Source organism: Ochotona curzoniae, unplaced genomic scaffold (assembly GCF_017591425.1).
Source record: "Ochotona curzoniae isolate NIBS_2020 unplaced genomic scaffold, NIBS_Ocur_1.0 scaffold_1852, whole genome shotgun sequence".
NCBI lineage: Eukaryota > Metazoa > Chordata > Mammalia > Lagomorpha > Ochotonidae > Ochotona > Ochotona curzoniae.
In genome coordinates this window covers 1,529,037-1,600,699 of record NW_024467087.1, presented here as the reverse complement: position 1 = coordinate 1,600,699, position 71,663 = coordinate 1,529,037, and the positions used below count along the sequence as shown (strand labels likewise).

At 46.4% G+C, this 71,663-nt stretch overlaps 1 protein-coding gene across 3 annotated transcripts; it reads left to right on the top strand.

Moving 5' to 3' along the window:
• The first annotated feature begins 16,393 nt into the window (after window positions 1-16,393).
• MAMLD1 (mastermind like domain containing 1) lies at window positions 16,394-68,628 on the top strand. Of its 3 annotated transcripts, none has more exons than XM_041000127.1 (5): window positions 16,394-16,489; window positions 36,765-38,510; window positions 40,520-40,642; window positions 62,517-62,757; window positions 68,588-68,628. In XM_041000127.1, exons 1-5 carry the CDS (start codon window positions 16,394-16,396, stop codon window positions 68,626-68,628), a joined length of 2,247 nt encoding a protein of 748 aa, XP_040856061.1. The 3 variants fall into 3 exon arrangements, with proteins under 3 accessions (XP_040856061.1, XP_040856060.1, XP_040856062.1); XM_041000126.1 differs by having other exon boundaries at window positions 36,759-38,510; XM_041000128.1 differs by lacking the exon at window positions 40,520-40,642.
• Window positions 68,629-71,663: the final 3,035 nt, after the last annotated feature.

Genomic DNA, 71,663 nt, shown 5'->3' with positions numbered 1-71,663 from the left:
GGAAGCTAGTAGTATTTCAGTGTTGGTGTATTTATTTATTTGTATTTATTTAAGGAGAAAAACAGAGAGAGATATGATAGAGATAGATGGGTGTACAGATAGATGGATAGACAAATGGAAACAGAGTTCCCATGTGCTGGTTCATTTTGCAAATGTGTGTGCTAATAGTGTCAAAGCCAGGAGCTGCACACTCAGCTCAGGTCTCTCACATGAATGGCAATGTTTAATTACTTGAGCCATCACCTGCTATCTCCCAGGGTCTCCATTAACAGCAAGCTGGCATAAGAGCCGGGGTGGTTCTCAAAGCCAGGCAGTCTGACGTGGGAGTTAGGCATCTTAAACTGCTAGGCCAAACAACCACCCCTCATGGTAGCTTAAAATGCTGTTTCCCTAATGTCTAATCATGTTGAGAAACTTTGCCATCTGTGTATCTTCTCTGTGGAGTATTCCTTCCTATCTTGCCTGGTTCTGCATTTGAAAGATTGTAAAGTTTAATTTTTTACTAGAAATGTGTAATTGATCCAGAATAATGTGTTGAAAATGCTATTGAGTTAAGTAAAATAAGCCAGATTCAGAAATTCAAATACTGCATGTTCTCCCTCATGTGTATTTAAAAAAAAAAAAAAGAAAACTCAATCAGAACACAAAATGGTGATTATCAGAGGCTGGAAAGGGTACGAGGAGCAGAGGGAGTTTAGGCATCAGATGAAAGGAATAAGCCTCACCGTCGTTCCCGATAAGCTGGTGTACATTTTGCGAACAAATGGAAGACATAGCTCCAGAAAGTCCCACAAGGGGAGTGTCCTGATTTTATCCGTACACATTATGTAGGTATCTGAAATGTCATAGTGTGGCCCCCAAATATGTGTAAGTTATTAATAAACGTTTTTAACATGATACGGATAGATGTCATGTGCAGTATCACAACCATAATAATGACATTGACACAGTTAAGAGCCTTTCCACTGTCACACAAGTTTCTGATGTTGCCCATTTATTGATGCATCTGCTTATAGCCTTCCTTTCCTTAATCCTTGTCAATCACTCATCATTCTTCAGTTCTGTGATTTTGTCATTTCATGAATTTCATATAGGTGGAATTATATAGTGTGTCACCCTTGGGGATTATCTTTCTTCCCTTACCATAATTACTGCAGTTTCACTCAAGTCCGTGTATAGCAACAGAACTTTTCTTTGTACTGCTGAGATACATATAATTCCCTGGCATACACGAACCATGGTTTGTTTAACAAGTCACTAGCCAATGAAGGATTTCTGGATTGCTCCCAGGCTTTGCTTATCAGGAATAAATTTAGTGTAAATGTTTATGAACAAGTTTTTCTATAGCTATAAGTCAGATAGTGGTTGCATGTTTGATTTTGTGACAAGTGGCCAAACTGTTTCTCATAGTAACTGTAATATTTTATGTTCCTACCAACGATGTAAAAGTGGTCCAGTTTCTCCATGTCGTCACCAGTCTGAGTTTCCTCCTACTAGAGATGAAATTCACATGACAAATCAGAAGCATGTTTTGCATTCAGAATGGTGTACACTATATTATAATGTCTATTTTAAATACTATATCTACTTCTTGAACATTTGAATCATTCCAAAATAAAACCCTACACTAACTAAGCAATCAATTCTGATTCTTCCTCAGACCTTGGCAACCACCTCTGCTCTTACCTGTGCTGGACATTCCGTGAAGTTGCAGTCATTCAATAGCTGTCTTTTTATGCCTTGCTCTTTTTTTTTTTTTTTTACTTATGTCACACTCTTAAGATTCATCCATGTTATAGCATATCAGTATATCATTCCTTTCTATGGCTGAAAGACATTGCTGTACAGACCTTTTATCAAATGATTTTTCTGTGTCTAAAGAGATGGTCATATTATTTTATTCATTCTGTTGATGTAATGGATGATACTGATTGATTTTCCAAATGTTGAACCATTCTGAATCCTGGGGTAAGTTACATTTTGTTGTAAAAATGATATTTTTCTCAATCTTTTTTTATGTTGTTATTTAATTCTATTTGAGAGTTGTTGAAAAATTTTTATACCTATGTTCACAAGGGATTTTTTGGAACAGCAACCATTTATTAAAACTAATGCAAGAATGTGAAAAGTAGCAAGAGGAGGGTTAAAAATGAGGAGAGAATGAATTCTGAGTCCTCATCTTTGCAATACAGTCTTAGAAACACATAAATGCCTACTTTTAAGCATTTATGTTTAAAGGGCAAGCATATACATAGACCACTTATTCCTTTTTTTTAAGATTTACTTATTTCTTTTTTTATTTATTGGAAAGTCAGGTATACAGAGAGGAGGAGAGACAGACAGGAACATCTTCCATCTGATGATTCAGTCCCCAAGTGAGTGCAACGGCTGATGCTATGCCAATCCAAAGCCAGGATCCAGGAACTTTTTCCGGGTATCCCACACGTGTGCAGGGTCCCAAAGCTTTGGGCTGTCCTCGACTGCTTTCCCAGGCCACAAGCAGAGAGCTGGATGGGAAGCGGGGCTGCCGGGATTAGAACCGGTGCCCGTATGGGATCCTGGCACGTTCAAGGTGAGGACCTTAGCAGCTAGACCACTCCGCCAGGCCCGGCCACTTATTCTTTAAAAAGAAAACAAAATGTAGACTTGTTGCTGAAATAAAATATTAAAAAATACAACCAAAAACTCCCCCACAAACCCAAAATCTAAGGAGAATCCCCCATTTCCTTTCAGACTCTTCTGCTCAGGGTAGCACAGGGCTTGGAAGGGAGACTCTAGATGGTAGCCTGAGAGAATTGGGGGAAGGCCGGGGCCGCAGTAGGTAGTTCACATCACTTTCTGGCTATTTGACAGACATTAGATGGTGCTCTCTTCAGCTTCTAGGGCTCCACAGAATTGTCTGGAACTACCAGTGCACAGTGCACAATGGGAAGAGTATACAACACAAACCTGGTATATGACTGTCAAGGTCAGAATCCTGTGCTTTGTCATGGTGACAACCATAGGGCCAGAGAGAAACAGAACCCTGTCGGGAGGACATCACTGAACCCCTATACTTGGAAGAAAGATTGAAGCTCTGGAGCCCAAAGTTTTCTCAATCCAGGGGGAGGGTAAGGTCAAAATTGGGCTGTGGACACTTAGAAAGATGACAGACGTTTAATTCAGTATGCTGGAAGAAGCCTTTAAAAATCAATGTGCAATTCTATGTATTACTCAAAGTATTACTAAAAATTTAAATGCAATGGCTTTTTTCTTTGTAGCAGGGGATGACAAGGTGGTTGTATCTACTAGACCAAGCTGGCTTCCATGAGAAGGCCAAGGCTTGTGTGCAAGTACTTCAAAGGGGTGTGGCAACCCAAGCTGTCCTGGAGCCAGTGTAAGGAGAGACAAGCAGCACTGATGACTTAAACCATGTGGGCTGCTGTGCTCCTGAAGACAGTCTGAGCTGCCTCCAGCCCCTGGACAGTGGAACTTGAGTTCCTAACCTGCAGAGAAAGGGGCAGGTGCATTCCTGCCTCCTGATTCCCTAATCCAATGCTCCAGGGCATAGACTAGCATCTTTGTGAATCCAAAACAAAGAAAATATGCCTCCCCCTATAGCATTCTGAGTACATCTGAAATATCAAGACTCTAACATTCATGAAACACTGTTAATATCTGAACTAGCAGCTTTGATGGTTGGGAGGGCTGGGGATTGGGGAGCGAGAGCTTGCCAAGGGCACTGAGCCAAGTTCAGCAACATTTCAGTGAGAGCTAAACCCTGTGGCATCCTCATGAGAGACATTGGTCTATGATTTTCTTTGTTGTTGTTGTTATATCCTTGCCTGCTTTGGGATCAATGCAATTTTAGCCTCACAGAATGAATTTGAGAAGACCTTTTGATATGCAACTTTTTAGAATATTTTGAAATGAGTTGATGTTTTTCTTTATAATTTTTGTAGAATTTGGCAGTTTTTAAATTATTTGTTTCTGTGTTTTTCTTCAATAGAATTTTCTTTAATTTCAAATTTAATGATGTTACTCATTATTGGTTTGCTCAGATTTTCTTGGTTTCAACTTATTCATACAGTTACCCATTTCTTCTAACTTTTTCATTTTGTTGATATACAGTTGTTTGTAATGGTCTCTAATGATCCTTTGTATTCATGTGGGGTAAGCCAGTACCTCACTGTTTTAACTGATGTAGATTGATAGTAAGATTTAAAATCAGTAAGTGTGAATTCTTCAATTCGGTTCTTGCCCAGTATTGAGATGATTATTTTCCTGTTCACATGGTGGGTTACATTAGTTGACTTTTGATTGTAGATTCAGGCTGACATTCCCAAAATAAACCCAATTTTGCCATAGGGTGTAATTCTATTAATAAATCATGAAAATTTTAGGGGCTTTGTGTTTACATGAAATATTAGTCTGTAGTTTTCTTCTTTGCTGCTGTAATAAAAAATAAGCTTAAGAAGTATCCTTTCCCCTTCTCTTTTTGGGAAGAGGTTTTGTAGAATTGGTACTGATTCTTTTTGAATTGATATGATTTTCTAGGCAGACCTCTAGACCTAGAATTTTCATATCAGGAGTTTTTCAAATAATGAATTTAATGGCATTCATCATGTATAAGGCTACTCAGATTACTTTCCATTGAGCAAATTATAGTAGTTTGTGATTTTAGAATAATTGGGCCATTTAACTTAATTTCCCAAATTTACACGGGTAGAGTTCATTATAGTAGTCTTTATTATCATCTCAGATGTGCGGGTCTGCTATGGAAATACTTCATATTTAATTGAAAAGAATGCTCATTTGTGCTTTCTCTTTTCTTTGTCATTCTTGCTAGATTTTTATTAATTTTATAAATTTTGATGATTAAATAATGATTCTCATCCAGTTTCTCATTTTTTTCTATTTTCAGTATTATTGATTCTGGCTTTTTATTGTCATCTTCCTTCTGCTCCCTTTGGGATTACTTTTGCTCTTCTACATTCTTTAAGTGGGAATTTAGGTGATTGACTTTAACATTTCTAATCTAAAATTTCAAATTTCCCTCTCAGCATAGCTTTAGCTGATTCCCACAAATTTTGAAATATTACATTTATGCTTTTATTCAGCTCCATGTGTTTTCTTTTTAAATTTCTCTGAAGAACGTCTTCTTTGATACATAAGTGTTTAGGTTCTAAGTGTTTGCTTATTTTTATGTTATATTTTTCTTAATGTTCCCTGATTTGATTTCATTATGCCAGAAGAAACATTGTTTATTAGTTCAATTATTTTAACTTTAAAGTTTTAATACATATTTTTGAGAAGCAGAGAATGAAAGAAAGGAGGGAAAAACTGAGGGAGAGAAAGGAGAGTAGGCCCCCATCTGTGATTCACTTCCCAAATATCACCAGCAGCCTGGGGCTGGCTGGGGCAGAAGCTCGAAGCTAAGATTATGCAATCCAGAGCTCTCACATAGGGACAGAAACCTAATAAACAGAACCGTCACTTTCGCCTCCCAGGGTTTACATTAGCAGGAAGCCAGGGTCTAAAGCTGGGACCAAGAATCAAACCAAGGTTACCCACACGAGATGACTATTTTATCTGATAGACTAAATGCCCACACCTTTTATTTAGATTTATTTATTTGTATTGGAAAGCCCCATTTACAGAGAGAAGGAGACACAGAGAGAAAGATCTTCCATCTTCTGATTCACTCCCTAAGTGACCATAACAGCCAAAGCTGAGCTGATCCGAAGCCAGGTGCCAGCAGAATCTTCCGGGTCTCCCACATGGATGCAGGATCCCAAGGTTTTGGGCCGTCCTCCACTGCTTTCCCAGGCCACAAGCAGGAAGCTGGATGAGAAATGGAGCAGCTGGGACACGAACCAGCATCCATATGGGACACCAGTACATGCAAGGCGAGGATTAGCCAGTTGAGCCATTGTGCCAGGCCCAAAATGCCAGCTATATACAAGTACATGCAATTTCAAAAAGTTCATGGAAAATGTAACAAACACACATGTTGATTTTAGTGTAAAGCTAAAATCCTTGCAAAGGTTTTCAAAGGTTCATTAAAATGAACCTATTATGGAGAAAACTGCAGGTTTCAAGTTTTTCTTTACTTTTTTTTTTAAATCAAAGGTGGATGTTTTTCCTCTTGATGATGTTTGTTAAGCCACCCATGTTCCAATGGGAGTACCTAAATTAAATGCCTGGTTCCAACTCTGAACTCCAGCTTCCTGCTAATGTAAATCCTGGGAGAGAGTGGGGATGATTTAAATGATCAACTTCATGCCACCTACAGGGGAGGCCTGCATTGAAGTCCCAGCTGCTGCTGCTGCTTGTGTTTTTTAGTAAGAAACACCACTATTCAGGAGGAATACAAATAAGAGCTATAAACAACCATCATCCAAAGATGTCAACTTCACTTGCACAGTTAGTTTTTAATATATATTAGCCACCACAAATCAGAGAAAATGTGATATCTGTCTTTTTGGCTCTGTCCTTTTAAAAATATTTATTTAACTTCACTTGAAATGTAGATTAGAGAGAGAGAAAGAGAGAGAGAGATAAGGTCTTCTCTCTGCTGCTTCACTCCCCAAATGGCCACAACAGCCAGAACTGAGCTAATCCGAAGCCAGAAGGTTCTTCCCAGTCTCCCACATGGGTCTAGGGTCTTAAGAATTGGGCCGTTCTCCCCGGACTTCCCAGCCCATAAGCAGAGAGCTGGATCAGAGGTGGAGGAGATGAGTCAGCAGCTGGCACACATATGGGATGCTGGCATCATAGAGTAGAGGATTAGCTTGCTGCACTATTGCATTGGTCTCTACTCTCTCTTATTAATAACTAAATATATTGATCTCCAGTTGTATCCATTTTGTTGCAAAAATTGGATTTAATTATTTCCTTTGGGTGAGTAGTGTTCCATTGTGTATATATGTCACATTTTACTTATCTAGTCATCAGTTGGTAGACACTGAGATTGAACTGCTAAAACATCTGAGTACAGGTAAATCTTTCATAAGCTGCTTTCATTTCCTTTTGATATGTTTCCAGATTATCAATACGGTACATCTGTAATATCTATAAGATTTCTGAGGAATCTGTATATCATCTTCCATAATGGTTACACCAGTTTACACTCACACTAATAGGGATTTAGGTTACCTGTTCTCTGCATCCTTGCCTGTATTTGTCATTCATTGGTTTTTGGAGGATAGACATTCTAACTGGATTGAGATGATACGTCACTGTGATTTTTATTTGCATTTCCCTGATGGTTAGGGATCCTGAGCATTTTTTCCATGTATCTGTTAGCCATTTGTATTTCACTCCTTTAAAAATGCCTGTTGATAAATGAAGTGAGATCTGCATATGAGAAAGTGATCTGAAACCCTAAATTTTTAACAGCACAATCCATGAGAGCAAAGACATGAAAACAAGCCAGATGCCTGTTGAAAGAGGAATGGATAATGAAACTGTGGTCCATCCACTCCAGGCAATATTACTCAGCCATTACAAAGAATGAAATATTACCAGCTGTGTCAGAATGGTACCAAATGGAGATCATTAAGCACAAAGAAATAAGCCAGTCCAAAAGGACAAATATTATGTTTTCTCTGATATAAAGCAACCTTTATGCAAAATACAAAGCAGATAGGTATATAGGTAAACATATATGTACATATATTCTCATAGATAAAGTATATGATGCCAACAAGAATAACAGTAAAATCTCTACTCCTAAATAAAAAGATAGCTTTCAACAAAACAGTTAAATATATCTTGGCAATAGATTACTGGATTTTCTTCCTTTGCCTATACCTACAATGCCATGATTCAATTAAAGCATGATGGACTTGAGACTATTGCTAAAGGACTATGCTATTCTAATAATATGGGGGAAATCAGTGGGAGGGGAAATGGGGACAGAGAAACAGGAGTAAAGGGGGAATCCCTATAGCTACAAAATTGTATCATGGAAAATAAGAATAAAAAGAATCTTAAAAAATGAAGCAGAACAAAAATAGTAAAAATAAAACACCTGCTCATTCCTTAATGGTGTTGTCTATTTTGTTGTTGAGTTCCTTGAACTGCTAATAGTCTGGGTATAAATCCTACATCAGGTGCATAGTTTGTTAATATTTTCACCCATTTTGTTAGTTGCCACTTCACTTAGTTACATGTTTCCGTGGCTATGCAGACACTTCTTAGTTTAATATAATCCCATTTTGTTTTTATTTTCTGGGCTTTGGGGTCTGTTATCCAATAAGTTTTTGCTTATGCCAATGTCCTGTAGTGTTTTCTATAAGTTTTATTCTACTAATTTGACAGACACAGGTCTTAAGTTTAAGTCCCTGATTCATTGTAAGTTTATTTTTGTATATGGTGTAAGGAAGGGATCTTGTTTCATCTTACTGTATGTAGAAATCCAATTTTCTCAACACTGTTAAAGAGACTATCCTTTATCCAAGAAGTAATTTTAGCTCATTTATCAAAGATTAGTTGGTTGTGGATGTGTGGATTAATTTCTGGAGATTCAATTCTATTCCATTGGCCTACTTGTCTGTTTTTGTGCCTGTGCATGGATGTTTTGATAATAACAACCATGTAGTCTGTCTTGAAATCTGATATTGTTATGTTTCCAGTTTCATTTTTATTATTTAAAACTGCTTTTTCTCTCCAGGTCTTTTGTATTTTCATATAAATATTAGAATCTTTTTCCTAGATTTGTTTTTGAAGGTTGATTTTATGTCCTACAAGTTTGACAAATTATTTTATGAATTCCAATACTATCAAATAGAGACTTTTGTTCTCCTTTTTAAAGGATCATGCCATCTACAAACAAGGAGAGTTTGAATTTTTTTTCCTTTTCTTGCATAATATCTCTGGCTAAAATTTCCAGGACTATATTAAAGGTAATGGTGAGAGGGAACATCCTTGTCTGGTTCCGATCTTAGTGAGGCCATAGCTTCTAGCTGAGGCTCAGCCCAACTCAACGATTTTGAGTATTTGCTGATTTAGCAGGTGTCTGAAAGTACGTGCTAGCTCAATAAAAATATTTGCACCAAAATACACATTTTAAACTGTTTTTCTACAAATGCTTTGAAGTGATTTCATGTTCCTTGCATATTATAAAAGAATGTAAATTTTACTATAATTGTGTGTGTGTGTTTGTGTTTGATGATGCATCCTATGAATATCAATTAGGTTCTGTTGGATTCTGTTGTTAAGTTTTTGCATACATTATAATTTTGCTGTCTTGTTCTAATTGTTCATGGAGGACTTTATGTTAATATTCAGTTTGGCTAACATTTGCATTCTATATATTGTAGCTTTATTGTTTGGATCATATATATTTAAGGTTGCTTTGCCAGATTGATCGACATTTATCATTATGTAATGTTCTCTCTAGTCCTGTAAATTTTTGTTGCTTTGAAATGTATTTTATCTGAAGTTATTATTGTTACCCTGCTACTTTGCAAAATTAATGTACTCATGATACTTTGTCCCATTCTGATACTTTGACCATTCCTAAATTATTATATTTAAAGTAAGCCTCTTGCAAATGATATGTTGTTAGGCGATGTTTCTCTTTCTAAGATTTGTTTGTTTTGATTGGAAAAGTAGGTTTACAGGGAGAAGGGGAGAGAGACAAAGATTTTCCATCAACTGGTTCACTCTCTGAGTAGTCACAATGACCAGAGCTGAGCCAAACCAGGAGCCAGGAGCCAGGAGATTATTCTGGATGCTCCACATGTATGCAGGGTCTCAAGACATTGGACCATCCTTTACTGCTTTCCCAGAACACAAGCAGGGAGCTGGATGGGAAGTGGGGCTGCCAGGATTAGAACCAGCACCCATATTGGATCCTGGCACGTGTAAGCTGAGGAGTTTAGCCACTAGCTCTTGGTGGCAGGCACAAATCAGACTTTGCAAAAGAGATTTTTAATTTTTTATTGGAAAGTCATATATACAGAGAGGAGAAGAGATAGAGAGGAAGATCTTGCATCCCATGATTCATTCCCCAAGTGGACCCAAAAGCCAGAACTGATAGGATCCAAAGGCAGGAGCCAGGAGTCACTTCCAGGTCTCCCCATGCAGCTGCAGGATCCCAAAGCTTTGGACCATCCTATACTGCTTTTGCAGGCCAAAAGCAAGGAGCAGGATGGGAAGTAGAATGGATGGGACACAGACCAGTATGGGATCCCAGAATTTGCAAGAGGAGAATTAGCCAACTGAGGGATCACAATGGGCACTAGGTCATTTTTATATAAATTTTTCTATTGAATCAAGAGAGCAGGATAGAGTAAGAACATGTTTAAACAGATGGAGAAATATTAGCCAATGTGTGAAGCAGAGAGGGCACATTCCAGGAAACAGGAGAGGACAGACAACAGCAGAGGGGCATTTGGAGACTGACAGACGCAGGAAAGCAGCAGACAATGGTGCAGTCTGCAGTGACTACCACCCCAGCAGCATTCAGCAAAAATGAACTCCACCAGCAACCAGGTGGAAAGGGACTTTCACTGGGAGCTCAGGAGTTGAACCAGATAAAGAACTGCTCGTCCTGCTGGTCTGTTTGATTTGACCAGGAGAAAGACAGAGTGACAGATCCCAGACAGGCGGTACAGGAACAGGGTGGATTTCACAGCCCAGTCCACCTCCTAGAGCTGAATTAGGCGGCATTTTGTTTAAGGAGGTAAGGGCTATGGACAGTACTGTGCATGCACTGAGGTGGGAATGAGCTCATTTCTGGCTCAGTGAACTGCAACAACCTGGCATCCTACAGGTTCCACCCAAGACAGGTTCAGGTAGTCCTCAGACCTTATGGCCAGCAGATTAAGAACTCTAGTACTGGCACATCAGGCGCCTTTTCTTACAGTGTGGCAAAGAATTTAAGACTGCAGGGGACAACAATGAGCTGCGCGTGCACTGGTCCCACAGGACAATAATACTGACTATGGCATCGTACGGGTCAAAGTGGGTCTGTGTGGCCCTCAGACATAATGGACAACTGGTTTGGGCAAGATCAGCACCACCAACAACCTAGCTACATGGAACACCTGCTGTCGCCCCAATCCTGGGACCTGACCCAGCTGGAAGTTGGAGAGAGGTGCAGACAACGGTGCAGCTTCAACATGGTATCACAAGAGGTGGAGACTGGTGAGCCAGGAGCTGGGGTTACACAGACCATGGTGGAAATCTAACATAAGAACCCAGACCTGAAACTCACTGGAGGGAGTGGCACAAGTGACTGCAAACAAAGAGCCATGTACCAACTGCAATAAGTAAAATCGAATTGTAGACTTGTGGGTGACAAGCTTAGAAACCTGCCCCAAGGAGAATAATATGATAACCAGAAGTACAATGACCAAGAGCGGAAGAGAAGACAAAGGCACAATGAGTATTACTGAAAACTCCCCTGCAAAGGAGCAAAACCTTTTGCCAAGCTCAGAGTTAACTGAGAAAGACATCAAGAAAATGGAGAATATAGAATTCAAAACACTTGTTATAATGCTTCTTATCAACAATGAGAAGCACATAAAACAGTTATTCAAGGAATTCAAGGAGTATGTCACACAGGAAATGAATCAAAGGAAAGCTGATATATTAGAAATTAAAAGTACAGTGGAGAGTCTCCAAAATAGCACGAATAAAGCAGAAGAAAGAATCTCAGAATTGGAAGATATTTCCTGTCACCAGGGGGAAACTAACAAAAAGCTGGAAGCAGAGCGGGGTCTCAAGAATTGGAAAGACATTACTAAAAGGCCAAATATAAGAGTTATGGGAGTTCTAGAAGGTGTAAAATTAGAAGCTAGGTTTAAAAATGTGTTTAATGAAATAATAAGGGAAAATTTCCCTAATTTAGAGAAAGAATTGGGAAACAAAATCCAGGAAGGACACAGAACTCCCAACAGGCTTGATCAAAAGCAATCTTCACCATGACACATGATCATCAAGCTCTCTTCTTCTGAACATAAGGAAAAGATCCTTAAGTGTGCATGTGAAAAAAATTAACTGACATAAAAAAAAATCAACTGACATATAAAGGAATGCCAATTAAACTCACAGGAGACCTCTCACAGGAAACTCTACAGGCCCGAAGAGAATGGAGTGACACATTCCAGACTGTAAGAGAAGTTTTCCTTTGTCTTTCAAAATGAAATAAAATTCTTCCACAGTCAAGAAAATTTCAAAGAATATGCCTCTTCCAGACCCACCCTACAAATGATACTTCAAGATGTTCTCTTGACAGGGAAGAGGAATAGCACCACAAAAAAACCAAAGACAAATGGGAAGAACATCCCAGTAAAATAGCAACAGAAGATTTAATCAATGAACAACCCATTTCTAAAATGACAGGACCAATTTACCACCCATTCATAATAACCCTGTGTGAAAGGGGATTAACCTCATCAATCAGACATCATAGATTAGTAGACTGGGTTAAAAAACAAAATCCATCTATTTGTTGCCTACAGGAGACTCATTTCACCAACAAAGATCAGCAGAAACTGTATCTCATGGATTTTGATTTTTCTTATTTCGTCTCTTCAAAGCACTTTCTTTCTCATTAAATTCTTCATTGACTCATAGATCACACAGAAGCATCATTGTTTTAAGAAGGTTCTTAATTTTCATTTCTTCAGCGACACATTAGTCATTCAGTAGCATGTTAAACTTCATGGAGTTTTCCCTATTGTTTATTTTATTTTGTGGCTTTTTAATTAAAAGAATCTATAATAACTGTGTAATGGAGAGTTTCATACCCAGATGTGAGGATACAATGCATTGGGCATCTCTACTTCCAGACTAAAGATGGACTCCCAATGAAACTGTTTACTATATCTTGACAATAGGATGCTGGACTCTGCCATTGTCCATGCCCGTAATGATGGACATATGACTGTGCATGAAGAACTATGCTATAGTAATAATATATGGGAACTCAGTGAGGAGGGAGGGGTTTGGAGAGGGAAAAATGGAAATCCCTGGACCTATGCAACCATATCATAAAATAACAATAATAAAAATATGTAAAATGTTTTAAAAATTTTTTTCTATTAACATAGAGAATATATTTCATTCATTCCATACAGTCCCAAGAAGACAACTACATTTCCTTCAACTCCCTCTCTGCTCCCTTGCAATCTCCCTTCCTTGCCTCTATTTAGCACATTTTACCAATACATAATGTAATAATCAGCTTTGCTAATATTTTTCAATTGTTATGGTGATACTGTTTTTATTTAATATATTTACTAGTAAGTTAGTGTTTATTTCTGAAATTTTATTTTGTTTTCTGGTTATTTTAATCTATTTTCCTAACTTTATGTAAATTTTTTTGAACAATTTTTAGAATTCCTTAGATTGCTGTATGTTTTGGAGTGCATCTTTTTGAATTGCATTTCAATGGTTTTTCTAGGCGTGTGTGTTTGTGTGTGAGTGTATACCGGTATGCACATCTCATGAGTCTAACCTCTGTTTCCTGCCTTCATTCCGTTTTGTAATGCAATTGTATTCAATATTTTTCCCACACATTTAGAGACACATCCCACGATGCCGTAATTGGTGCTTCAAGCATCAACCACACCATGGAACACTGGAGAGAAAAGGAAGTCCCATCTTTTTTTTCTCTTTTCATTGATCTTTTTCCTTGCTAATGTCCCAGATGCCTTGTTTTATTGTTTCCTTTGGACAGTCATTAAAGATAGATATGTAGTGTATTTGGAGAAGTATGGGAACCATCCATGTAGGATCATCATGATGATGGCAGCAACACACAGGGCTGTAGGAATCAGGAGCCTAGAAGTGAGCTCAAGTCTCCCACATGGTGGCAGGGACCCAGGTGCTTAAGCTATCACCTGCTGCATCTTAGGCTGCACATTAACCAGAAGCTGGGATCTGGAGAAGGCCTAGGACTGAAATCCAGGCACTCTCATAGGAGATGTGGGTGTCCCAAGCAGTATCTTAACTTTGAAGCCAAATACCACCCAGCTATACTCTTATAGAGGTCTCTTATTGATGCATTCTCCTAGTTTATCTTCGTTTGAGAATGTCTCGAGTCCTCTTCCATATTTTGGGATTATTTCTTTAAGTATTGAGGTCTAGTTTGGCTATTTGCTTGTTTTAGCACTTGAAATTACAATTTCAAGTTATTGTGCTGTATTCTTCTGATTCCTATGGTTTCTAATTTTAAAAGAATTTCCTATCATTAAATTGTTTTTCCTCTGCAGGCAAGGCGTCATTTCTCTGCCACTGCTCTCTAGGCTTTGTATTCACGCTTCACAATTTTGTATTATGATGATTCTTGGAGTAGATATCGTTGCATTTATAGTGTTTGAAATTCATTCAAGTTTTATTTATCTCCAAATCTCCTTTCTGCCAAATTTGGGGAGATTCAAGTCACTATTCTTGATTACCTTTTCAGTCCCATTTTTTCTCTCTATCCTCTCCTATTGAGATTCTAGTGACATGTCATAAATAATTTCTCATTATAATCCCACAACAGAGTTGCTGAGTCTCTGTTCATTTTTTCCCATCTGAATTTACTCAATTGTCAGATTTAATGCATCTGTCCCTTCCATTTTCCTCTTGATATTGTCTATCAAGTTTATGTCAGTTATTTTATTTTTCAATTCTAAAAATTTTATTAGGATCCTGTTTGTATTTCCTGTTTCATTCCTGAGAATACCTGTTTCTTTTCTGAGACTATTTAAAACTTATTTCAATGTGGTTGTAATTATTGGTTGAAGAATTTATTGATTATTGTTCTTTTAAATCCTTGTCAGATAGTTCTAACATCTGTATCATCCCGGTCGTGGAATCTTTTAATCTTTCAACTTGAGATCCTCTTGGTCCTTAGTTTGATGAGTGTTTTTCTATGGAAACCTAGGCATTTGAAATGTTATATTATGTGATTGGATATTTTAATCATCTTTTTTAGCTGGCTTTCTCTGACATTGCAGGAAATGGGGTACAGTTTTATTTCTGCCCAGTGAATATAGAAGCCTGATTCCCATTCAAAGTTCCCTGATACCAAATAGATGAACAGAGGTGAGTTCCAGCTCCCCATTGTGGGAACTGGTAAGAGTGACCCATTACTGCCAGATGGATGTGGAATCTTGGCCCCCTGCTTGGCCTTTAGTGATGGAATGGAGTGGAGCTTTAATTCACGTTGTGTCATTTAGCTGGATTATAGCAGTTGTTGTCAAACTTTTCTGTTTTATTAGGATGCCCCTTTCCTGATTTTTTGGTTCTAGAGAACAAGCTTTCATTGGGAGCTTTCTGTTTGTGCTTGCTGACATTCAGGATTGCTGATTTCTTCAGCTCCACATTTACCATTTATGAGGCAGAAAGAGGATCATGGGGACTCACCTACATAGCAGCCTTCAGGTGTAATGGTATCGAGATGGTCTGCTTCCTTTTTCTTTCATTGTTCAGGTCTTCTTGTATATGTTTTATTTGCAATGTCCAGAGGTTTTAGTTTGTTCAGTAGTAAAGTAGTGAAAATATTTCTCTTTCCAGAGATGGACATTTGGACATCAAGACTTCAGAGCCTGCTGCTGTACCATCAAGGGGCTTAGGAAAAAAAAATCTGCAGTCATATAAGAGCCTTAGCATAGATTTATTTCTGCTACATCATGGGAAGCAGAAAGAAATATAAGCTGAACCCAGATTTGTGTGTGTCTGCTCATCTGCCCTGGAGAACATACACTGAAGTACCATGATGATAGCAAGTCAGTCACTTCCCATGAACCAGTAGACTCAGTGATTCATTAGCTCCTTCCACAATGTATTGCTTGCTTCTGCTGTCTTCAGGCTTTTTACTTTTGGTTAACTCACTTGACTAGGTGCCCACAGGATGAGAATTAGTGGCTGTTCCTTCTCTGGGCCTTAAGGCTTACTCTGGTGTAGCTACAGGGACCCTAAGCCAACAATTGATCCAACCATCAGGAGTGCATAGAAGGAAACTGTCTCAGACAATGGAAGAATCTTTTCCTGGTTTTATAATGTATCACAACAAACACAGAGCCTTGAACTCACACTCCCTGCTTATAAGCCCATACTATGTTAATTTTGTCAGCTGTCTTCTGCCCATTCATTTACTCGCCAGTGAACTTTATTCTGTCTCCCATGGCCAGGGACTCCTATTTCACCCCAGTCACCTTGCCCCTCTGGTGTACCCCTCATTTCCCAGGGGTGATGTTCACTAAGGGTGGTAGGGTGGGAAAAGAGGCAGAAAAAGAAGTTGGCTGACTCCACACAAACCTGTCCACAGCCTAAAAGTCTGTTTCAGGGGGGCAGTGGTCTTATCTTTATATCTGAAAGAGAGTGTGCTTTTTGTCTCCCAAAGCCCTGTGTCTAGGTCGTTTGGGAAGCACCTTGGAAAGTCAAGAATAAAATTGCAGGTCAAACAATGGATGACTGGAAAAGTCGGCTTGTAATCAAGAGCATGCTTCCCCATTTCACCGTGGTGGGAAATCGTCAGGAGCCCAGAAAGCTCCAGGAATCGGTCAGACAATGGGCTATAGGGGGGAGGGGGGTGTTAAATGCTTCTAATCTTAAACTTCGATGTAAGATGTGTTCTTGAAATTCCCTGTGAACACTTGGTGGCAAACAAGCAATTAAAAACACAAGGATCTTACATCTTCCCTAGAAAAGATCTAGGAGGTGAGCTGATTGGTTTTTGAGCATTTGTGTATGAACTGAAAATAGAGTCCAACACTCAATTTGTTTTCCAAGTCCAGTGATCCCTGCACTGAACCCCCTCAATGGAAAGCAGAGGATGAATGAGAGGCAAAATGATCCTACTTTTTCCCTTAGTGGAAACTGTTAGTTATTTGAAAAGTGGTAGAGTTCTAGTTCTAGTTCATACGATGATATTATGATATCTTATGCACAGCTAATTCCCGCAGTCTGGTTCTTTACCGTGAGCTGAAAACACCAGATACAAGGAGGTATCTTAGGACGTTTATTCCAGCGGGGCAGGAACAGGGTGGAGGTGGTAGAGATCAGGAGAAAAGGGCAGAAGGAAACACCTGGGGTTCGAGCCCAGGCCTCAGGGAATTAGTGCCTGGGGCTGATTGGGGAGTGGACAGGGTTGGAGAAGGGTCTAGGAGATTGGGGGTGGGATTCTCAGGTGGAATGCCAGGTTACATCTGATTGGTGGATGGCTAGACTGGCGCGAATTTCGAGAGCTGTGAGAAAGAAGAAATGGCGCAGGTCCAGGGTGGGATATTGGAATAAGTCCTTACAGAAACCATTTCAAGTTCAAGAACTTCCTAGTCTAATAAAGAGCAGTGAATGGAACAGAAAAAGGGATTCCCATTCAACACCTTGGTCTGAATGTGCTTCTGCTTCTAAAACTTCATTTGATCAACCTTTACTTTTGTCCCTGGATACCCAAGCATCATTCAAACTCAACATTAGGGGATTCCAATGGTAGTTTTGAGAGCAGGGTGGTCAAAGGAGCCATGAGAGACATGGGCTAGATGAAATTGACAATAAGAGCCTGCAGCATTGCCAGTCTACCAAGATTAGCTTGCAGCCAACACAATGACTGTTATCTCAGAGTATTGGGTCTGCAGAGGAGTGGCTTGCTTAATCTCTGAAATTAATAGAACAAAGAGGAAAAGGCTCTTATAGAACCGTAAGTCTGCTTCCTTCCTGTTCATAGAACTGGGAGCCCTGAGCTCTGAGGTAATGCCATTTCACATAACTAAAGGGCCTGACTTCAGTTCCCAGGGCAGTGCACTTTCAGTAAGTCAGCTTTCTGTTTAAGAGTGTGATATGTTCCCAGGTGTGTTTGTGGATGAGGTGATTGAAATAATGCTTCTGTTCCTTAATGACAGCCACTAGCAATTTATTGAGACTGTACTATCAAGTCAAATACTTACATATTATTTACTTTAATAATGCCCCATTGCTCACAGAGATGGAAGTTAGGTCATATGGCAGCATGGGTAATCAATTGGCCAAATTACCAGCCCTTTTTCAGACATCTTCTAGAAGGCAATCTAACTTTATCCTGATTTCCCTTTTCATTTATTGCTTCATTTTTTACTATCAACAATTGAATCATTCAATTAAAAAATAAAAAAGCACCACTCTTGGTAATACACCAGAGTCCATGATCAATTTGCCTGACTTCAAATTGTTCCTTTGTTTCCCACTCATTTTAATTCCCTTGGGCCAAAAACAAGGAGAAAAAGGTGAATGGGTTGTCATTACAACAGTGCCCTTCCTCTTCTTCTTATGCACTCCATAGCACTCTTTTGAAAAGTGTGACTAGTAAATAACGACTTTGTTTTGGGGTAGTGTAGACCTCAGCGCATGTACACGGGGGTGGGGGGGATGGTTGTCTTTAGAATGGATCCTTGGAGCAGTCACCATGCACTGATTCTGGAGAAGTTGTCATTGCTCGCACCAGTTTTGGGCTGGGCTTCCCTTTGCAGATGGTCTTTAGAACCCTTTGTAAACCTTGCCAAAACCTCACATTCATTTCTTTAGAGTCACACATTGGACTTGATCAAAATCAGCCCCTCTGACTCCTGTCCAGTACAGCTTGTTCTCTATCCTTGGCTCTGAGTAGCTTATTTCCAGAACTCCAAGGTGTCCTAGAAGACCAAAGATTCACCCCCAGTCAAATGGAACAAAAATATAAGCTTCAGGCTTCAAAAGCAACTTCATTCAGATGAAAAATCACAGTTGAAACCATATTTGTCTTTTTGCAAGATACATATAATCTCTAAAAAGGAAGGCATTGAGAGAGCCCACTTGTTCCCCTATGGCTGACAGGTGCTGCTGCTAACATCAATAAAGGACCAGGACGACTCTTGGTGTTGATATGTGGCTAGTCTGCTCTTAGTTCTTTCTGTGGAGCACCAGAGCGAATCTTCTTGGAAAGGTTTGTTTCAGCTTCCAGTTTGAAAGTTACAGTTCAGCATCAGGTGCACTCACAGCTCAATGTAAAGGATGCTCATGATAAGTGCAGAGGAATGATCACATGGTGAACCAGCAAAGAAAGAATAGCAGAACTGAACTTTAATAACGAACTCTCTCATGAGACACACCCTCCAAGGGGATACACCTAATGACCTAGACTTCTCACTAGGCTCACCTCTCTGATGTCATGACTTCTGCCTGAATCGCCATTAGGAGACATCAGAGTTTAAATGGGGTGACAACACCTAACTTATCCAGGAACAATGTCAGAGAAGCTGAATCTTGGTGACTGTCATTCCCTATAGTCTTAAGAATGTGCCTGGGGCTAACACTGAACTTGAAAACACACACACACACACACACACACACACACACACACACACTGATCTCTGTCGCTTGTGTGTTAAAGGATTGACAGATTAAAAGCAGAATGTCCTGTGTGTTCGCCAAGAAACCTGCTGTCCAAACACGTTTGGACAGGCCTGGAATGCAAAGAGCAGGAGGAGGTCATTTGCGGGAGCTGGGCGTGGCCAGGGCATGGCCTTAGATGAATCTCAGATGTTTCCGTTGCTTCCTCTCCCTCTGATGCTTCGTGACATCCAGAGATGACACTCTGCACCCCAACTCCAGGAAACCCTGTGCATCTGGAAGCACATTGCTCTTACCACTCTCCATCTGCCTGAAAGCATCTAACAGAGAGTTATGCTTTGGGCATTCAGCTTAACTAGTTTTTCCTTTCCCCAAAAACAATCTAACAAAAAAGCTGCATTTCCAACCCAAGTCTTAAAGTAAAATTCTTTTTTTAAAAATGTCTATTTTTATTGGAAAAGCAAAACAGATTTACAAAGAGAAGGAGAAATAGAGGGAAAGTTCTTCCACCCACTGGTTCACTCCTCAAGTGGTCACAATGGCCTGAGCAGATCCTATCTGAATTTAGGAGCCAGAAGCCTGTTCCCAGTCTTCCAGTGGGTGCAGGGTCCCAAGGCTTTGGGCTGTTCTCCTCTGTTTCTCCAGGCCATAAGCAGGGAGCTGAATGGGAAGTGGAGCAGCTGAGACCAGAACCAGTGCTCATATGGGATCCTGGCAGTTTTAGGGGGAAGGATTAGCCAATTGAGCCATCAGGCCAGGCTCTTGTAGTAAAATTTTATCAATCCTAGAGGAAAGAAGTTTGTGAATTGCCCTGAAACTTACGGGCACATAACTGAAAGTTCCCTTTCAGGAAAAGCCATGTCTGATGTGATGGTTGTTCTTCGACTTAGCACCCAAGGCTCAGGATGCCTGGATTTTGCATCTGCTCCTAACTAGCTGTGGGATGTGGCCTTCCCTGAGAACAAAGTCTAACTACACCAAGAGTAAGAGTAACCTTAGACTGACCATTGACTAGGTATTAGACTTAAGCATTTGGGGGGCATTACCTCCTCTAATCTCATGATAACCCTGAGAGAAAGAGGCCATTGTTTTGTTTAGTTTTATTTTATTTGAAAGACAGAGTTACATACACAAAGGGAGAGACAGAGAGATTTTTTATCTGCTGATACACTCCCCAAAGGACCAGGCTGAAATTGGAGCCAGGAACTTCTTCCATGTCTCCCACATGAGTGCAGGCTCCCAAGGCCTTGGGCCATTCTCTGCTGCTTTCCTAGGCCATTAGTAGGGAGCTGGATCAGAAGTGGAACATCTGAAACTCAAACTAGTACCCATGTGGAATGCCACTGCACTAGGAACAGAGGCCATTCTTATAAGTTAGGAAACTGAGGTTCAGAGAAGATGAGCAAGTTGACCTGGAAGGAGCAGATCTCAGAAGCCACAGTGTCTCAGGCCCACTGTCATCACCACCATACTGCCACCTCCTACCTGAAAAGCATGCTGAAAACCACAGAATGTTGCTGACACAGCATGCAGAAGTAGCCGTTTGAGCAATGCAAATACCTTTTCCATATTTGCTCACTCATTCAGTTGTCTGATAATGTAATGCCTCTTGTGATTTAGGGAAAAGTGGACTTTTGCCTCTCGAACATCTAGACATCTTTCCAAGGTTAGTAAGGCATCCAATCTCTGCAGAACATTGGGCCTTTCCCTTTGAAGTCAAGACCTACACTCTTTCCCCTAGAGCAGTGGTGCAACCCTGCAACGTGTACAAATCTCAAAGGCATAGGAAGTGCACCACAGCACGCATTAAGTTGGCACTCAATGTGCTTGCTACACGCCATCTCTGTCTACACCCCACTGTAAATTTTTGAAATTCCTCCAGTTACCTGTTCTATTCTTAAGACAGCTGCTGGATAAATGGAGTGCCAAGGGCATTAGGTATACTGTTCTACAAAGAAGGGGTACTGTGAGCTTTGAACATCTCCTGTATTCAGTCATTTTATTGTCTATGGCTAAGTCATTCTGGTTACAATGAATTAGCATGCCCAGCATTGCACTGCAGCCTCCAGTCACTCTGTGATGGGGCGGGGAGGTATTATCATTCTCTTTCTTTGTGAATAAAACTATTAAGGTCTGAAGACTCTAATAGTTTGCAGAAGGATGGCTACTTAAGGTTCCCCATTTGGGTGGGCTCAGGTGTAGTCTTTCTACCCACAGCACAACCAAAGCCAGCCCCTCAGGCCATCTTCTCTTTTCTAAATGCGAGTGGGACTGAGGAAAAGGGAGAGAGGAACCTCTAGTAAGAGAGTATGTGGAGATGTAAGTGGCTACCGGAAATACTTACCCTGTTCTTTAGATTGGTGAACTGGAAACACCCGTTGAAAGCTCTCTGTTCATTTCAACCTATAATGTGTAGTTCATTTTAAGATTTGTAGCCAGGAGCCTTGAAGACTAATGCTTTCCTCAGACTTGATCTTGGGGATTTGACCAACTCTTCATTAGTCCTCAAGCAGTCTTTATCCTCTTGAGATCATAGGCCATGCTTGAGCCTAATTGGTAATGACCCTTCTCATGGGGGGCATATTTCCCAGGCCCTTGCCCTGTGCCCAGCCCTAGGCTAGACTTAGATTCCAATAACCAAAATAATGGAACAAATTCTCCTCAGGCATCCTACCTAGGAATAAATCTATGCTGGAAGTAAAAGGCAGAGGAGAGAATAGGAGAATGGGTTCCTTGTGGGACATTACTGTGTGTTGTAGAGCTTTTGCTCCTGTGACACAGGGATTAACATTTCCCTGTCCCCAAAGAAGAGTCCAAGGATCACAAAGGACAGGAACTCCCACAAAGCCATCTCGTTGGAAGGTGGTCAATTCAAGCACCCTGCCTCCACAGCCACTGTCACTTTCCTGCTTGCCACTCCCAGATTAGGAGCTCAGACATGGGAGGGACCTTCTGAAGGTTGGTCACTGCTCTGGGTGTGCAAGCCAGAGCAACAGACAAAACAGTTCCAGACTTCTTGGCACTGGCATTCCAGGTAAAGACTGGCAGCCTTTTTCCATATCCTAGTGGCTCCCTCAAGCTTGCCATGCAGCATACAGTCCCTTGCCCTGCCTGGCAGAGAACAGGAAGGCAGGGACAACTAGCCAGGAACTGGAGTGAGTTATCTAGACAGCACATCTCAAGGCCCACATTCAGGGATTTGGATCTTATCCAGTATTCTCTGCTTCCTTCAAGCTTTGGGGATGTTTGCTAGAGCACATATTGGCCCAAGAGAGGAGCTCACATGTATGTGGTCTCCACTGTTACAACCCAGCTGGTACCCAGGGAGACAGCTGTCCCTGTTGTTCTCTGAGCTCCTTCTTGAGCCAGATGGGTCTTAGGATCCTGGTAGGTGAAGCAAACTTAGTAACTGTATTCTTTACCTGATGTTATTGGGCAATATACAGATGTGGACATGTCCTTAACCACACAGTGAGGCACCTCTTGGCACCTTTCTGATGCTCAGAGGTTGGTCTGAGAGGCCCAGGGAAACACTCGTCCTTGGAGATCCGGTAGGAGTAGATAGGACCCCCCAAGGACACCGCAATCCCATCAGCAGCCCCACCACATGGACCAGAGCTGAAGCGGTAGTGGAGCCATCGGCATTCTGGGTCAAGGCCTGCAGGGCATATGTGCCGGGCTATTTTGGGGATCCTCCCTACGGAGCACGCAGCTGTTCACTCCCCTTGCTCCCCCGCCTTCTCCTGCATAAGGACCTTTTCCTGTCACAGACACCCAAGTGGGGCAGGAAGCCAGGCAGAGACCTTGCCTGCAGGCAGATCTCTTCCGCAAGGGCGGAGCACCGTTGAGCTTGCCTGCCAGCCCTGTGCTCAGGGTCTCAGTCCTGCCTGGGTAGTTCAGCTCAGCAGACCAATGACCTGCACATTGCCGACTTTTGGAAGAGGAATTTGCAGGGGGAGGAGTACATTTTGCAGCTGGCCTTGGCAGGTGTCCACGAGCTTCACCCTGCCTGTTTAAGAATTGTCCTGGAGCCACAGCAGCCCTGACTTTGATGCTGCCTAGCCCCGTGCCCCACTAGCCTTGCTGTTAGGTCTAGGTAACAGGTATATGGAGGTGGATCTTCCCTGGCAAAAGGAATGGGAGCACATTTGGTCCCCAGCCTGGAGGCAGCAGCAGAGTGAGCTGGGTGCCACTCCTTGTTAGGAAGCTAGTAACCCAGAGGATCTAGGCTCTAGGGCTCTGGGCCTGGAACTCCCCAAACCACACGCCTCTTGCTTTAACTGAGGACCCCCAGTTGGGGAACTCAGTATAGCTTTTTTCTTCTTTTATTTTTCTCTTCAGATATTTGTGTCTTAAGCTGGCCTTGGGATGTTGCATTCCAGACTTTGGGAGGAGGGGTGAGAATAAAGCCATGCCTTTCTAAGGTTTGGGCTACAGATTTTAATTTCTGCAATGAATACAGAATAGCATGCCAAGAGCCTCCCTTCCCCCTTGCCTTTCCTATCCCCTCCACTTCTTCCTGCCTTTCTCTCTTCCTCCTCCTCACCAGGTCCCGGGCCCTTAGAAAGCCAAGTGGGAAAGGCAGGCATGGGCCACACACCAGTGGGCTCAACCAGGGACGGCCCAGGAGCCAAGTCCCAAACGTGACTAGGGCTGTCGTCACCTCCCCTCCTCAGGTGCCCCGAACCTCATACCGCAGACTTGCCTTTGTCAGCCTCCAGGGCTGTGTAGGCTCATCCCCTTTCAGATTCTGCTTCCAGAGTCATTGCTCCCCAGAATAGGAAGGCAGCTAGCTTCACTCACCATCCTGACCCTGAGTTTAGCTGCAGCCCAGTACCTGGCATGTAGGAAATGGTCAGTAAGCAGTGGTTGCTGTTTATCTAGCTCAACAATCGTGTGGGCCACCCCCTTTGTTAGATAAGAGAAGGCCAGGGACACAGTCGTAAGGAAAGGGGTGTGTTCCAAGTCCTTGGGCCAATTAGTGAATTCCTAAGAGTTCCTTACAAGTGTTTCTCTGGAGATTTTACCCTGGCCGTGGGAAGAGAGCAGGCCAGTTTGCCAACTGCCACTTCCTATGATGTTTGATTCAAAACTGCACTTGCCAAATGAGCTGTGCTACCACGCTAGCACTTTGAGGTACAGAGATGAGTAGGAAACATCCCCTGGCCTTTGGAGAGCTCTATTGTACTGGTTGGCCAAAACTCCTGCAGTAGAGTGGAAGATGGAGAAGGCCAGAATATATAGTGAATGAGCCTTAAGGGAACAGTCAGAAGAGATTCTAATATGTTAGAAAAGAATGCAAAGGCTATGCCCCAGGATGGAACTCCCTAAGCTTCTTGGCTCTGAAAGGGTTGCCTGCCCCCCTATTCTGTGAACAATGGGCCTCCATGGTCCCTGGCAGTGTGCAAAGGGCAAGTTGAAAATAACTCATCTCCCTCAGGGAGCATGCTCAGATCACATCCTAGGTCTGGGGCTGGCAAACTAGAGCCTGGGGGCTCAGCCCAGCCCTCCAGCTGCTCTTACACATAAGACTGCATTAGCACACAGCCATACCCACCTATTCACAGGGTGAGAGTGCACCAGAGACCATGTGCTCTGCTAAGGCAGCCAGCCCTGCTGCAGCCACTAGCATTTGATTTGTTCCCTCTTGATGGCTACCCCCTCAGTAGCCACCTGAGATGAACTCACTGACCATCAATGGCTGCCTGTGTGTTCAGCTGCCTTGTCTGTGCCAAAGCTGGCTGGCCACAGTGCCGAAGCTTTACATTCTAACCTTGGCCACAGCTCTTGCTTCTGCTACCACTCTGTTTTCCTTAGGAGTCATTTCTCCTCCTATCAGCATCTAGAGAAATGTTTTTAAGATTTTTTTTTTTCAGAAGACAAAGTGAGAGAGAGGGAGAGAGACAAAGAGAACTTCCATCTCCTGGTTCATTCCCCAAATGGCCGCAATGGCCAGAGCTAAGCTGATCTGAAGCCAGGAGTTTCTTCCAAGTCTCCCATGTGAGTGTAGGGGTCCAAGGAGTTGGGTCATGCTCCACTGCTTTCCCAAGCCACAAGCAGGGAGCTGGATCAGAAAGCCTATAAGTGATGCCAGCACCCCAGGCATCACCTGCTATTCCACAGTCCCAGCCCCAGAGAGCACTTTCACAAAGACTGTCCTTCCTTTGCTTCACTTCCTCCCAAACAGGAAACTCTGCAACCCCTTGGCACAGGCTGCAAGGTCCTGTGTGAGTTCACAGCCATGTCCCTGGCTCACCAGCCACCTGCCTGTCCCTGGTGCACATCAGGGCCTTGCCACTTGCTGTCCTCTGCCCAATGTGCTGGGCTCTGGACCTCCTCCCAGCCTGCTCCTTCTTGCATTTAGAAACGCACGGAAATGCCACATCACAAGAGCCAACATGCCACTAGCTTGCTCCACCCCTCTCTTTCCTGTGGAGCAGTCCTCACGCTCTCATCTTGTTACAGTGTTCAGCTCCTGCGTCCCTCACTGGAAGCCAGCTTCTCCCTGATTCACCACTCCTCTCATTCTTATGGCCATGGTGGCTCTGCCCCACTGCGTACGCTCGCCCCAGCAGCCTCCCTGCCTTGCCCTGTGTGGAAACTCTTCATCTCCAAAGCAAAGGAAGCCCAGGCTACTCTCACATTCTCTGGAGTAGGCTTCAGGCCCTGAAGTTGTCTTGTGTCACAGCTGCCTGTGTGAAACTGTCAGGAAAGCTAAACATTTTCTTGCCTCTCTTCCTCCCTGGAGTCAAACCTTTAGAACAATGAACTTGGCCTATATAAAATACCTTCAGGAAGCCAGTCTCCAAACACCAACATCTGCTTTCTGAATATATGTCTTCAAACAGCTCTGTGTACAGTGGCAAACTGCTGTTAACCCATTTTTTTTCTAGCCACATGACATCGAAGGAACTTAGACATGCCTTGCCCTTTCCTGTAGCTTAATTTGACACAAGATCACTTTATTCCCAACATGTTCACACTCTCAAAATCTTGTGCCTTCCCTAGTCATTGCGCTCCAATTACTCAGATTTTTTTAAAAAGATAATTATGATTGACTTTGAACATACAGACTGATTTGAGGCTTTGCTAATAACACACATACTGTGAGTCTACCATCTGTGTCCTAGTCAGTAGACTTTCTTACAGAATGGTATGAAAAGAAGATGTTTGTAGTGATATTGTAGCCCCTAATCACCACTTCTGTCAGTATCAGCATCATTGTCATAGCACCACCAGCACCATCATTGCCATCTCTTTTACCTACACTACTACCACTACGGCCTTCATCATCTACCCCACTTTCAACATCACCACTGTCACCTCCATCACCTCCATATCACAATCACCTTCACTGCTACCAACACAGTCATTACTCTTGCCACCATTATTACCATCATAGCCGCACCTTTGTCACCACAACCATCTCTTCCACCTTCAATACACCACAACCATTACTACTTTCACTTCTATCATTTCAGCTACCTCTACCACCATCACCACTGCCACCTCCATCACCATCACCTCCATTGCCACCATCACCACTAGTCCCATCACAGCATCACCCTTCTCTTCTTTTCTCACTTATACACACCCAGTTGTATTATGCCTTCAATGATGTAATTGCAGATACTATACAGCTAGACTGATATAAATACACGTTTTTAAATTGTCACTGTCTCAAATATGTAACCCGCTGTGTTGTGGCTATGGAACATCAGTATGCATCTATGATCAAAACTGAATTAGGATTCATTATAACACAGGGTGATACCTCCAAACACACTACTGGGATACGTTTGGATGGGGGATATTCTACTTCATAAAGAATAGATATATGGAGGACTCATTCCCTTTCACTGGCAATATCTTGCTGTATTTTATTGGGATTTGTCTGACAGCAGTGAGCCTTGCACAGCTGTTCAGGAGCATAGCTAAGCATTAATGCAGCTCTGCCATGAACAGCAGATGACACTGAGTAAAACAAGCTAAAGGCTATTTTGGGACCACCAAGAATGTGTCTGAATTTTCAAGAGTGGAAAGAGAGCTAACATTTATTTGGTATCTATAGCGTGGTGAGAACTACGTTACCTTTACATTTCCAAGCTGTTATAATCTTGTTTTCAAAAAATATATGCATTTCATGGGCCAGAAAATAGGCACAAAGAAGGAAAAATGACTTGACCAAGGCATCTACCAATCTGAAACAGTTTAGACAGACTATAAGGATTGAAGGCCTCCATCCAGCCTCCTCACCACGCATCCTTGCTAAATTATACTATTGGAATGTAGTATCTAGAAATATGTTTGTCTGATCAGTGTATCTTTTTGCCTACAAAGCCTTTAATATACAAAGAGTGTCTGGTAGTTAGTCAAAATGCATAGCAGTTCACACTGGCACTTAAGGGTATGCTTTGCAAGCAAATGGGTTAGTCCATGGGATTTAGCAAATGCCTGGCAACCAAATTACTTGTTTGCACATAGTAAAGGCTGTACCAAGGGACCTCCTTTCCTGAAGTTGCTGCTCTCTGGCACTCACCTCCAATATGTAACTAAGAAAGCCTTGGGGCAAACACAACAGTCCCTACAGACAAATAAAAACCCCGTGACTGAGAAAAAACAAGAGAATTTTATTCTCAGTCTAAGTGTGTAGGATTTAAATTGCTACCATTCTCCTGGTGCCCCAGGATAACCCCTTGCTTGGTGCCAATATATATATCTAGGGATTCTGGGTCTCTGATGCTTGGACTTCACTCTGGAGTCCGGTGTTTAAGGCCTGTTATGCCACTGACTAGTTATGTAAGTTTAGTAAGATGCCCAGCCTCTTTTGCCTCAGTATACCCATTTGCAAAATGTGGATCCTAAGCAAAGTTCTATCACCTCCACCCCAAGACTGCTGTTAAAATCAAAGAACAGTGCATTAAAAAAGCACATTGTCTACTGACAGAAGCTGGAATCTCACAAAATCCTGCGGTTGCTCAGAGTAGGACTTGGATGTGAAAGCCTAGAGAAAGTCTAATATCTTGAGAATCTAGATAAATCTCTTCAGGCCACTATACTTGCGCAATTTACACTGAGAATTTCCCCCCACATGTCTGGAAAGGCTTTACTGCCAGGAGCCACCTCCTCTCTGTACACACAAATTCAGAAGCAGCCTCACAAGACACCCATCTCTGCCCATCCATGAGCTTGTACATCTCTTGCTATGTTTTTCCCACAGGTGGCTCTAGATGTTTCTATTAAATAGATGGGGAGTAGATGAAGAGGTCACCCTTTCAAGATTCCAGATATGAGCTGAACAGGAGGAATCAGGAAGTAGTTTCTTGCCCCCAAGTAAATGCAGTCCAGGCTAGATGGCCCTTCTCATCAAGGAAGGAAATGCAATGCCATCTCTAGCTCAAACAGCAATGAGCCATGGGCTCATTGTAGGATACTACACTTTCTCCATGTCCTGTCCAGGTGGCAGATTTAGAACACAAAGAACCCTTGGCCTTGAGAAGCCATGTAAACCAGGCCTCTGGCTCCAGAAATTGTACATGCTTTCCTTATGGCCCTTAGGTTTTCTAATAACATAGAAGAAAAGGGCCTGTGGATGGCCTCATTCAATCTGGAAACAGAAGTGTTCCCTGTATCTACCTTTGGTCCTAGCCAAGGGTCCTAGCCAAGGGTGTGGCTCAATACTACAAACTGATGGCAGGAGCAAAAAGGTACTTTTCAAAAGAGAGCTCAGAGGTTCCCCTGTGTTGGCCCAGAAGCCAGATTTAGCTCTCAGCTCCTCCTACCACCTCTGCTGCCATTTTATATCACTCCAGTGAGGGAAGCTTCACAGACGTCCTGGGTTGTAGAGGGCAACTTGGTGGTTCTTCATAAGTTTGGGCAGAATTGCCAACAATACAACCATTCTACCCCTTGGAATATACCCCAAAAAAACAACAGTAGGTATCCAACCAAAACTCGCAAATAAATGTTCATAGCAACAGAATTCACAAATGTAAAAAGGCAGAAACAACCCAATGTCGTCCCTCAGATGATGAATAGACAAAATGCAGTGTATTCATACAAGAGAATTACATTTAGTCATAAAAGTAATGAAATACTGAGACATGGCCCACTGTAGACAGATCTAAAAAACATGATGCTAAGGACCAGCATGTGACATGGCATATTAAGCCACTACTTGTGATACCAGCATCCCATATGCTCCTTTCTAATGACCTGGGAAAAGCAGCAGAAGATATCTCAAGTATTTGTATGCTGCCACTCATGTGGGAGATATAGATGAAGCTATTACAGCCTTCTGATGAGTGAGCTAGCAGATGGAATCAATCTCTTTCTCTGTAACTCTGACTTTCAAACAAATAAATAAACCTTTATAAAAGAAGAAGACATAGTACTCAAAGAAAGAAGCCAAACACAAAAGCCCACCTATTGGATGATTCCATTTGTCTGAAAGGTCCAGATTCGCAAATTCATAGGGATGGAGCATGGATTAGTGGTTGGCAGGAGCTGGGAGTAGAGGAGAACGATGGCGTGACTAGTTAAGAAGTATCTACAGTGAGGAAAGTGCCAGGAGTGGGTAAGAGTGATTGGTGCACAACACAGTGAATACACTAATTGGCACTTTTAAAAGGTGATTTTCATACTATGTCAAGCTTACCTGAATAGGAACAAAAAGAAGGCCTTGATTTGGGGACAGTCTCTAGGCTGACCAAATGTGCCCTATTCCACGTCCCCTGTAGGACCCTGCTTCAGTGGCATCAGAGCTCAAACGACATAGATTGCAAGGCTAAGTCTGGTTTGCCACTCTGTTGAGTCGATTACCATCTCCCGCCCCCACCCCTGCTTTTTCATTGTGGTTCAATTGCTGGATTTTGACCATAGAAAGCCAACTTCAAATTGGATTCCTGAAGGGACTGGTAAAATGTGTCAGGAGGGTGGGTTTGGGGTCTAGATTCATATGGCTGATGTCTAGCAGAGCTAAGATTGATTCTCCAATGCCCCATTCTGGGTAGATCTCCAAGAATGGTTTGTCAAATGTCCCTCAAGGTGGATAGAGAGCTGGCAGACTTCGTGTTGCCTACTTACTCTGTACCACTCTAACAGAATTGCAGATCAGCCTACCTCACTCTACCAGAATTGTACCAGCCTTTCTTGACCCAGCCAGTTGCAGGCCTGCTATTTACAGGATCAACACAACTGGTGCCCCTACCTGTCACACCCTTCCAACTCGTCCTGAGGTCAAGCAAGCCCCTGGTAAAATACCATGGAGATAATTGAGAGTGTTCATAATGTAACTCAAGGACTAGCATCTCTGCTCTCACCTGCAAAGAGCTATTTCACCCATAGGTCACCCACTCCAAATCTACCTGGATGTTTGAAACCAACTAACTTTTCTCTTTTTCTCGAAGTAGTCATCTCTATCCCACTTACAGAAAAATATGGAAATGTGTTTTGAAAAGATGGGCTCAAAGTTTCTTCTTGTGAAACGAGGGCCACAGGTGCATAATTTCTTGGCTCTGGGTTGCACAGTCTTCACACAAGTGGGGAGAATTGTGCGGTCTCTAAAGGTTCAGCCATGCCGACAGCCTAGGCACAATGCTAGCACTCAAGAAATGCTTCCTCTGCAACAGAACACTTTGATTCTCCTTTGGGGATGGCACAATATTGATTAACAGCTAATTCAATGCATATTATACATCTGTAGGTTTGTAGCAATTCTTGAGCTTGGCAAGCCTTCTAGCCTGGATGTCTACACTACAGAAAATGAGAAAGCAGTTCTAGAAAACTGTTCGCCTTGGTTTGCTCATTTCTGCCTTGATCAGAGATCCTTAAACCACTTGGGCTTTTGTCCCTATAACTGCAATTGAAGCCACAAAGGCCTTGAGCTGAGAGAGCTGAGGGTGGAATACCATAAGCATCAGGTGCATTTTTCAGGACCCAACCCCAAGGCATTGCTGCTGACTGTCAGGTCAGCACCGGCAGGCCCAGGCTTGCTCCACCCTTATTTGTCAGAGAATGAGCAGAGTGGCAACAGGCAGCTGTGGGCAGCTGGAAGATCTGGTGGCATTGCTCCTCAGATACACTTCCATCTCAGCACAGGAAACCTCTCAATGAAGCTGTGAGGCACACATGGGAAGTCAAGTATCCATTTCACAGAAGAAGAAAGTGAAACCCAGAGAGTGAAGTGACTTTGCTACAGTCACACACCAAATGGAGGTGCTAGGACTGAAATGTCAATCTTTCAATGCCCACTTCCAGATTCTTTGCTCTCCCTTAGCTGGTCCCACCTCTTTCGAGTGCTGAACATGCAGTCTGTGTTCATTCAGGGCACTTCAGGACAACCAGCCAATGCTCTCTTGGAAGGTCAAGATTGTTGCTCCAAATCATGCATGAACAAGATCTCAGTTCTTGAGATGTCATTGACTCCTCCTGAAGGCAATCAGCAGTCAGGGTTTCCTGCTCTTTCTAATCACCCCAGGATTCTCCAGAGCCTCCTGCCTTGTGATTCTGGCAGATTCCGTTGGTTGGGACATTCTATATTTGGGCATGTGTGTCACATGCCAGTGACACACATGCCCAAATATAGGCACTGCACTGTCACTTGGATATCCATACCCATCTGAGACCATCTGTATATGTATTTGGTCTCTCTCTATCTCTCTCATATTCTCTCATTCTCTTCCCCTGCAAGCCCAGTCCTAATGCATCATTGTCTTATCTATACTGGCTCTACCTCCATCATACAGCAGGTCTTCATTAGCATTTTCTTCTGATAAAATCTACTGGGGCCACCCTTGTCTTCAGAAGACTGGAGGTCTAAGCTAGTTGGCCCAATGTCAAGTGCTCAGAAACCTGTAGGGGGACATGCTATGGCACTGAATGAAGTTGTTGATAGAATATGAATATACTTGTAAGAGAGAGGTGAACCAAGTAGGTCAGCAAAATAGAGCAAAATAGGCAGAGCAAAAGAGGAAGAAAGAGGAAGGTTAAAAAAAAAAAAAAAAAAAAAAAGAGAAGCCACAGGCCATTTTCACCTTTTACACAGTTATCTCCAGTGCTCTTTGGACAGAACATGAGGGTCCCCAATTAATCTTTCCTAGATACCTTTGACATCCTATTTTCTTTCCCAATTAGAGCTATGCCTATCTTCCTCTAGCCTTTGTCAGTGTCCATATTAGGCCTTTAGCTCAAAGGTCCAAATCACACTTTCACAGTAGCCTTGGAAAGACACATAAGTTAGCTTTTTGTCTCCCGTCTTACAGCAGTCTAGGCATCTTCTAAGAAATCCTGATCTTCTCTGTCATTCTGGACTAAAATTGCCAAAAAGGAAGAGTTGCCACATGCCATGGATCCAATAATGTTGACTTCAGAAAAGGAAAGCTGAACTTGGCTACTATCGTAAGGGCTGCCTTTGTTTTCTTCTCATTTAGGAAGTTGGGAAGCCATCACATGCTTTTGAATGCATTTTAATGAATGTTTATAAGGTCATGGGGATCACATTGGTAGCTTTGTGTGCCTGATTATGAAATGGGACTCTGCAGACCTTTCTGCAAGGTGAGAAAATAATTCAAGTCTACAAGACACCAAGGCACTATCACTCCCTCTTGCTCCGTCACCACCTGAAGATCTGAGAGGGCTCTGCTTGGAGTAATGACACCTAGGCCCTAGTGTTCTTTCTTAACTGACCATGGAACTGAAAGCAAATCATAACCCCTTCTGTCATCTGCCAAGGACAAGGCTGAGATACACACCTGAACATCCCTGCCTATGCCTAACTCTTTCTTCATTGTCTCGGGGAGAACAGGATCAAGTGCAGTAGGTGGCCTGAAGTAGGAGCTGGCTGGAAGCCAGGCCTCAGGACTGCTGTGCCCAAGATTGTAAAGTGGAAAGAGCCTGTTGTGAAGCTGGCCGTCTTGTTTAGAATGATCTGAAAGCTTAGTAGGGGACTTTAAAAAGGAGTATCACTCCAGAGTGATAAGCTTGCTCTTCTCCAAGGCAAGTACTGAGATTTCTCCAGAAATGCCCAGCTTGGACAGGCAGAGCCTCAGCAGTAGCACCAGCCCAGGTGAGCCAATGGTCATGGCAGCATGATGTTGAGCATGGAGAATGGGCAGAGAGCTTCTCGCAATTGAAACGAATAACACATGATGTGACTGTGAGTGCAGAAACACTAAAGCAAGCCTTTCTGAATAGGAGCAGCATGAGCTGGGTGACAGTTCTGCAGGCCTCACTAGTGCACAGGCGAAGCAGATGCTATCACAGCAGCATGGTGCACTCCTGCAGGACCCAGTTAACTTCCCTTGTGTTGGGTACTCTTCTCACCTATCAGGTCAAGTGTTTGGGGAAACTTTCACGAATTCTCTTGAAATCCAAAGCATGGAGCTGCGAGATAGTGGCTTGTTGAAGGCCATCAAGAAAGGATGGTGTAAGAAGAGGCTCGGGACTGTGGTTCTGCTGAAACAGTGGCGTCCATGGGCATGCCCACCTTACGCTTGGAGACAGGGGAACTTGCCCTTGCTTGGTAGGCATCCTGAAATGTCCAGTGTGGCTGCCTAGCAACACAACTGGCCTAGCAAAGGAGCACCTGCTCCCCCCACCATGGGCCATCCCCTGAGCTCCCTGAGGCAGCATCCTAGGATGTGTTTTCTTGTTGAAGGCTGGTCAGTTTCTAGAATTGGAACTGAGGGAGCATCATTTGCAAGGATGTGGTTGCTTTGTGCCTGCAGCCAAGCTCTCATTTAGGAAGGGTGCAGCAGCCTATCATTTGCCAGTGTTGCTTAATGTTACCTGCAGTAGCAAATGGTCATGCTCTGCATTTCCCACCATCTGCCACCTTAGGCTCAGCCAGGTCATGACAGACCAATTCAGTGCAAGTGTCAGAGGCCCACAGAAACTGCCAGCAAAGTCCAAAGGCTTTTTACCTATAGCTCCTACCCTCCCCTCCTGTCTCCCTCTTCACCCTACCTTGTTGTTCATGACATCATGAACAACAACCAGACCCAACCATTGGCAAACCAAATTGCCTGCAAAAAATCCTAATGTAAAACCCACACTCAGTCAATCCTGGTCGAAATACAGTTTTATTTGTAAGACATTTCTTTGTGTTGTTTGTTACTGTAGCAGAGAATATCGAATTTCAGTTTGGGACCCAGGAACTTATTTGTGGGCTGCTCTGTAATTGATTGCATAGATGGTTAAGCTCCCTGCTTGCTGAGTCACTTGTGTCCATTTGGCCATTGATTCATTCAGTTACTATTTACTGAATGCTTGCTGGAGCCAAATACTGAGTGACTTGTTCCCAGGCCAACTGGGGTGGAGGGGAGGACCACCATGTCTTCTGTGTCCCTTCAAACTCCTTGATATTGAAATGAGCACAGAAGACTAGTAAAGGCTTGTATGATGCCCCTTCTATCTCTCTATCCCATTCCTGTTTGATCTGGCGTATTCATGCCTCAGATAAGTTAGGTGGCAAAGCTGCCTCTCAAAGTATCCTTGCTCAAATTCTGAGGCATATACAAAAAGAAGACAAAGAAATATGCAACTTCACCTGGATAGATAAAAGGCAGTGTATTGGGACACAGCTGAGTGGTCATGGCAGGGGCCTGCCCCTGGTTTGGACTTTATCACCCCATGACTGAGTACCTCTGGGCAAGCCCTACCCTCTACCTGGATCCCAGGGTCTCTGTCATTAATAGAAGGGCACTAGATCTCCAGGATCCTTCCAGATTTGCTTTTGAGATACCAGGTAGCAGTTAGTGAAGCTGTACCAGGTGCCACACAATCTGCCTCATTTCCCTTAATGGCCAGAGCAGCAGCATAGAAAAGCTAGAATTCCACTCATTCTATCAGTGAAAAAGCTGGGTTCAGAGAAGTGGCAAGACCAGGACGTAGCTGCATCTGCCTTAGGCCAAGGCCCCTCACCAGGCTCCTTCCACTTGTGCTGTAGGCTAAGGTTTTTCAACCTGGCTGTCTAGTTAGAAGCAGCCGTGAAGATGTGTGTAAGTTGCTGAATTCTCAATCTCCCCCTTATAGAGACTAAGGCAACTGATTTGTGGCAGGAGGACCTGGCTGTCTGGATATTTCTAGGTGATTCTGATGTGAAGCAAACACTAAGACATGGATTAGATGGCAGGGTTGGGGGTCTACCTTGATGCTCCCTGGGGTGCGGGAGTCATTTTGACCCCTGTCATGCTGGCAACTGACCCTTGCATACCTTGAATCGTCATTGAGCTACAAGCTCATCAAATCAGAAGAGTGAAACCTGAAGAGACACCACAGGAGCAGTGGTGTGTGTCCTAGTAAGACTCCCAGAGTTAAAAAAAGAAAAAAAAAAAAAGGCCCCCTCTGCCAAAAAGCACTTCAGGAGAATTACTTCTGTTTGCCTGTCACCATTCAGGGGAGTTCCAAGTCCTCTTTTCCTTATTGTGATCATCCTCCTTATTGTGACTCAGCCTCCTGTGCCCTAGCCCCTTTCCTCCTCACCTGCTGACACACAGGTCATGATCATCAACGTAACAGCCATGCGTGAATCTGTATGAGGCTGTGGGAGAGTAGGAAACTCACATCGCTATTGGCATGCTTTGTTCCTGATGGCTGAGCTTTCGTGAACGATGGGCAGCCTTCCCAAGGTGCAGATCCCACATTGGGCCTTCTCCTGTTGTTTGGTATCTCCTCGACCTGAGGATGCATCTGTAGAGAGGAATTTCTTATTTAGGTGACTTTATACTGTTTTTTGGCATTACAAACTCTTCTCTTAAAAACAAACAAGAAACACAGAAATGTAGAGGATAGAAAGTTAATTTTCAGTCATCCCAAGCAACTGCTCCAAATGGTTCAGTATATGTTCTTCCAAGTTATTTCTGTATGTAGACAAGTAGTGTGTGTGTGTGTGTGCATGTGTAAATCTAAATAGAACCATGTCTGTGATGCCTACAATGACTGTTGTGAAATGTGTTTCCCTAAATAATATGTCTTAGACAGCTGTCCAGGAGAATACACCCAGAGCAACGTCAGTCCTCTAAAGACTCTGATTCTGTTTTAGTGCTGCAGTTTGGTGCATATAACCAAGTGAGACAGCCTAAATGTTCAATGTCTATGTTATGAATTTCCTTCTTCAACAATTGGGGTATCTGTAGACAGATGGGATTGGAGAATATTTAGCTTGCACTCAAATGCTTTTAATGGTGTCTGTGTAGTTGGGTTGAACTCTGGTTTCAGTAAGGAAGGAACACTTTTACTTGACATTCTGTCCTATTTACTCTACAGACAGCATGATGCCTTACTAGAAATGAAATGAGATAGCTTAAATGCAATGCACCAACAAAGAAACAACATTATGGTTCTCCCAAATAAGCCATCTTATGGCTTTGGCAACTGTAAGTCTTTAAACTAGGAGGTCCATTTTATCTTGTAGATATCCTATTCACTCACTGTATAAAAATTCCTCTTTCTCTCTCCTTCTTCTTCAGTCACAGGGAACTATTAAGAGGAGGCAAGAAGAACACTTCCTGTTTCCAGGCATGGCTGATGGAGGTTACCCTAATAAAATTAAGAGGCCCTGTCTTGAGGACGTCACCCTTCCTGTGGGCCATCCCAGCACCTCCTGTGCAGAGCTGCAGGTGCCTCCATTATCAATGAACCCTAGTCCTGTCACCATGGGAGGAGCTGGCCCATCTTTACTACTTGACAATGACCCCATGAGTGGCAGTGTTCTGGATGCCTCATTTGCCATGCCACCAACTACAGAGATGGCGCTGAAAGGGCCCACTGTTCCAAACTATGAGAAAACCAACAGTATGCCAGGTGTAGACCAGGAATTGCAAGATCTGCTGGAGGAACTAACAAAAATTCAGGAACCTTCTCCAAGTGAGCTAGACCTTGAGAAGATACTGGGGAGCAAGCCAGAAGAGCCACTTGTCTTACAGAATCTGCAGGTCAACCTGGGTACCACTGCCAAGCCTACAGTCCACCACATGGCACACTTGGAGAGCCTAGGTTCCAGCAAGGACTTTGCTTCTAGCTGCAGCCAAGTCCCTAGCGCCTCGCTCCCCATGCCGCTCTCCTCCACAGAGCTCAGCTATTCGATTCCTTCTACCAGTAAGCACATGATCTCACCCAGTTCCTCGACAGCAGAGGCCAAGAACCAGGTCCAGGCCATGCTCCCTGTCACTCTGTCACCCCTGCAGGCTCCCCAGTGGCATCATGCCCACCAGCTGAAGGCGCTAGCAGCCAGCAAGCAGGGATCTGCTACCAAGCACCAAGGGCTGCCGCCTACATGGTCAGGCCTGCCTCCCCCAGGCCTTTCCCCACCTTATCGCCCAGTGCCGTCTCCACACCCACCCCCACCTCCACCCCGGCGTACATTCAGCCCTCAGAGCCTCACGGTGTCCTGCATGGCACCCAACAGCTTACGAGGCAGCAGCCTGCAGGGCTCTCCCAATGCCTTACTCTCCAGCATGGTGCCCAGCAGCAGTGCCACCCTGGGGCGTGCCGTGCCCTACACAGCCGAGAAGCTCCCCAGTCCAGCTCTCAGCCAGCAGCAGCAGTTCACCCCACAGAGCTCCATTCTTGCCAACCTTGTGAGGTCAACCATCAAAAGCCCTCAGGGACACCTCATGTCTGCTCTGCCCACCAGCACCCTAGGGCCATCCCCACCGTATCGCTCAGAGAAGCTGGCCAGCCCTGGCTTGCCGCAACAGTCCTTCACCTCACAGTGCTCCCGGATCCAGAACCTGACGCCCACCAGCCATCTGCCAAGTGCACAGCAGCCAGCCAACCCCATTTTCAAGCCAATGACCAGCAGCTCGTCCAAAACCCTGAACATGGGTGTGCAGCAAGGGTTGGTCAACGCCAACCCAGGAGCCCCTGAGCCTTTTACTTTTGCCAACACCAAGCCCTTGTCCCATTTTGTCTCAGAGCCAGCCCCTCAGAAGATACCACCCATGCCAGCCACCTGCAGGCAGCCTTCCTTGCTTCACTACCTGCAGCAGCCAACACAAGCACAGGCCTCTTCTGTCACTGCCTGCTCCAGCAGCACTGTCACCTTTCAGCAGCAACCGCAGCCACAGCTGCAGCCACAGCCACAGCCACAGCCGCAGCCAAAGCTGCAGTCGCGGCCACAGCCTGACCAGTCTTCATTCCTGCTGCAACAGGTGATGCAGCAGACGCGGCGCTTTCAGCGACCAGTAGCTTCAGACCCTGCGCCTGCTCTGCCCAGACAGGTAAGACAACTTCATGCAGGTTTCGAATGGAGAACCCATATGTATGCTGCTGACATGTGGCTTTGGAGGGTAAATCCAGTTCTACTGTTCTCTGAGATTACACTTGACTCTGCCTGTTCAGGTCATCAGATTGTCCTGGGCAGAAAGCTGCAGCCATGAGCTGTTCCCAGGGGATCCATCGGGGTTGGGGGCAACTACAAGATGCATGGCACTCTCATCCTGTTGTGGGACCAAAGTAGCAGGACTAGCAGAGGCTTCTGAGAACACAAGATTACAGTGAAACACTCAAATCTTGTGTCTGTTGGCAGAAGGCTGCACAATAGGCCTTCTAGAGATGGGCACTTGCACACAACCACTTAGCATGCCACTCATCTCTGCACTGCCTTTCCCCAAAGGGAAAAGAGGGGTACTCGTCAGATTGTTGCTTTTAGCTCCACCTGACACACCCAGACTGTGATGCTCTGAGAGTTGCGATGACTTGCCCAGTCACAAAGTCAGCCAGAGGCCAACCAGGGACCTCAGACCAGGAGGTCTCAATCCAGACCTTACACTCTTCTCAGTGTGCCTTCTGTTTCTTTGTGTCTTGTGGCCTTTTCATTACTCAACACAGCTGATTATCTCAGTAGTGTCTGGGACCACTCCCACCATTCACTGTTCTGGCCCCTGCTTGTATTAGCTACCTGTAGCTGCATAACAAATGCCACCCCCTCCCCAATAGCTTCAGTCCGAGTATGCGATCTCAAAGCTTCTGTGAGTTTAGAGTCCTCACATAGCACAGCTGGCTCTTCTGGCTCAGAATCTCTCTTAAGGCTGCAGTGGTTGGCAGACTCCATGGTCATTGCCAAGTTTACCCACAGGACTGCTGGCAGGAGGCAGTTCCTTTCAGATGGCTGGATGGAGGCACCAGTTCCTCATGCAATGTTGCTCATGTGGTCTCCTCATGGAGCGTCTCAGAAGGAATCAGCTGGTGCCATGCAAATGAGCAAGAGATGGTGTACCACCAAGACATGGCTGGGGTGAAGGGAGGGCAAATAAGAAATGACAGGCTTCAATGCCTAGTTCGCTAAGCAACATGCTGCTGCTTTTGCAGTGTTGTGTTCCTTAGATGACAGCCTAAGGGAGGTCCCTGAAGGTGTGGGTACAAGGAGGCAGAACTCCATGGGCACCATATCACATATTTGCCTGCACAGAACACTGGAGTTATGTAGCTCTTTTCCATTGTTCTCAGCTCTGCCCAAGTTCAAGGCCTCTTGATTCTTTGGAGTAAGCCAGTTGGCTATTAGCTGGTTTCCCTCAACCAGCCACCCAGCAATCTATAACTTGCCTTGCTGTGGCAGTGACCCAATACCATTGCTGACAAGCATAGAAGTCTTCATGAGCTTGACCCCTGCATATGCTGTGTCCTTTGAGCCCAGTCTTGCATTTCATGTCTGTAACCTTGAAGTGCTTACCGTACATGGCCCTCTGTGTGTGGCTTGACTTTTATTCCTGCCACTGCTTATGCCTGGTGTTGTCTCCCTTCTTTCTCTCTCCTATGTGACTCAGAACTGCTTCAGGCTGAGGCTCTCTCCTCCAAGGAGCTTTCCCCTGACCATCCTGTGGCCTTTTACTTCTGGATGCTGTGCCTTTCTCTCTCCTGCTGTGTGGTCAAGTGAAGTGCTTGGCCCAGCACCTGGTCCCCAAGGGAAGCACCTGTCTTTACCAAGCTCTTCTTCCAGAGCCCTACAAGAGTATGACATGGCAGTCCCCAGGGGACAGAAGACTTGTCTTTTCCATCCAGGTGTCGGGGAAGCTTAGCAGACAGCAGGCTTGACACTGGGGGATTGGTCATTTGATGGATGTGGACAGCAAACAGCTCCAGGTGATCATGTCAGGCAGGGACGGGGATGTGTTATCATGCTAGGATGAGTGGCATGGAGACAAACAAAGCAGGCCAGATAGGGCTGGCCACCTGGGAATGTGGTGCCCTGTCTGAAGTTCAAGATCAATGTGGTTTGATTTTATTGTAGGGCTGTTGCCACCTGTTTACATGGAATTCTGCAGCTAGCTCGGTGGAGCAGCAGCCTCAACACTGGGACGCGTTGACTAGCAGGCGGGATCCTGAGCCTGGAGACATGTCACCACCTAGCACCGTGAGCCTTTTTTGTGTTGTTTTGTCTGTGCCTGGGGCCATGCCAAGTCTCACTGTGTTGCACCAGAAGGAGTGTTCTTGGTGATTGGTAACGATAAGGGCTATGAAAATCACACCTAGCCAGATACTGAGTAGGCAGAGTAGGTGGGCAGGAAGGGCAGGAAGGGGACTGGGCTAGATAAAGTGCTCAGGAGAAAGAGCAAGGCCAGTAGCACGATGAGGGCCTTCGGGACCCCCGCCACTGCCATCAAGCTCTGCCTTTCCCACTAGTGCTAGCATGGACCCAGGGAACTTAGCACTTCAACTGCCTTGTCACGGTATCCTGCTCAGGAGTAGGAACCATTATCATCCCCTTTAAAGTCAAAGAGAAAGGCACAGAGAAGTCACCAGAATTGCCCATAATTACACAGCATGTCAGGTCCAGAACAGGGACCCAGTGATCATGCTCACACTTCCCTGCATGGTGTACTGCCTCCAGAACATTCTCCTTCCTTAAACTCTGTATTTCCTTGTCTACACTATGCAAGTGGGGACAAATTGAGGCGTAACTGTGTAAACACATCTAAAGGGTTTTGCGCAGGGCCTGGCACACAGTGTTCGCTCCCATGATGACTGCAGCCGCTGATCCTGAGACCTAGTTCTGTCTTCTGGGGCCCAAGGGATGTGTCTGCTTAAAACCACGAGCTGTGTCAAGACAGGGCATGAGCAGTGCTTTCACCACACCCCTTGTCTGCCATGAAAGCAACAGGAGTTTGGGGTAGGGGTGAAGCTGTGCTCTCTGTGGGCTCCTACTAGACAGCCCCCAGCTTGCTGGTGAAGGGGGAAGGGCCACAGTCACCTTGCAGACTGGGATTGGCAGCTCTTGCAACACCATTTCCCTAGCACTCTGTTCTCTACGTAGCTGGGGAGGCCGCTCAGCTGGGCACACAGACAGCCCTGTGCTGCTTCTAATAGGCTTTCCACATGAGCTTTAAGGCCCAAGAACCCAGCCCTGGGGTGAGAAAACAAGATGGAAAAATGTGAGTCTCTGACGCCAGAGGAGGTCCTACTGTGGCCACCCCAAGGTTGCGGAGGCACAAGCAGAGCCTCTGACAACACAAGTGGGCTGTCACATGGCAGTGGCTGTGAATGATTATGGTTGCCATGGAAACCCTGGAATCTGGATCTTAGTTTGATAAAGGAATCATCTCTGAATGTAAAATGAGACACAAACTCTTATGTAAGCAGAAATGCCCAATGCAGCTGTCTACACGAGCTTGTGGCTGTTTGTAGACCAGGATTTCTCAACTTGCAGGGCTTCACTTTCCCAGATGTGTTCATAGTTATATCTCACTGGAACACTTGCCTCCTCTAAAGGTAAAAGATAAATGCCGCAGGCTTCAGGGCAGCAGTTCGTTATGGTGGGTTAGGCAAGGGTTCCACAGGCAGATACAACCAAGGGTTAATTCTGCTTGTGGAAACTGAATGAGCTGGTGCCATGAATAAAGTTGGTCAACTGCTTTGATCCAAAAACCAGGAAGTTCCAGTCTCTAGCACATAAAGCATTGGGGGACAAAGGAAATGGTCAAGAACCTGAAGTTTTCCAGAACAGTGCCTGGCACACTGTGCATGCACATCCCCAGCCAGAGCGATTCCAACTTCAGAACATCTGAGACTTGAAAAAGTTAATCTGGCTCAAATACCAAATATCACACAAGCCTGCAGTGGAATCTGGGGCAGTATTCTGTTATTTTTCCAGCTAAATGTGAATATTTCTCAAAGTCCAGGTCAAATTTTACCCCCCACTAAAATTTGGCAAGCCATTTATACAAATAAGCTGTCAGAGCTTCTTGACCTCGAACTTACAAATAAGTACAAGGGGATCTGAGGTTATTAAAGGATGGGATCTTTATCTCTTTTTGGTGTCATGGCATTCAATCCTGGTGTATTAGATTTTAATGACTCCAAACTGTCTCACCAAATTCTGCACCTAGGCTGCTGACATACCTTATTTTTGATGGAAGTGAGACAAAATGTGTTTTGTTGCCACAGATCCAATGCTCCTTCTTAGCCTGAAGACCACAGGGACCACCCCAGTAGGGTCAGGACTTACCTCAATTGCACCACCAGCCACTGTAGAATGAAACTAGCATTTACTAGAGATGAGAGGTGTGCTGTGGAAAAGTGGGGCTCACAAGATGCAGCACATCGCACCACTATCCTGGTGTGCTCACTGTGCATGCCTTGGAGCCCCACTCAAAGCAAGGACATGGATGCTGGCCAGTTGGAACTGGAACAAAAATGCCTGTAATCTGATCCATGAGGCAGGCAATGAGCACAGGACCGGGAAAGGGGCAGCTGCAGAGAAATAGACCAAGAGGCACATGATGTTGTTTTGACAAATTTTGAGAGATGAGAGAAAGGAGACTCCATCCTGCTTTGTCAAAAGGCTGCACTAAGCTATTGGAAATGCTGTAGTTCATACCTTCAACACAAAGTCACCCACCTCCTTAGCTTAGGCAGTGAGTCTGCCATCTTCCCTTCCCAGAGGATTCCAAGAAGCACCATCTGACGTGCGGTCTGGGGAAACCCTCCTGTATACCTCCCCTGTGCTCCTTTCTCCTCCTCCTCAGCAACTTGTGTCCTCTGAAGTACAGCCTTCCCAGCATCAGGGCCTGAATGGAGAAGTCACAGGACAGGGATGCTGGGGCCTTGTCAAAGGCAAGCCCTAAAGTTGGGCTCAAGCCCAAGTTCAGAGATCCAAGTGATTCAAAGCTTGGGTCTGCCACTTTTTTATCCTCACCAAACCTCAGTCCTCCAAATCTGTAAAGATGCTAGTACACAGGTCCCACGAGGGTTCTGTGATAATTAAAGAACTGAAGTAAGCACATTTGGCACACAATTATAGCCTGTTCATGTTAATTCATGAAAAGTCTAAAGACTTGCAATAACAATAACCTAATAGAATCAGTTTTGATTGCATGATGATTTTTCTTTGACTCCCGGGAAAGTGCAGCAGATCCAGAGAAGAAGAGCAAGAGGCTACTCAAGTGGTGTGTGCTCATGGCAGTGGTGTCAGGGAGAACATTTGCCAGGTGCCCAAAGGGGTGTGTGATCTCAAAAGAGAGGAGAATAGCTGAGCCAGGCCACAGGTGCCAAAAGTACTCTTGGCTACTTGCGATGGGCCAGTGATGGCTTCTCTTCCCTCCGAGTCCAGATGGCTTAGGTGCAAGGAGTCATGTGAGTGCTGACTAACGAAGGTGACCCGAGGACATTAAGTGAGCAGAAGAAGCTAGGAGTGGCCAGGTCCCACGTGCAGTCAGCTTGGTTCTGTACACAGTGTTATAGCAGGCTGGGAGCCACCACCATTTCAAGATTCAGGTGTGCAGCCTCCCACTGACAGGCAATGACAGTGACTAGAACAGACAATGCATGCATGAGTGACAGAGTGAGGGACAGACTGGGCAATGTGTTTAGCATGAAGGCCACCAGGAGCACTGGCCTGGTTTGGCCATAGCACTGGGGGGCTTGGCATTGCACATCTACTTTCATTTAGTAAGCACATGGGTACCATAGTGTGACAAGCACCCCTCCAGGGGAAGGGCCTCCTGGCTCTTTCTTTTCCCTTACTCTCTTCTCTGACACTCACTCTAACCCCTGGAGCCTCCAAAAGGAAGCTCGACAAATTCCTTTTGGTTTGAACTTGCAAGGCAACCCTTTACTATTGCCCTCTCAATTGCCAAATGCAAATGAAATTCCTTATGTATGAACCACAGGCTCCCCTTGGAAACAAAACTGATCAAACCATGTTAGTGAGGCCAAGAGAAGTCCCTGTGTGATCAAATTGGCACTGGCTCCATTTTTCAACTGTTGAGTTGATGATCCAGAGAGATGGCAAGTGAGCTTTCTCTATTCTCAGAAAGTGATTTTGATCTTGACTCTCCTCCCCACTGTACCCCTGCACCCCAGGAAAAATCAGATGTACTACATGTTGTCAAGGAAAGAGCTGCCACTTTGGACTTGCAAATTCTTCTCTCCTTGTGAGGATCAGGATTGGACACAGGGGAGGGCAGCAGTGCCAGCCATATTCCCAGAGAAATATCTTTACATTTTTTGTCTTACTACTTCTGAGAAGCATCACACGTGTCGTTGCAAAGCTGGAGTTTACTGAAATACAGCAGGGAAGCCCTCTGGCAACGTGCTCGGCTCCCCACCAGTCACCTGACAGCTTACCAGCTGGTTGATGAGACACCAGCAAGAGCCAGTGGGTCACAGCCCAGGGCTTTTCTGGCACGCATCCTCCCCACTGGACACGGGACCATTTCACTGGATAAACCATCTCACTTTGCTTTTAGACAGATTCCGCAGAGGGACCCAGTTGTCCTTTTTTTGTTTTTTGTTTTTTTTTCTAAATTAGGGAGCGAAGCATTATTTTCATTTTGGAACTCTTTGGGGGAGGGGCTTCTCTAGGAGGACCTGTGACGTGACACTAGGTAGCATGCACTTGGAAGCCTTGGGGGCCAAGATCTAAGATTTGAAAACACTTTGGTTTTCACCACTCTGAATTTCCAAGGAGTGCGGCATCATAGGCTGTTGAATTGGAGAAACAGAAGCCAGCATTTTTCAGTTTTGTTTTTGGTCTCTGAATGTCATTAATGATCCTCCACTTCAATGCTATGCTCCTTTTTCAGAAGGTGGAAATTTAAAATGAGCTGCTTTTCAAATGCTAACCTTTTAAATGCTGATTTTATTTTTTTCCTCCTGTCAGCTGTGCTAAAGAATGAGTGAGGTAATGCATTGCAATGCACACAACTTCACACAGTGCCCCCAGAGTACTAAGCTGTCATTCATGCAGCCAACACTGAGACTTACAAAGGTACATAAAGCCTTTCACAACAGATGACTCAGAGACAGAGATCAATCGATGTGATTTGTTCATTGCTTAGCAACTGGCTTTCAGCAAGCCAGAGCAACAACCACTTTCTGAACCCTGCTGTCAATGTTGTGTTGTGTTGCGTTGTGTTTTGCCATAGCATATGTGAAGAGAAACAAGGAAGCTTGTTGAAGTGGAGATGCCCAAAATAAGACCTTCTAAAAATGAAGTGCATACAGTATTTTATACTAGGTTAATTAAAGCAACCTACTTATTTGTCACTGGAGGGCAAGGAAAGGATCTGCATCTCAGTTTTCAGAGAATATAGAACAGAAATAAATCATTCTAGCCTGCTGCTTTAAATGGTATCTCCTTATGAATATATCCAAACCCCAAACATAGAACACCACACAGACTGCCAGTTCAGTTTTGCAACACAATGATCTTGGAAGGAAACTGCTTTGCCCCCAAGGGAAAAGTTAACAAAACAGAAACCGTGTCTCCAGCATACGCAAGGTCACAGAGGAGCTGCTCGTTCAGCTGTGGCACCAACACCTGCAGCTGATTTGAGGATGGGTGGTAGCAGAGTGACAAGGAGAGGACGCAGAGATGTGCTCCATCTGCGGGAGCCAAGGCTTGACAGCTTCTCCCTCATCCCTTGCCGGCACCCTCCCCAGCTTCCTTCGCCCAGATCTGCTTCTGGTCCCCTATCCCAGATTCATGGAAACCTTTCCTGAGTCCTTTTAGGCTGGTCTGTCCCTTGTATGTCAACAAATCCCATGACCTGGGCCTGCCATGTGAAGCCCCTGTGCACTCCCTCCCGCTCCCTTCCATCTTGCCTGGGGCAGCAGAGGTGACAGCTGACAGCCCACCCTCCAAGGGGAAGACTTCCAGGCTTTTCTCCTAAGGAGTGGAAATGATCTGGGGTTTTGTTTGATCTCATTATTTTGCCAAAAATGATAAAAGCTGCCTTTATTTGGTTTATTGTGTTGTGGGTTTTTGTTTTGGGGGGCTGGATAAGGGCTTATCATTTTAGTTTCTCCCTATCCCAAACTGTGAGGTTTTTTTTTTAAAGATTTATTTTTATTTTTATTTTTATTTGAAAGGCAGTTACAGAGAGATGAGACAGACAAATCTTCCACCCGCTGGTTCACTCCACAATTAGCCTCATTGGCCAGAGCTGGGTTTATTTGAAACTAGGAGCCAGGTGCTTCTTCCAGGTCTGTCACACAGGTGCAGGGACTCAAAGACTCAAGCAATCTTGTGCTGCTTTCCCAAGCCATAAACAGGGATCTGGATCAGAAGTGGAGCAGCTGAGATAAGAAATGGCACTTTCACGGTACAAGTGTAAGTTGACATGCCCTCTGAATGCAATCAGGAATCCAGTAAAAGCAAGATGTAGCAGGTGCTACTAGCATAACACAGGTCCACTTACAGAAAAGTTGTTTTGATTAACTGCCAGTGAGACAGAGAGAGAGAGAGAAACTCTTATTCATGGGTTGAGAATGCCTGCCATGTATGAGGAGGAGCTAGAAACTCAATGTGGATCTGCCACATGGACAACAGCTACCTAAGCACTTGAGCCATCACTTCGTAGGGTGTGCATTAGCAGGCAGCTGCACTCAGAGAAATTGAACCCACACATTTCAAAGTGAGGAGTGTGGTCTAGTACTAGACCACATGCTCTTTTGTGGACCTTCTAGAATGAGTAAGCAGAGGATGCAGAGGGTAATGAGGCAACGGGTGGATTACATCTCTTAGCTTTTGCAGAAAGTTAAATTCTTGAGAGTATTTGGACTGTTGTAAAGTTACTATTAAAAGAAACCCAGCCAGCCATCACAGCTTAGGATCTAGATGAACTCCTATACGCGCGTTCTGAGCACAGGGAAGCCTTTGCAGCTACTCGCAGGGCTGCTAGGCGCTGACTACGATGCGTGTCTCTGCTGCTGCCAGCTTTCTTGTCTTTCTACAGCACTTGTACAATGTCTGAATCCATATGATCGTTTCACCTTTCAACAAATACACAATTTCATACTGCCAATGGCAACTTTCACTGCTTATTCTGTTGTTGTTGCTGCTGCTGCTGTTTTGTTGCTGTCATTGATATCATTTAATGTAATTTACAAGGACAAAACAAGACTGGCTGCCTCTCTGGCTGCCTCATCACATACCATGGTGACAGCAGCAGATGTTAAGAAGAGCCAAGAAAAAAAAAAAGGACAGCTCAGAAATGTAGGCCACTCACTTTATTGCTGTTGGCCAGTGGAGTCTGTTGGTATTGCTCTGGGTGGAGATTGCAGTCATTCCTAACAGCAGTGGGCGGTCTTTGCTTATGTATGGTATGTTTATGATTTTGCTATTCTTTCCCACTAGTACAGTATCTATTTACTCTGATTGGAAGGCTACTCAGCCTATATTCTTGTCCTCTGTGCTTAATGTGTAACTTATAAGACCACTTGGTTGTACTTTAATAAACTCTTAGCATTGATTTGTAAAAGGGGCGGGGGAGGTCGGGAAGCATGGTGGTATAACAGAATAATCTTCCATCTGTGGTGCCAGCATCCTATATAAGTGAAAGTTCAAGTCCTGGTTGCTCCACTTCTCATCTAGCTCCCTGCTAATGACCTGGAAAAGCAACAGAGGATTGTCCAAATGCTTAGGTCCCCATATGAGCCATGGGATATGTGGAAAAAGCTCCTGGCCTCTGGCTTTGGACCAGCAGTTGTGGCCATTGGGGAGCAAATCAATGAATGGAAGATATGTCTCTCCCTCTCATTCTCTGTAACTTTGACTTTTATGTAAAACAAATATTTAAAAAGTGAGAGATATTCCACTCTAATTCATGAGCACAGATTCTAAGTTCTTTGTGGGAATTATGTCTGAGTTTTTGTTTTTGTTGATTTTTGTCATTTTGACAACTATATTGTTAGTTCCTTTTTCATGTCTGCTTTTTCTACCTTGTAGCTTTGTGATTCAAGATTGACCTGGATCAAACAATCAGAATGGGGTTGAAAGGTAGCCTCTGGCACTTGACCATGTGGATTCTGAGTTTAGAAAGCTTAGTTCCATCGGGCTCTCTCCTCAGTAGCCATCAGACAGTAATGTTTGCCCAAGCTCTCTAGTTACCCCTGCACTCTCTCTCTCTTTTTAAACTTGTATTTGTTCACTTTAAGACAGGGTTACAGAGAGAGTGGAGAGACAGAGCTGGATCTTCCGTCTGTTGGTTCACTCTCCACATGATCACATTGGCCGGGGCTGGGCCAAGCCAAAACTAGTAACCAGGAGGTTTATCCAGGTCTCCCACATAGGTACGGGGCCAAAGCACCTGGGGGCATCTAATACTGCTTTCCCAGGTGCATTACCAGGGAGCTGGATCAGAGTAGTATGCCAACATTGTAGAAAGCAGCTTTATATGCTATGCCACGCAAAACCCTACCCCTGCACTTCTAAAAAAAAAAAAATCAAGATTACAGCCAAGAAGTCATGTGTTAGCTTGCAGAACAATGGTGTGGGCTCAGGAACTTAAGAGACTCCCAGGTCCCCACTATGAACAAGGACTCGGTTTTGCCTTGTCAGAAACTGATTCCCCATGTAGAGTTTAGACTCTTCTCTGTGTCCTATTTGGAGATAAATCGTGAAGTCCAGAAATTAACCAGCATTTTAGCCTAACATGGCTCCCAAGACTCCAATGCCCTTCACAGAACTGAAACAATTGTGATGTGCCTGGTGCCCCACCCACTGGTTCTCTGCCCCTGTCTTGGCTGTGTGCCACTGAACTGAGCCTTGGGCATTGCAGAGAGCCCTCTAAAGAAGTGTCAAGACTGCCCACATTAGCCCAGATTCATTGGGCTTGGTACCGAGCACAGCAGGAGGTTCACTCCCCCTTGTTCCCCATAAGCCACTTTGGTTCTTCTCTATCCAGCCCACACACAAGGATGGTAGACACACCCCCCACCTGCCTGGATTCAGTGGAAAGATTTCCAAACATGAAGCACTCCTCTAGCCCTGCACTTTGCATGTGTCTGCTTCGCACTCTCCCAAGACATCAAGTCTTTGATATGATTATTGAGAAAAAGAATGCACCTGGGTGGTTATTTGGAAAGCCATTAGCATGCTATTCAGAAACACTTTTTCCTGGCAGTTAGTTAATTGTTTGTGCTTACAGTTATTACTGCTGAAATCAAATCTTGACTTTCTGGTATGTTCTTTGGTGGTTAAAGGTATTAAACAGTTCAAGGATTTAAAAATTCAGGAGCTTGAGGTCAATAATTGCTTCTAGAAGCTCAGACTGCCTATTTTCTATAGAGGAATTCCAGTTGGGATCATCAATTATTTTCTTCATAGGAACCCACAAAGCTCATACTCATGTTTGTCTTAGAACTGACTATGATCCACAAATGCTTAATGTTTGGCTGACCTATTGCTTTTAAGATTGATATCACATTCAGGTAGTGGGTATTCAAGAGCTTGCTTTGAATACTTGAGATCCAAGAGAAGGGCTCAAGATTGTGATATTTGATCTACACTGGGTGTGTTTGCTGGAGTGTGATACCAGCTGTTCTTGTGTGTCTGATTTCTCTTCAAATGAGCTGGTCAGTGAAGAAAGGAATGTATCAAGGCTTAGCAAGTTTCCATTGAACCAAAGCTTCATCATTACAAATGCAGTGTGTGTTAGAGCGAGCTAGTCGGACAAACCAGACCTCATAAACTCACAGGTCTGAAGGACCGAGTGAGATCTATCAGTTAAAGTGTACCAGTTGCCAGTAGCAGACAACCCAGTTCTCACTTGAGCAAGTAAGGGGAACTTACTGGCTTCCAAAAACAAAAGTCGAACAGTTGGGCAAACTTCAGGGTTGATTGGAGTCAGCAGTCCAACAGGGTCATCAACGATGCTGTGGGAGTTTTGTTGCTGTTTCATTTTGTTTGTTTCTAGGAGGCCATTCTGGGTCCAGAGCATTTGCCTCAGTTTAATTATGGCTCCCCCTTGTGGGCACATGTAGGTATCAGCAATTCCCGGGGGTCAGGGCTTCCAGACTCTGTCAGGAAAGTGAAGAAATGTCTTCATCAGAAGTCCCTAGGAACTTTGGATGTAATGACTTGAATTGATCACGTGCCTACTATGCTGCCTCATTTCAGTTGAGCTAAGTGCTTGACTCCTAGAACCTTGGGCTAACTTGCACTCCCAACACATACAGGCAGCATGGGGCATGAGAGGCTGCCTGAATGGAAATAAGGGTTTCCATAGAAGTCAGTCTCAGTGCTGAGTAGGCCGCTGACTGTATTGACCACTGTTTACCCATTCACTCCTTCCCTGGGCACAAGCTTCCCAAAATGTTCACCCCCGCATAAATACCATTTAGTCCCTCAAAGGGCTACAGCTGCAATCTAGAAATTTCAGAGCATGTGCCATCTGCAGAATTGGACCATGTTCACCTAGACAGAGCAAGCGCAAGAATGCCGGGGGAGAATGGAAAACAAAGACAAAAGCAGAAACTTCATTTGGAAACAGGAAGTTGGAAAGTAGCACCTTGTGGTGGCTAACCTAGCATCTCTAGACTACCCTGTGGCACAATCTTGTGCAGAGTCCAGAGCTTCCTTCTGCTCTGGGACTCAGTTTCCCCTGCTCCGCATAGTAAACAGGAAGGTTGGGTGAAGGGTTTCCAGGGGCTGCTCTTGCTGCTGGTGATTCAAGGAGCTCCTCCACCCCAACACACACACACACACACACACACACACACACACACACACACACACTTTGAGAAATTGGTGCATTTGGGCCCTTTGGATTCTTCTGACATTTGGGACTCTGGCATTTCCCCTAGATTTCCGTCCTCCACATTGCCTTGTGATGACAGATTATTTTTCTCAATGGAACACACCCAGCTCTACCATGTGATCAGCTAAAAGCATCTTGGAGCTCCTGCTTTCATTTGTCTTCTAGTTTTCAGCAAGTGAGGGAGATAGTGAGGGGTACCTCAGGGCCCCAGGAAGCATGAAGATTGTCCATCCAGTACCCCTCCCCTCTCCACCACTGCACAGCCCTCCCAGAGTGCAGAAAGCAGCTCTTCACCCATGGCCAGCCTGGATCCTGAGGCCTCCTTTTGCATGCATTTTCTTATTGTAATCCAGGAACCCATCAACTGTTAGATTAGAACTGACTGTGTGAAGCTGTGACACAGACCAAGATGCTTTGGGAACTTGACCAGTTTTCGTCTTCCAAGAAATCACAGCCAAGGCCATCCCTTATCACTGCGCAATGTTTCTTTATCTCATATTTGTCCTTAACTGCTTCTCCACCGCATGAACAAGCCAGTTCTAGAAACACAATGGTCAGCTCTGCCTGGCTTATCAATGTCACCGCAACACAGGGCCTGGGCAATGATAGGTGTTGAGCAAATTTGTCTTGCACAAATGCTCTAGAAGGCAGAGGATGAGCAGATTCCAGCTGTGGTACTGGTTTGTAGTGGGGGACTATGAGGCAAACTGCATGACACATCCCACCATATGTAATTAGAGGAGCCAGGAGTCAAGGGCATCTCCTCACTGGGGACTCCTGCTCTCCTCCCGGCACACAGCTGCCCCGAAGCACCCACTCTGTACACAGGTTCTTGAGTGGAGCCTGCAGTCCCCAAGCTATATAGGACATCTCAAGTGCTTATTCTCAGCCATCTACCAAGGGACTTTGACGAAAGTCCTGGCTGATTACTCGGTCAGGCCCAGCACTGGCTGTTAGCAGCTGCTTAGGGAGCGAGCCAGTGCAAAAAAGATTCTCTCCTCTCTCCTCTCTCCTCTCTTCTCTCCCCTCTCTTCTCTCCTTTCTCCTCTCCCCCTCTCCTCTCTCCTCTCCCCCTCTCCCCATCTCCTCTCTCCTCTCCCCCTCTCCTCCTCTCCTCTCTCCTCTCCCCCTCTCCCCATCTCCTCTCTCCTCTTCCCCTCTCCTCTCTCCTCTCCCCCTCTCCTCTCTCCTCTCCCCTCTCCTCTCTCCTCTCCCACTCTCCTCTCTCCTCTCCCCCTCTCCTCTCTCCTCTTCCCCTCTCCTCTCTCCTCTCCCCCTCTCCTCTCTCCTCTTCCCCTCTCCTCTCTCCTCTCCCCCTCTCCCCCTCTCCTCTCTCCTCTCCCCCTCTCCCCCTCTCCTCTCTCCTCTCCCCCTCTCCCCATCTCCTCTCTCCTCTTCCCCTCTCCCCATCTCCTCTCTCCTCTCCCCCTCTCCTCTCTCCTCTCCCCTCTCCTCTCTCCTCTCCCACTCTCCTCTCTCCTCTCCCACTCTCCTCTCTCCTCTCCCCTCTCCTCTCTCCTCTCCCCCTCTCCTCTCTCCTCTCCCCTCTCCTCTCTCCGCTCCCACTCTCCTCTCTCCTCTCCCCCTCTCCTCTCTCCTCTCCCCCTCTCCTCTCTCCTCTTCCCCTCTCCTCTCTCCTCTTCCCCTCTCCTCTCTCCTCTCCCCTCTCCTCTCCCACTCTCCTCTCTCCTCTCCCACTCTCCTCTCTCCTCTCCCCTCTCCTCTCCCACTCTCCTCTCTCCTCTCCCACTCTCCTCTCTCCTCTCCCCCTCTCCTCTCTCCTCTCCCACTCTCCTCTCTCCTCTCCCCCTCTCCTCTCTCCTCTTCCCCTCTCCTCTCTCCTCTCCCCCTCTCCTCTCTCCTCTCCCACTCTCCTCTCTCCTCTCCCCCTCTCCTCTCTCCTCTCCCACTCTCCTCTCTCCTCTCCCCCTCTCCCCCTCTCCTCTCTCCTCTTCCCCTCTCCTCTCTCCTCTCCCCCTCTCCTCTCTCCTCTCCCACTCTCCTCTCTCCTCTCCCACTCTCCTCTCTCCTCTCCCCTCTCCCTCCAAGCCTCTCTCCTCTCTGCTTTCTCTCCCTTATCTCCTCTCTCCTCTTTCCTCTCTTTCTCCCTCCATCCTCTCTTCCCTTCCCTCCCTGCCTCTCTCCTCTCCCTGCTCCACCTTCCCCCCCGCCGGCTTTCTTTCTCCCTCCCTTCCTCTTTTCTTTGTGTAAATCTGACTTTCAAATAAGTCAGTTTAATCTAACCAATGAATCTGTTCTCATCTTGAAGACTGTACCTAAGGTTGCTATAGCTGATGTATCCATTCTCAATATATATTCACACATCAAAAGTGCTGGTTTTTTCTCATCATACTGGTAGGTTTTACACATGCTTGCCTTTTACAGTACCCACAAATAGCCATCCTTCCTTCAAAAAAACACCCACATACCACCCATTTATGGCACTACAAGGTCCTTCTGAGGGAGAAAGAGCTTATGTGGAGATCAGAAGTTTCTCCGCAGGGCACAGACCGACTCTCAGCAGGTGGAGGCTGTCAGCAGGAATCCACTGTTAGGACAAAATCCTGGAGATAGACTTGGGATTTCCCTGTGATTTGATTGGTTTTTTAACAATGAGTTCGTGACTGACATGAGGAAAGAAATATTTTTTAAAATCTACCCCCTAGAGATCTATGGAAACCCCAACAAAGCAAGGAAAGAAGAGAATTCTCCAAGCTGTCAGCCAAGTGCTTACAGGTGCAGGAGACAAGGGCGAGCACCTGGTGATGCCCACTGTCCAGGCAGCTGGAACAGAACATCAGAGCGGGGGGCACTTCTTGACAGGAATGCGCTGCTTGTGGGTCTGAGATCAAGGCTGCAGCAGAAGTGACCTTCTCACTGTGTCCTCGCCTGCTGGGAAGGACCAGGGGGCTCTTTGGCATCGCTTCTATTAGGGCTCCACACTCAGGCCTCATCACCTCTTAATGCCCCATCTGCTAATAACATCTCACTGGGAATTAGGTCTCAACATGTGAGTTCGGGAAGAAGACAAGCATAGGATCACAGGACTCACCTTAGTCACTTACTGCAACAGTGCATGTTGTAGCAAAAGGGTCAAGCGGACAAGGTTTCCTCCTCTATTTTTAGCAGAAAGGAGAGTGCGGCAGCCAAGTGCTTCTCTGAGTCCTTTGGGACAGCCCAAAGTCAGCCGCCACTCAGGAGTTCCACATTGGAGAAGCATGCTGGGGGGAACACCTGTTAAGGGTAAACAAAGACAAGTAAGAGGAAACAGGAGAGCCTGGAAGCAGAGCAGGTGGTCTGGGATGAGCGGGGCAGAAGGAGGATTTGGTAAGCAGAGGCTCTGATAGCAGCAGTCCCGAGGAAGGTACAGCTAGGCCAGTGGGGAATCCTTGTGGTGACGTTACAGCCCAGTGACAATGAAGGCTCCACAGGCATGGCTGCTGGAGCCTATCAGGCCATTATTTTTCCCATGGCAGCAGATCTGAGCAGCCGTTGGCATACTCACCGCATCCTTCCTTTGGTAGCTCTGGCCAGGCAGCCCAACCCCTGTGAGCCTGGCAGGCAGTTACAGCTGCAGGAAGAGAAGCAGGGGTGGAATTGGATGGCTGTTGTCGGACCAGGCTGACGTTTTTAGCAGGACTGTGCCTCATTGTTGTGTTTTTCACTCATTGTTTGAATTGTTGCAGGTTCTTTCTCACTCTCTCTTTGCTTTGTTTTTCCCGTTCCCCTTCTGACACCAGGTCTGGAACAATAAAACCAACCCTGTGAATTTGGAGGAAACTTAAAATGAACTAGCCGGCAGGCTTCAGTTCCCATGCTAAGCATAAAGGTTCTTAAGTTGTGGAAATGGGAAAGATTGGAAAGAGGAAAAAGCAAATTGCATATTTGGCTCCCTAATTAATCCATGAAAAGCCTACCTTTGGTGCCTAAACATCTTTCTTTCTTTTCTTTTCTTTCTTTCTTTCTTTCTTTCTTTCTTTCTTTCTTTCTTTCTTTCTTTCTTTCTTTCTTTCTCTTTCCTTATTTCTTTCTTTTTCTTTCCTTATTTCTTTCTTTCAAATATGAGCTTGTGTGTGTGCTTTTTAAATTTTTTTTTTTTTACCTTTGGGGCCCAGTACAGCAGCCTAGTAGGTAGAGTCTTCACCTTGCATGCACAGGGATCCCATATGGGCACTGATTTGTGTCCTGGCTGCTCCACTTCCCATCCAGCTCCTTGCTTGTGGCCTGGGAAAGCAGTTGAGGACAGCCCAAAACCTTGGACCTCTACACCCTCATAGAAGGAAGACCTGGAAGAAGCTCCTGGCTCCAGGCTTCAGATCGGCACAGCTCCAGCCCTGGCAGCCGGTTGGGGAGTGAATCAGGTTGCCTGCAACTGCTGTGCCGTCACCATCGCAGATAGTCGGTGATAGGGCGGGAAGGGGGATAAAGGCCTTACCCTGTGGCCTGGAAGGGTTCTAGGAACCTTTAGATTGTAACCACAAATAGGCCTGCCATCCCTGTACCTGCTTGGCCATCAAAGATCCCCAGCCATACCCATTCCGCTCCTCTATTACTAAGACTGGCCTCTCTTCCCTCTTCCAAAGTACATCTGGAGGGGCCAGAGCTAGCTCAGGATGCTAAGGTCATAGGCCTTGGAGCAGAGCCGAAATACACCAGCTTTCCCAACAGGGCCTGCCTGTTGAATGCAGAAATATGGGGCACCTCTCCTACTTGCTCTCAGTGAAAAGCAAGGAGATGGGGCACATTTCTCTCTTTTCCCTTAGAACAATTGTGTCTCATATGAATGGTTTTTTTTAACCAATTTATGCATGAAACCTACTACTTTCATTTCCATCCTCCCTCTTGTCCCTTCTTGATCAGGGAAAGTGACAGTCTTCAGGATAAAGGGGTCACAATAGGAAATCTGAAAATTGGGAATGGTGAGCTAAAGTCTGCTCTAGTGTGAGACATAACTCTTCATGAACCTCATGCTGCCACGTACTGACAGGTGGAAAGCAATGTTTCTCGGAGTGTGACATCTCAGGGCTGCCCAGCAGTGGCCAGAGGTATGATCTTTAGATCTTTCTGACTCTAGAATTTTCTTTCACTGACTGGGCAATCTTGAGCAAATCATTGGACCTCTGCTTAATTTTCAGCATGATGAGTTGAGTGCCTGACCTTTCATTTCTCCTTAGGTTGCATAGGTTTAGTGTAATAGGAAGGCGAATTGGCCCCTGGTTGAAGGGATGATGCAGAAGGAGGTGAGCACATAAAGATAGGGAAAGATGGAGACCAGGCAGGTGGCCATGCGAGAAAGGAGTAACAGGAAACCCATGGACTTTTGTAGCTGAAATACTTTCTTGAGTGTCCTCGTGGACAGAATCTCATAGCACCAAACACTGAGCCCTGGAGGAGTTGGCATTTGTGAGCAGAACTCTGACCGAGAAGGCCCTCAGTCCAGCGTGATGAGTACCCCACACTATTCCATGACACACACATTTTGTCTTGCTCCTGAAAAGACAAGACAAAAGAACCAAAATTCCCAAGTGACTTCTGAAACAGTGATGATTTTGAATCAACATGGATTGCTTCTTTGACATACCATCATTTTTTTGTATTCAGGCAGTTCCTAACTTGCTCTAAAAAATCCGTAGTGTACAGAAGAGTGCAGAGAGTACAGACAGAAAGTCAATTTCCATGTGCCCATTACCACACCAAGAGAAAGAACACAAGAATCTCTTAGGAGCTTCTGAGTGTCCCTGGCTGAGCAAGGCATGCACCAGGACCTGGAAGGCAAAATGAGAGCCTCTACAGCAAAGGGTTGAACCAGCTCTCTGCCAGATAATGAGCGAGGCAGCTGCCCAGGGCAGGGATCCAGAGCTCTGTCTCCTTCCTCTCCAACAGCTCCCTGCCACAGTCACGATGCCGGCCTCCAACCCTACCACATGCTGCCTCACCTCCCGGTTCCTGAGTTCTCTGGGCAGCCCCGGTTGGAGCCTGGAGGTTCTTCTGTCCAGGCCGAGTTGCTTCCCAGCTTTCCCCTCCCCCACAAGGGGGTCGTCGGCTACCCCACTCTGTCTACATTTTAGCTTCATTAACTATGATGAAATTTTCTCCTGTTCTCTGCTATCAGAGTGGAATTTTGTCTTTAAAAACAAGTCACAAACCATGACCGTATTTTTAATGGTGTTTTGGGAGGAGGGAATTCAAATTAATGCATGAAATCTGCTGTCTAAATCCGGAAGTCTCTAAAGGAAATCCTGCCGCTCCCTTCCTTGGTTGCCGGAAGGGGACAGTCAGCTGTATGATTCCTTGGGAACCCAGGGCCCATTGGCAATGCTCACTGTAGCCAGCAAGGAGACTGAGGGAATGTGGGGACTAGAGGTGGGAATGGGATGGAGCAAATATGCACATGCCAAAAGGCTGTGCTTTGAACATTGCTCTGCTGGGAAGCATTTCTAACATTTATGACAAAGAACCTAGCTGTTAGACACAAGATTCAGCTTCTAGCTGTGCCACTTACCGCATGACATTGAGCAAGTTGCCTTACTTCTCCAAAACTTATTTTTGTCATATATCAAAAGGGGTTAATATGGGGTATATGGGGTAGCTATATGGGGTAGGCATTTGGCAAAGGGATTACGGTGCCACTTTTGATATCTGCATGTTCTATCAGAGTTCCTGGGTTTCAGTCCCAGCCCCTCCACTTGCAATCTGGAGTCCTGCTAATGCAAACCTTAGCAGTTCATCCACATGGGAGACCTGGGTGAGTCTACCACTGGATAGTAGATCGATCTCTCTCTCTCTCTCTCTCCCCCCATTTTACCATTTCCATCTCACTACTTTAGCACTCAATCAATTTAAAAAATAATGGTACCCACATTTCAGGTTTTCCAGAGGGATTAAATGAGATAAAAGTTGTATGGTACGTTATTGCAGTGCATAGATTATTTTATGAGGATATTCCAAGAAGTTCATAGAAAAGCAGAATTAAAACATAACTTTATGGGGGCCCAGCATGGTAGCCTGGTGGCTAAAGTCCTTGCCTCACATGGACAGGGATCCCATATGTGCGCCGGGTCTAATCCCGGCAGCTCCACTTCCCATCCAGCTCCCTGCTTGTGGCCTGGGAAAGCAGTGGATGATGGGCCAAAGCCTTGGGACCCTGCATCCACGTGAGAGACCCAGAAGAAGCTTTGTAGTTCAATCTATACTGCACATTACTCATCGCCACTTTGTTTTCAAGAAAGTCAGGACCATTCTATCGCAAATGCATTTCTGTGCGGAGTTCAGTGCCCAACACGCAGTTCATGTGTCATAACTTTGTTAGCTGTCATCATCTTCACCATGTGATTATGATCACTGTTTGTTCTCCAAATGTATTTTACCAACCCATCAGCACTGAAAAGGGATATGTGGATGTACTAAAATAGACTAAAGGCTCAGTTCATCATTGACATTCATCCCAAGAACAAGCAGCATAGTTCTTACTAGATTATAATCTCCCAAGTGCCTTGGATATCATGCCAAGATGATGATATAATGAGGGTGACTACGTTTTGCGAGTGTTTGCTAACTTGATCTCTTTGTCTTTGCCTGGCATGTGCTGGGCACCACGGAACTCTAGAGGTGATCAAGACTTGGCTAGAACATTCTTTCATCCAGGGATGTTCAGTCACAGTAACTGGCCCTCAGAGGGGAGGCAGGATTCCCAGGGTGGGGAAGCTAGATCTTGAAAGATATGGAGGATTTCCAAAGGAGGAGCTCAGAAAAAGAGATTAGGGTTTGAGCAAACCGAGTAGCCAAAGCATAGAGAGCTGACCACACCAGGCAGCCTGAAGACATAGGTGTGACTGCAAGATAGAGTACATGACAATGCAGAGCCCAGAGCTTAGCTTCCTGGGGGATGAGAGTCCAAGCAGTAGAATTCCCCGGTGGTAGAGTTCAGCAGGATGTGCTTGCATCAGGATGTGCTTGCATCACTAGTCTGGAGTGAGCCATTGCAAAACTTTTCAGGGAGGTTTCCAAAAAGCTCTCTAGTAATCATGGGAATCACAGGATCCTTAAGGAACTAGGGAACCATGATCAGCCTCCATCCATCCATAGCATAATTCTGGAAAACCTGGAATGATGTGGAACCACCCATTACTGAGATACTTTCTTTCCTAAGATGTTCAGTGATCTCAAAGACGGCAATGGATTTCCCTATATGCTTGAAAACCTCTAGTAGTTGAAATATCTTTCACCTTTTCTTTGAAAGTTAGGCCTCACTTGGTAGAGTGTGTGTGTGTGACAAGCAGTTATTTTGGGGGTAATTATATAAAATGAGTAAAACACCTGAGTATCAATTATAAAGCTCCCAGTTAAAATCAAGACTGAAATTCTTATTTCATTTTTTTTCTCTCTAGGGGTCGCATTGGTCTGCGAAGGGTCTGCTCCCATCCTGTTCCACGTGTCCGAGTGGCTCCTGGCCCACTCTCGCTTATGCTGCCGAAACAGAGCAGCCCACACTGCTGGGTCGCTGCCGTGTGCCACCTACAGTATGTTCCGTCTCCCGGGCTACTGGGACACAGCCAGCTGAGGTGAATACTGATGGAGGGGTGGGGTGTGCAACTTGACCCATCACTAATATTCTATAAGTTGCACAGAGTGACTATGGATTCCTGAGCAAAAGCTTCAAATACTTCCATTCTCTACACATAAGGCCCATCTGTTGCTTTTAGAATGTGTCATCTCAGAGCAGGAGAGTAATTAGATCTTGACTAATATTTGCACAGTGGGATTTCTTTCAAACTCTGATATGTCTGTAAAATAATGTTTAAGATTATTGAGAAGTTAGATATTCAAGCCTTAAAGAATTGATATTTGTAGAACAGACATTTCTGCTCATGTCCCAGGCGACTTATCCCCAAGGACATAGTGCAGTCTGATGAAGTGTGGCTAGAGCTACGCAGTGAGCTGCACTTCATACCAATGAACTGCCACCAAGAAAGGGGCCATGAGCCCTCTACAGTCCCAAAAACTACCAGGAAAGGGGCTGGTGCTGTGGTGCAGCAAGTTAAGCCGCTGACTGCGATGTCAGCCCACCCCATATCAGCAGTGGTCTGAATCTCAACAGCTGCACTTCTGACCCCTGGAAAAGCAGTTGTGGATGGCCCAAGCTTGGGCCCCTTTACCCACATGAAAGACCTGGAAGAAGCTCCTGGCTACCTGCCTAAGCTATTGTAATAAGGGGAGTGAACCAACCAGCAGAAGAACTCATTCTCTCTCTCTCTCTCTCTCTCTCTCTCTCTCTCTCTCTCTCTCTCTCTCTCTCTCTCTCTCTCTCTCTCCAACTTTGCCTTTCAAATAGATAATATCCGAATGACAAGAAACTCTTATTCACAAGAACCCCAAGTTCATTAGCTAAACTTGCTAAGTTGCTTTTGGGGCTTGTTTCTGGTTTTCTTTTGGATGTTTTGGGTGGGCGTGTTTCCTGTATAAAACTCTTACAGGTGCTTTGGCTGTCCTTCTGTTCCCATTTTTAAAAAAGAATTCTTTTAATTTTGTTGAGAGAAAGTTACAAAAGAAAGGACAGACAGGGAGTTCTTCAATTCACTGGTTCATGCCCCAAAGGGCCACAAAGGCCAGAGCTGAGCTGATCCAAAGCCAGGAGCCAGGAGCTTCTTCTGAGTCTCCCACAAGGGTGCAGGATCACAAGGACTCGAGCAATTCTCTGCTGCTTTTCCAGGCCACAAGCAGGGAGCTGAGCTGGATCAGAAGTGGGGCAGCCAGGACAGGAACTGGTGCTCATATGGAATGCTGGGGCTGAAGGCAGAGCTTTAGCCAATTATGCCAGAGCGCCAGCCCCTCTATTCTCATTCTTAAAAATTTATAATTTTTGTTAAAAATTTGGCACCACCCTCTGCCACTCTTAAAATATTGCCTGTGGTTTTGTGAAAGGCTCACTTCAACACCTTCTTATTTCAAAACTTCTGTATGGTAAGGACGTGTGCACAGTACACATCATGGCAAATGACAGGTACACCCAGCAATGAGACAAACCTAGGTGTTCATTCTACTCTGTTACAAACTAGCTGTGTGATTAGGGTAACATAGTTCTGTGCCCTTAGTGTCCTCATGAGTAAAATAAGGACAGTGACAGCCCATCCCTCGGATATGACTCTTTTGAAGAATTCAGTGAGACCATATATATCGGAAGCACTTGGTTTAGTGCCCAGAGCATAGCAAATACTCAGTAAATATGGTGGCAGCCTCTACCATTATCTGAAATCATGCACCCAAATATCTTCCAGATTAGCATCTGTTACAGAGATTGCCCACAGAAGGTATCTAGTCAGGACTTCTCAGAATGAATGGAATGGGATTCAACTTTGTAGCTTAGATCAGGAGATGAGGATTTCCCTGGACTCTGGGATGTAAACTCGCACACAGCAGTTGATACCCGAGAGCAGACATTGCTTCAGGTGCGAAGAGCACACCACGATCCCCCAGCCCTCTGGACACCACTGGTGCCTAGCACACTGTGCACTTGTCAGAGTTTGAGTTTTGAAGCTGTTGCTCATATGGATATCAGTATGGAGGGGGGCGTCTTCTAATTGCCTTTAGCTACAAGAATTGGATCATAATGTGCCATTCTGGTAAAATCCCTGGCTTCCACAGCATGATGGAAAGGGAAGAGCTCAGCCATGCACAAGTCCGCAGACCTTGAGTATTTGAAGGGGTGCATGCGCAGTGAGGGCTGTAGTGACTTGGCCTTTGTGACATTTATACTTGACTGTTTGGTTTTGCACCCATCCATATGTCTACACACATATGCCTACAAAGCAGTATAGAGTTGTGTGTTGTGTTTGGTGGGATGTGTGGGGGAGGGCAGGAGAAGGGAGAGGGAGGGAGCAGTTAGGATTTATGGAGGTTATTGCCAATGAACCAGCTGTCTATTTTAGTTTGCCTCTGATTTTCCACAAGACAGTGATTGTTCAAGGCAGAGGATGCTTTCCATGGGTGTTCTGGGATGTTGGTGGCTGGGAAAGGGAAGACACTGGGTTTTTGGTAGAGAGAGACCATTGCTTTTAACTGATTCTCAGAGGAATATGTAACCCAAGACATGCTGAGACCACACAGCTGTATGGTCCTATTGTCCAAACTAGTTGGTGTATATAACCACAACACCCAAACAACCCAGTTGGGTGGTCAGGGCAGTAGCCAAATCAGTGCAAAGCCTGGTGTGGCCACACAGCTGATGGACTGTTCAATCGGTTGTTGTAGACTCATGTAGACAAAGCCTGCAAGCTGGGGGAAGCCAGACCCCCCCAGGTCAGCCTCGGGCGACAGCCCGCATCCTGCCAGGCCCTGGGGAGTGAGTCCTTCCTGCCCAGCAGCTCCTTTGCTCAGGAGCTGGCCCGAGTCACCTCGTACAGCACCTCAGAGGCAGCGCCCTGGGGCGGCTGGGATCCGAAGGCCTGGAGGCAGGTGCCTGATCCGCTGCTGCCTAACTGCGCTGCTGCAGGTAAGTGACCACCCCCCCCCCCCAGCCTCGCTTTCGTCAGTCATCTGTCAGCGGGGCGCAGTAACCTGCTTTGCCTACCCACCTGCCTCGCAGCGTTCTTGGGAGGAACCCAGGAGGTGACAGCCCCGAAACAGGCCCTGTGCAACCCTCCAAGCTCTTGCATTCTCACCCTGCTTGTTCTTGCCTCTCTCCCAGGCATTCTTTGGCACAGGGACAACGACTGGGAGCCAGTGCTCCCAGTGCCTCAGCCTCACTTCCAGGCCAGAGTCAGGCCTCACACAAGCTGCCATTGCTCTCTTCCTGTCATTTGCCTCCCGGCAGCTGGTACCCACTCCTACCCGCCCTGCGGCCAGACAGAGGCTGTGCTCCCGCATCACTGAGCCACCCCCACCCTACCCACTGGCTGCCTGCTTGATGCCTAGTGGGTGCTCAGGAATCGCAGCCCTTGCCAGTGACCTGCCATGGACTCTGCACCCCCACACTGTTCTTTGGCCCAGCCTGGGACCCCCATACCCTTTTGGGAAGTTGAATGGTCCCACTGGAGGACTGGAAATCTGGGAAGAGGAGGCAGGAGGACTACAAGGCAAGTGTGTCCAAGATGGCTTTGTGTTTGGACTGAGCTCTAGATTTTATAGCCTGGGATCCATGGTTTGGCCTGTTCCCACAGAGCCCCGTTAGAGATCGAAATGCTGGGCACTAGCCAGAGTGAGCCTTTGCAAAGAATTCCATCTGCATCAGGCCATGCTCGTGCTGGTGCAGGAGACAACAGTGTGCACAGGCGGTCTTGCCTATGTGCAGAGCAAGCTGCAGAAGTGAGCCCTTTCTGAGCGATAGCGATCACAAGCTGCTCAGCAAGCCGCCAAGGCCTCCCGGCATTTTGGCCTTTAATGGAAATTCAGCTTTGGTACGTACAGCCTGATTCTCCCTGCCGCTTGCTCTGGCCTGGAAGAACAAGCAGTGTTTTCCATCCAAAGGCTATTGATCTTGCTCTTTCTCCCAGAATCCCAGCTATTCTCCGAAATGCACTCTGCAGCTGAAACCTGAGAAATACATGTCCAGCACAATGCTGCCAGAGAAACAGAATTAACCAAACAGACGGAGCCGGCGTCCACACAGGATGTCGCTGTCCAGTCCTCGGAAGCCACAAAGGAAAGGATCCCAGCCTCAAGAATGCACGCCCCTTCCCTGCCTACCTTCACTACCCGGCACCTTTCAGCCAGCAGGGGAGGGCAGGCCAGATGTGTGGGCCTTCCCTCACCCCAATCCTGGCTTCTATGAGAACCTTGGATGTCTCCCACAGTGGGGAGGGGTTGGAGCTGTGAGGGACAGGTCCCACAGTCACAAAATGCTCCTTCTGGGCACGGCCACCTTGCAGGCAGCCTGGAGCCAGTGACAAGTAGAGGATGCTGGCACTGCAGTGGACAAAGAAGCATATTTGTTTCCTCCAGCTGGGGGTCATTACCAGCATTTAAACCATGCCCTTCTGGAACTGCTGGCCCTGGAACTGTGAGACTGGGGAGGAGTCAGAATAGAGGTTGCCCAGCGGTAGGGTAAGGCTTCTGCAACAGGCTTCAGGTGGCATTTGTTTTCTGAACCCCCCAGGACAGCTTTCTGGAAACCTAAAGATGCCACCTCTCCATGGCAGAGGCCCCCTCGCCCACACCAGGGCTGGGGGTGTGGGAGGGGCAGCGGAACGGGAAAAGCCAGGACTGCCAAAACTATGCAAGGTCTGGTCCAGCAGCAAGAGTGGCAGGACAGGATCCAGTGACCCTCCCAGGGCCCTACTCGGGGTATCCGCCCGTGCATTCCCTCCTGTCAACCCTTTCAACTTTATGCTCTTCCATAACTTATTTGCTTTTGACCGTCAGTCTGTCTACTCTAAGCTTTAAGAGAGTACAGGCACACAGTCACTGTCCTGTGCCCCGTGGACCACATCTGGACACTGAGTGAGCTGCCATGTGGACCCTGCCTTCCCATTAGCTCGACCCCCTAGTCCCTGAGGTCCATGTGCCTCTGGCTACACTCTAGACAAGGCACTGAGCCAAGGTTGAACCCATGAGTAGCTCAGCTAGTCCCATGCCAGACTGTGGCTCCAGCATGAAGAGAAGTAGCCTGATGCATATTTTTGATTTCCAACAGTTTGGCGTCCTAAGTCAGCTGCTGGGAGAGGTAGCCAGAACCTAGGAAACGATGGGAACTGCCCCGCCATGTACAAGGAAACCCTTGTGCTTTCAGAAGGCCCCTTCCGGAGTCCTGTGCACAGTAGCCACCTCCCAGGTGGGCTTCTGGCAGCCTCCATCTGTGAGCCACAAGCAGCCAGATCCCATAGCTTTCCAGAGCCCCTAACCATGTGGACATGGGAATACCCGCAATCCAGACTCTGATCTTACAGTGGTCTCCAGATGCTGTGCCATTTTCCTATTATTTCATTTGAAAGGAAAAGTCAGACCAGGCAAGATGTTCCCAAATATGGCTTCCAGATTCTACAAAGCAAGGTGATTTCCCCCCATGGAAGAATAAACGAGGCAGCCTAGAGCCCTGAGCCTTTGGACAGACAGTTGGATGCCCTGTGCTGCTGGTCCTATGAAAGGATGCTCACAGGGCACTGTCTGCTGGGAAAGAAGGCAGAGTTCCTGCACAAAGCACTAGGCCGGGGAACTAAACTCATGCTGTCCTGGCCACCTCTTGCTCCCTCTCCGTCTCTGTCCCTCCCCCCCAGCCTACAACAGGCTTTTGGTGGCTGTCTCCCCACTGTCTCCCAGAGGCTGTGTCCTTTCCCCATCACAGTGCTCTCCTCCAGGAGCTCACACAGCAACTCACTTCCATCTAAAGCTGGATGTGACTCTGTGGGCCTCTGTCCATAAAGCCTGCTGCTCACCTGCCCCCGCGTCTTCACAGCTACAGAGTCTCTATGCCTGGTGACGTGACTGCCTTGGGCCTGGGCTGGCTGTCCTCCCTCGTGACAGGAGAGCATGTAGACAATCGCATTGGGTGAACAGGAGACAGCATCATGTGCTGGTGGAGGGCGAAGCTGAGGCAGCTGAGGCCCCACACTGGCCTTTATTGTGCCTGTGGGCAGGCCAGGCCTGCAGCCGCTCTCTCCTGTCCAGCACCCAGCGTGAGGCACAGGGCCTCCCATGAGCACTGCTGCACAGGTCCTGAGCGTCAGCAGGGGGTTCTGGGTTGCCATGCTGGGTGAGAGCCATCTGTGAATGTGGCCTGGGGACTGAACGCTGATGTGAGGGGTGTGGCAGAACAACAGCCAGGATCATTGGTCTTCCATGAGGCCACCCCTCGGTGACCCCCCTGGAGAAGCACCTGTGGGCTCCCTCAGGACCCACCTGTCAGTGAGGTCATTCGATGAGCTCTCCCATCATTCTGCTTCTGCCACACACCCCCACCTTCCCTCTCACTCTGGGCAGCAAGCAAGTGTCCTGTCAGTAAGCACCAACTTCCAACCAGTTTCCTCCTCGTCCCTGAAACCATTTGCCACTTCCTGTTTGCTCCATTTTCCACCAACTCAAATGGTCAGTGGCAGCGAAAAGCAGACACTGTTTTCTTGAGGCTTATCTTTGAAGCACACTGATTGAGAACAAAGGATGGCAGCCTCCAGCCAAACAAAGGAAGCAGCCTCCTCAGCAGTCCTGGAGACACTGACTGTGCCCCCTCTGCTAGAGCGTGGACACTGCTGCAGGGGGAGAGCCCGTGAAGGGTCCTGACTTGGCAGGGGGCCCCCGGGAGGCCTGCAGAGCCGGCCACCCATGCTGCAGCCTGAGTGTCAAGGTCATGCTTTGGCCTTGGCAGGCCATGCAGCAGCACTGCTGGCCAGACTCTGCCTTCAGCTCCGGCCCCTCTGGGCTGCACGTGGCCTCAGAAGAGCCTCCGAGGCAGCCGGTCTTCTCCTTAACTCTGCTGTGGCCGGGAGCTCCCTCTTCCTCTAGTCGGCCCCTTGCCCTCTGAAGTGGGCTCTGGCCCAGCCTCTCCTCCTGTGGTCCAGGCCCCTGTGTGGACTTTGTCCGTACCTCTTTCCCTTTGCATGCTTCTTGCCGCCCTTGCTTTTTCTTCAGTCATACTCTTCAGCCTCCATCTGTCCCTTGGTACCCACCCCAACACAACTGTGTAGGGATAGAGTTGGGGTCAGTGACAGACCTTGCCAGCCACACAAGAACCCAGTCACCGGAAGCAACCAGAACACTGATCCTGCCATGAGGGCGCCATTGTACTACCTAACCATGCTGCTTTAGGCAAGTTGTTGAACCACGTTTGGAGCTTCCTATGTCACCTCAGTAAGCTGGGCACTGTCAGTTTTCTGCCCTGATGACCTCAGGCTGGTGTCAACATTCAAGGGAAAGGACAGAGGTGGAGGAACTGCCTTCAGATCTGGGCCCCGCCCTGAATATCTCAGAACTGGGTGCTGCGATCACGTGGCCATGCACAGCAATGTGATACCTGTGAGAAATGACATGAAGTCACAGGCTCCAAATGGCCAAGGAACCCCAGGCAGTGCTTTGGAAGGAAGAGGGCAGCTCGATGGGCACCACAGAAATGCCCTGCACCACCACTTACCTGCCTACCAGCAAGAGGGCCAGGAGCCAGGACAGGAGGCAGTCTAAGGGTGGGATAGATGAAAAAGCAAGTCTCGCTGTGGGAAGCTGCTTACGGTGCGGTCCCCGTGGTGCCAGTGTTTGTCCTCTGCCATGTCAGGCGCTGAGGCCAGGAACTGCTGCCAGGCCTTAGACCTGGGCGTGCTCCCAAACATTGGCCTTCCTGCTGCCACTCCCACACCAGCCTGGGCAGCCTTTGCTGGGAAACATGGCTGTATGGTTAAGTCTTTGAGCAGCTAGAGGTACATAGGCCAGAGCTGCCTCAGCACTTGGCATGCTGGCAAGCAGGCTTCTGGAGAGGGGCGACAAATAGCAGTAGGTGAGCGGAGGGGCTGTGCGACTCCAGCAGCAGAGTGTGAGGCTCTGAGTGCTGGGCTGGGGGATCAGACCTCCATCCCAGTGTCAGAGGATGGCCAGGCCTCACTGTTGGGACCTTGGGTCCTTCACGTGATCCCCCCCCCACCCCCTACACACACACACCCGGCTCTGCTTTTCCCCTTTGCCCCAGGAAACCACTGCTCAGCCCGCCTGGCTTGGTTCCTCCCCTTGCCCAGTCAGCCAGCTTTGCAAGTGAGACAGGAAGCTCCTCCCGGTTTCCCATGCTGCAGCCAGCCAGGATAAGGAAGGGAAGCGGGCTGCCAGTGTGTGTTGGGAAGTGTGTCCTGAGCCTGTGTTCATCCTGCCCTTCAGGCCAGGACCAGCAGAACAAGCCGAAGCACCTCCAGTCCCGAGTCAGCTCAACCGTTCCTCCCGGTGCCTCTCTTCCTCTGCACAGCCAGTCTGTCTGGCTCTCCCAGGGACTGGCACACTCAGGGCAGATTAGCCCAGGACTGTCACCTCCCTGTTTGTGCACATGTGCTTCCTTTAACGTAGCCTAATGTGCCATTTGTTTTTCTGGTGTCCACATGTCACTGCTGACGCATCCTGAGCACTTGGACATTTTGCTCTGTGTGCTCTTGCTACTAAGTTCTGTCGCCCCTGCCCATTCTATGCTGCAGCAGTTTGTTTGTTTGTTTGTTTGTTCTAACCCAGGTGTGGAAGCCTACTTTTATTTATACCTTTGGAATTTTGCTCAGAAGGGAGGGGCGTGCATGCACGTGTGTGTTGATGTGTTCACTCATGCTTCCTGCTACACCAAAGCCAAGTCCTAGGTCCCTATACAGTAATCTTGAGCAACTATGTCTTGGTAGTTGTAATCTAATGTGGCTTTTCCATCTTGTGTTTAGCAAGAGAAGCAGAGATCAGGTCTTATGGCAATGACCCCTGAACAGCGAAGTGAATATATCGCCCAACAGATGAGTCAATTTCAAGGTAAGAGGTCAAGGTCACTGTTCCTGAAGGGGCAATGAGGACATGCTTCGACGGGAGTAAACTGCTGCTCTCCGTGATCCTGAGAGCCTCTAAGGAGAGGGAGAGCTGGTAAATTCAGGTAACCAGTGCCCTGCTTGGCACTCACACATTGAAAGCAGCTCTTCCAGCTCTCAAAGCAGGATTCCCATTGAGGGCCAGCTCATTACACTGCACTGCAGAGGCAGGCCCCTGGAAAGCACTTTTTCTCTGTGGGAGTGGGGAGGAGCCCCCAAGGCCTGTGTCAGAATACCCTGGGGGCTGCCACAGCCCAGAGTTCCGATCCAACCCTTCCCTTCCCGCGCACACACTCACGCACTGCTGTAGTGGCCTTTGCTGCTGGTGGGTCCCACAGTATGGCAACACTGTGGCGGCTGCGAAGAAAGCCAAGGGCACTGCGTCTGCAGTGGGGACTCTTGGGGCAGCTGTTAATGGCAGCCACGTGGACAGGTGATGCATCCAGCAGCTAAGGGGGAGCGCCAGACAGGATCTCTGGGTCCCTCTCTCCTTTGGACCGCACAAGCTAGCCAGAGACAGGAATTGAGCAAGTTTTCCGAGTCAGTGGGGGTGAGAAGGCAATGGCCCACAGGTCCTCTTGGGAGTGCTCAGCGTTTGCTTTCCTGCCGTCAGAGAGGCAATCAACAGCTCCACACCATCGTCCTTCCAATCTCTGTCAAAAGCCTCTCTCCCTTGTGGCCTGACAGCATCACATCCGTGTTCCGCCTTGCCATGCTAGAGTGGTGCACTCTTCCACTTGCTAAGACAAGGCAGACAGGCTTCCGGAACCCCAGTGGTCTCAGGGGCTCAGCTGGGGAAACCGGAAGCTGCTGTGAGCAGGAAGGCACCCAGACACTATCACAAGAGCAAAGCCCTGCTTTATTGTATCTGGCACAGACTCCAGGGCTGGGGCAAATGGGCTGCGCTCTCCCCAACCTGATCTTGGGCAAAGCACATGACTGCTGTGCGCCTCTTCGGCTTCCACTCCCACATGGGTACCAGGGGATAGCTATTGCCATGGGCTCTCCTGTATTGCTGACGCTAGGCACTGGTGGGCCTACTTGCCATCCTCTGCTCTGTAGCACACCAGCCCTGGGTGCTCCAGAACTCAAGATGTCAACATGGTCTGAGCCCCAGAGCTGGACTGGAAGCCCCAGATGTAGGCTATGGGAAGGACAAGATACAATTCTTTTACTTACTCTCTCACGCTCGCCATCCCACTGGCAAAGGAACTGAGGCCCATCTCCCCCTGTCTGGAGTCAGAAGCAGAGCCTCTTCCTCTCGCCCCCAGCCTGTCCAAGCCCCATCCTGTCTATCCTCCGTTCGTGAATAAAACAGGCACTGCCTGTCAAAGGGTGGCCAATCACAGGCCCCACAGAGCAGCAAGCATGAAAACAGACATAGTCCAGGTTGGGGCACTGGACAATGGGACTCTTGGGGCAGCTGTGAATGGCAGCAGTCCAGGTTGAGGGCAGAGAAGTGAGAGGAGCTGGAGAAGTGGCAGGGGAGAGGAGGTGCTGCAGGGAAGGTGAGATGCGGCCAGTGCTGTGCTGATGGCTCTCCTCCATGACAATGGCCGAAGCTGGGGATGCCCTTGGAGCTGATCCCCATTTCTCTCTTTCTGCAGCTGTCCAAGAACAAGTCACCTCCAAGCATAGCCAGCCTAAAGCAAGCCCCAAATCCAAGCAGCACACAATGCCACCCGCAAGTGGGCTTCTGCAGAACGGTCTGACTCCAGGCATGGCACCACCCGCCAAGTGCCCAAGCCCTGAGGGCACGAATGCCATCTCACCCACTCTTGGGAAGCAGCAAGGGGCTGTCAGCTCCAGATCGCAGCCCCCTATACCCTCACATGAAGACAAGAACCCCCTGGATAGTCTTGGCTCTGCCAGCCACTATCCGCCAAGTCCCCAGAACACCTCCCAAGGAGTGCCCCTACCAGGGTTCAGCCCTGATGCACTGGGCAGCCAATCTGTGGCTCCCCACCAGCTCGGACAGCCCAGTGGATCCAGAATGTCTGCTGTGTTCCACAGTGTTCCGGGGGTGCCAGTGTCACCAGCTGTGATAACAGCAGTTTCAAGGAAAAAAGCCCAGAGCCAAGTAGGGAACAGCATGCAGCAGTATTTGGGAAACAACTGGATCCTTGCCCAGGCACCCAGGAAAATGCCCCCAGGGGCCCCCATGTTTCCATCGCAGCAGCTTGTTGTACTCCCCAATCAGATGGTCCTGGAAGGCAGGCCTGGCCAGAAGGTGACTGCTGCTGTGGATGACTCTGGCTTCAACCTGCTGAGCAAGCAGAGCCACTGGCAGAGTCCTGCGCCTGTGCTGGCCACCACTGCTGCATCCTTCCAGCAGGGCATGACCAGCTTTGAAAGTCCTGCAAGGGGCATGGCACCACCAAGCTACGTGGCTACTTCTGCCGCCACCACCGCTGCCAAAGCTGCCTCCACTGCCGCCAAAGCTGCCTCCACTGCCACTGCCAGCCAATGCCCTGGTCCACTCAACAGAAGGGATGCCCACCCTGAGCTGCCCCCAGAGTACCTGCTGCCCCAGCTTCAGCCCCCAGTGACTAATCTGTTGTCACCAGCTGCCCACAGTGATGTCAATCTCATCGAAGCACTCCTGAAAGGCTCCAGCATGAGCCTGGATGAAGACTGGGTGTGCAATTTAAGGCTAATTGATGATATTCTGGAACAGCATGCTACTGCCCAAAATGCTACAGTGCAGAAAGTCTGCCTACTCCCCCAGGATGCTGGGGGGCCTTAGATCAGAGCAGGGTGCCCTTATAATGGCATCAGTCTGGGAAATAGTAGCAATTGCAGCCAATATGTAAGTGGTCCCTGACAGCCACGTGTGTGGCCTCATTACAGCTGCCCCTAGCACATCCCTCTGACCTGTGATGAAATTGATAGCTGGTGATTTTGAAGTTGTTTGTACATATCTGAGATTTTGTAAATG

Coding starts and splice junctions, on each gene's coding strand:
- MAMLD1 (XM_041000126.1), top strand. CDS start 16,394: ATGGATGACTGGAAAAGTCGGCTTGTAATCAAGAGCATGCTTCCCCAT. Junction 38,511..40,519: donor CGCCTGCTCTGCCCAGACAG/GTAAGACAACTT, acceptor ATTTTATTGTAG/GGCTGTTGCCACCTGTTTAC. Junction 40,643..62,516: donor ACATGTCACCACCTAGCACC/GTGAGCCTTTTT, acceptor CGGTTGTTGTAG/ACTCATGTAGACAAAGCCTG.